This window comes from Nyctereutes procyonoides, unplaced genomic scaffold, assembly GCF_905146905.1.
Source record: "Nyctereutes procyonoides isolate TBG_1078 unplaced genomic scaffold, NYPRO_anot_genome, whole genome shotgun sequence".
NCBI classification, from domain to species: Eukaryota; Metazoa; Chordata; class Mammalia; order Carnivora; family Canidae; genus Nyctereutes; species Nyctereutes procyonoides.
Genome location: NW_026575155.1, coordinates 14,492,480 through 14,562,050, shown reverse-complemented (window position 1 = coordinate 14,562,050; position 69,571 = coordinate 14,492,480). Strand labels below are relative to the sequence as shown.

Genomic DNA, 69,571 nt, shown 5'->3' with positions numbered 1-69,571 from the left:
CCCAGGCCTCCCGAGTAAACTGTTTTATTTTAATTCATTGCTGAATGAGGTTCCTTAACTTGGAACTTCTGCAAAATAAAGGAATTTTAGGGGAAAAGATAATATTTTGGCTGAACTGAATATAGGATTACATAATAACAAAGGGTCCCATCTATGAGTAGTTCAGGTACTGACAGTACAGGCTGGTCTTGTGACATCATGGTTCCCTTTCCACTTACACCTGGGAAATGCTCCAGTTGAAGGAGGGACAGAGGGATCCCTGGGTGACTCAGTGGTTGACCATCTGCCTTCGGCTCAGGGTGTGACCCCAGAATCCTGGGATCGAGTCCTGCATCGGGCTCCCCGCATGGAGCCTGCTTCTCCCTCTACCTGTGTCTCTGCCTCTGAGTGTATCTGTGTCTCTCATGAATGAGTGAATGAAATCTTTAAAAAAAAAAAAAAAAAAAAGAGGAGGGACAGGGAAACCCTGGCACTTGGGGTCTTTCTCCTGGACACTGGGGTCTTCCTTTTCAATCCCTCCTCTTCCCCCCAGTGCTCAGCTGCTCATTTGTCATCCTGAAGGGCAAACGCTCATCTCCTGCTCCACCATTGCTACTGCTGTTCCCCATCTCCTGGCCTCAGACATCCATGGAGACGTCACCCTATGTTTGCATCGTTTTACCTTAAATTTTCATCCACTGATGTGGTGGACGACATAACCTCAGTGTTGTTTATGTTCAGCCAAACAAAGCCATAAGAACGTGCCGGATCCAAGGGGAGACCATGTGAACACCCACATGCACCATGGCCAGCCACTGACATCCACGGCCAGACCTTGGTCGCAGGAATCGGAGTCGGGCCATCTCTGTCTTTGCTCTACATGGCTGTATGCCCAGAGGAAGAAGAGAAGGGACAGGGCAGCCCGGGTGGCTCAGTGGTTTAGCGCCGCCTGCAGCCCCGGGCGTGATCCTGGAGACCCGGGATCGAGTCCCACGTCGGGCTCCCTGCGTGGAGCCTGCTTCTCCCTCTGCCTGTGTCTCTGCCTCTCTCTGTATGTCTCTCATGAATAAATAAATAAAATATTAAAAAAAAAAGAAGAGAAGGGACAGGGGAGGTGAGGGCTCTGTCTGGACAGAAGTGGGTCTCCATTCCCCGGGCGCTGGGGTGCCACTGTATGGCTCAGTGTGGCTGCCTGTAAATCGGGAAAATCAGACCCGGAGTCCAAGCTGAAAATCTGCAGTTAATAATCAACTTTGTCTTCTTGGAGGAGAACCTCAGTCTGTCCAGGAAGGTCAAGTTATTATTTTTATTTAACGAGACTTTTTTTTAATACTGGGAAGACTTAGAATTAAGTGTGGAACTGATGGGGTGAATCAACCACAAATACTAGTATTTCGGGATTAGGTTCACAACAAAAATACTGGGCATGTTTGGTATTTATTTTGGTATTTAAAGAGTTTGGAATATTAAGAGGATTTGGCACATTATAGTAACCATTGGATCAGCCCTGTGATTGGGCCTAGATTGTCATTAAGTAGTTGGTTTTAGGTGTGTGATTTCATCGGAAAAGCATAAGAGCATTTTGCTAAATCTATACCCGATATTGGGACAGTCAAGGATGGGTATTCACCTCGTTCAAACTGTTAGATTTAGTGGAGTGGCCTCTACTTGGGGGGCTTTAGTTTCTTCAAGCCATCAGAAGTAATGTAAAAAAAAAATGTTTACAATGCAAATTAAAATGCTTAAGGGAATTGGATTTATTAAGTTTGTAAATACAATTGATTACGTTAAGGAGTTTAGGAGTTCAAACCCAGTTGTTCAAATATTTGATCAGATTAAGCCCCCCTCCCCCGAGGGTGATATTAAAATCTGAATTTACAGTAAAATGATTGGATCTGTAGATTGAACTTCAAAACCTAAGGAAAACTGGATGTCAAAATGTGAAATAATATATTTGATATTAATCTAAAATTTAAATAAAAAACACACAAAAATGGTCTTTCTAGCCACAAAATCATCTCTCAAGGACCCCCAACGCCTCACTGATGGATGGTTTTTCTCTGCCTGTGGTTGTTAGACCTCAGCCCACAGGACCCATCATACCAGGGGGCACCCTGCTCGTGCCCTTCCCACCACCTCTCCACCATGTCACCTCTCACCCAAGGGAATTCCATGGGCATTGGATAGTTGCCCTGCAGTTTTGGGTGGGAAATATGGCTTTCTGGTCAGATTCCTTTAAGACTGTTCTATGAGAGGGCCCCTGGGTGGCTCAGTCAGTTGAGCATCTGGTTTTGGCTCCGATTGTGACCCCAGGGTCCTGGGACCGAGTCCCACATCGGGCTCCCTGCTCAGCGGGGAGCCTGCTTCTCCCTCTCCCTCTGCCTCTCCCCCTGCTCATGTTTGCTCTCTCTCTCTCTCTCTCTCTCTCTCTCTCTCTCTCAAATAAATAAATAAAATCTTAAAAAAAAAAAAAAAGACTGCTCTATGAGAAAATAGACATTTTCCTCTGAATCTGACCTGTTCCTGATGCATCCATCCGTACCTGAAAGTCTGGCCACCTGGAGAAGCATTAGTAACTCTGTCCTGCACACGAGCACAAGGAATGAGGTGTGGGAAAGTCCTCTCTAGGGGTAACGCTGACGAGGTTATTAAATAAAACTCAGGAAAGTTTGCCACTAAGTGACTCACTCGGGTGTTTTTTTTTTACTGAGCTATTTATTGCCCACTGCAGTCGAGTTTTAGAATGTGGGGACTGTCTTTATTCGTATTGAAGGAGAAGACAGCGGCAAACACGAGTTCAATGAACAAACACGTGTGCTGCCTTGCTTGTTGTGTGTGAGTGACGAACTCCGAGGGGGGCCAGACCCGAGAATACTGTGTTCCCGCTGATCCTATCCGAGCATCCCCATGGAGGACAGGAGGTCGACCAGTTCACCTTGGGTTTCTGGGAAGACCCATGTGTTCTCTACTCCTACAATGGAGCTGGGAGAAACCCCTGGAACTCTTGCCTTTTGCAATTTCCTCCTGCATCCCCCACCACCGATTCCCGAGGCAACGGCTTCTCTCCTTCAACATCTTCATTACCTCTGCTGAAAAGACAGATCCGGTGCAAGCCTGACTTGCTCTGTTGCCCCAAATATTAGCACCCACCGCCGTGAGGAGATTCCCCCAGAGAAGCATCCTTCCCAACCCCGAGCCTGGCCTTGCCCAGGGGGAAGGCCAAGATCTGGCTCTAGCGAGCCACTGGGCCATGCTAAGTGCTGGAACCTTCCATGCATAGTTGGTCTTGAACTGCTCTTTAGAAGTGATGAAATTTGTCCAAAGGAAAGTGGATAAAAATTACATTTTCGGGCAGGGTGTTTCAAGTGCTGCTCCCCACCCCCGCCAGCCCAGGCACTTCTTTGCCAGATCATTCCTTTGGGGGTTCACCTTTGCTTTCTCCTTGTGGGCATGTCCCAGGAGTGAGTGAGGCCAACAGGGAGCTGCTGAGTCTGGGTCTGGCTTGTCCTCTCTGGCCATGTGACCTCAGCTCGGCTTAGCTTACCCAGCCTAGATTTCTCTTCTGTAACCAGAGACAGTAACAGCCAACACCCAGGGACTGGTTCTCAGCCACATTGGCACACTGGGTCCCCGTCTCCCATCTCTGGCGGCGGAGCAGGGTCTCACAAGCCAGCCCGAGGACTACCCAGCGACATGCCGGCCGTCACAGGAACCCCAGGGGCATGGGTCCACTGTTTTGGTGATTTTTTATTGATCAGGGAGGGGTTCATGTTAATGGACAGCGAGCTGAATAATTCTGATGGCAACACAACTGGATTTTGTCCTGCAGAGATGCTAATCGCTTGTCCACCGATAGACCACGGCCCAACAGGGACAGTGTGACGCCGTGTAGGGCCCTAGACCATGTGGTCCGTCCTTCGCAGATTACAGTCCTGAGTCTCTTCTGTACTCTTGGAACCGGCGTCACCACCCCCCGGGCCTCCTCATGCTTGGGACCGATAAATCGTTGACAGGTGCCCACTCTCTCCAAGAGTCATGCTTTTGACTTCTCAACAATCCTCCTTCACTGAGGGCGAGGGCGTCATCCTCTGCTCGCACCCCTGCCCACTGGCCATGCCTCCTCCATCCGGGCTCGTACGCTCCTCACCACCCTGCCTCCTTCTCTCACCTGCCCTCATCCCCTCACCGATTCCCCCAGTCCCAGGCTTGATGTGTCTATTTGCAACCCAAGACTCACCTCTCCAGGGTCAACCTCTCTCCCCGAATTCCCATCCTGCACATCTGCCCCATGCCTCACGAGCATCCCGAGGGTAACGGGGCCAAACCAAAGCCCGGATTACCCAACAAACCCTGAACTTGTTTCTTCTCTACCTGAGCATGTGGCAACTCCATCCTCTGGTTGTTCAAGCCAAGAGGAAGCGGAGGGGAGCCCAACCCTGAAATGCCGCAGCCAAAAATGTTGCATTTGCTCGTTCACTCCATCTCACTGACTCCGGACTGCTCTCTGTTCTTGAACACCAGAAGCCGGACCACCTGCCTCAGGGTCCTCCATCTCGCTCACACCACACACTCAACTCAACTTTGCTGGGACCCCTGCTGGCTCCACCTTCAAGCCTCAGGACCTTTGCACTTGCTGGTCTCCAGCCAGAATTTTTCTTCCCCTACTAACTGCTTGGGGTCCTCCCTCACCACTTCAGGTCTCTGCTCAAATCTCACCCGAAAATCCGATTGAAAAGTGTGGTCCTCCCCATCAGCCCCTCTCGTCTCCAGTTTCCTCTTTTTCAAAGGACTTCCTCCGTCCAACATACTCCGATTCCCTGCTTGTCTGTGTCAGTCTCCCGCGTGAGAATGTGAGTTCCATGAGGTGCAGCCCTTCTCAGGGCACAGTAGGCACACAGCAAGGAAATATTTTGGGGAGAAAGGAAGGCAGAGTGAGCTCACAGGCTGTTATATGAAACAACTGGGCCAGTTGCCCTGGTTATGGTGGAAGCCCCGTAATTTAAAGTCCCTGATCCATAATTCCCTTGTCTACAAGCAAGGCAAACAGCAGAGGAGCTGACCGGGGAGGCAGATGAAAAGCAAGGAAGGACCAGAGGAGGGGCTAGAGCACTGAGGCCCTAACTAGGTGGCCAGGCCCCACACCCCGGCCCTCGTCCTGAATAATGGAAGAGGCCATCTCCCTGTCCTTTGCAAATCCAAGCCTTCTCCATCCCACTGGCTTGTGCACCCTTGATAGCTAGAAGAGGAAACCCACGGCCAGCAGGATCAAGGTCTTCCTCACAGCCCACAGATCTCTGCCATGCAGGCAAGGCCCGGCCCCAGGGGTTCAGGGGCTTCGGGACATCCCAGGAGAGCGTCAAGCACACACTTCTGGAGCTGCGGTTCTCAAACACCTGACACAAGGAGTCCCTGAGAATTTGTTCACACTGACGCCTGGGCTGTCTCAGGTCCTCATTCAGAAGGGCTGGGCCCAGGTGTGTGTGTACACTGCACAAGCTCCTGAGGGATTCTATTTTATTTTTTTAAGGATTTTATTTATTTATTCATGAAAGACACACTGAGAGAGAGACAGAGACATAGGGAGAAGCAGGTTCCCTGCACGGAGCCTGATGCAGGACCTAATCCCAGACCCCGGGATCACAATTCTGGCCGAAGGCAGATAGATGCTCAACCCCTGAGCCACCCAGACGTTCCAACTCCTGGGGGACTCTGAAGCTGGTGTTCCCTGGACCACCCTTTGAGCTCAGGGAGTCCTTCAGAACCCACAGCCTGCAGCGGGTGAGGAGCCAGCAGGACTTCCAGGTCCTCTGCTCACCCTCCACTGGCTTGATTTCCCTTTTTATGAAACTGATCCTAGCTTTGGATTCTTCCTCCAGGGCCCAGACATGACTGTCTGTACCACTCCCCCCAACAGAGATTGTCCAAAAACCAGAGGGGTGCAGAAAGCGGCCTTGGGGTCATCTCCTTGTTCCCCGACATCCTCACCCCTGTAGAGGAGCAAATGGAGTATAGATCAAAGCAATGAGAATGAAGAAAGTCCTCTTGGGGATGTGTAGGGCAGGACAGGGGGCTCCCTGTGAGAAGCCAGGGCACTGTCCCACATTTATTTTACCAGGAGAGTCCTGTGCTCTGCCTCTTGGCTGGGAACTGGAGGGTGGTCTGAGTTCATCCGGGTGACCCCAGGACTTAACACGGACCTTGAAAAGTCAGCACTGGGTGGGGATAGATGGATAGATGAGTGAATGGATGGGTGGGTGAGTGAATGGATGGATGAATGGATTGGTGGGTGAGTGGGTGAATAGATGGATGGGTGGGTGAATGGATGGATGGATGAATGGATTGGTGGGTGAGTGGGTGAATAGATGGATGGGTGGGTGAATGGATGGATGGATGGATGGATGGATTGGTGGGCGAGTGGGTGGATGGATGGATATGTGAATAGACTGATGAATGAGTGAACGGGTGGGTGGATGGATGGATGGATGGATGGATAAACAGCCTTTATTTCTCTGGCTTGAGCTTTGGATTCAATACTCCCCAGGGGCCTTGCCAGTCCTACTTGTCTGGTTTCCATCACTTCAGAGGCAGAACAGTCATCGCAGAGGCTCCTAAGCTAGAAAGGGAAGCGTGAGCGTAACTTGCCGGCGAGACAAGAATGAGAAAGGGGTTGTGGGGGTGAGAAAGGGGAGCAATAGCCAAGTGGAGAGAGTGAAGAGATTGGGAGGAGACAGAGAAACGAGGTGAAGTAAACTGAGTCTGGCAGCTTTGAAGATCTACCCAATTGCAGGCCCAATTACTTCTAATAACACCTTGTGGCTCCGCGGCGCCTTTCTCCTAGGATCTCAAAGACTTTTACTGACACTGTGAAGCTGCACACATGCCATCGAGGGAGATACTATTATTAGCTTCCTCACCGCCTCAGAGGCAGGAGGGCGAGACCCAGAGAAGGGGAGCCACTGGCCCCGGGTCACGGGCAGCTCCCGCGGGGCCAGGCCGGTGCACACAGGGCATCATTCCCTCCGTTGCAGCCGCCTCCTGGCGAGGCGTGTGGTGTGCCCTGCCTTGCCCAAGCTCTCAGAGAGTGTCCCAACTTGCCTCTGTAAGAAGTAGTAAGTCACCGGCTCTCACAACGCACCGGGAGGTCCCAGGGGCTGCCAGCCTCGTGTCCAGGCAGGGAGCCGTGCCTCCTGAGCCCCTCCGTGCGTCAGGCTGTACGGGGATGGGGACACTCTCAGGATTTGGAGAACATGCTTTATCCTTGGACAGAAGAAAACCAGGGGCAAAGCAGGGCCCCCGAAAATCTGCGGGCTCGCTGCCACCCCCTCCCTGCACTGCTCACTGCTGGGGCGTCAAGCCACCCCGCTCCCCCTCAGTGCCTCCCTCTGCCGCGGTGGGCTTCCCTCCCTGCAGCCTGCCTTCCCACGGTGCTCCCTGCCCCAGATGCTCAATCCAGCGCCTGTTGTCGCCCGGCAGGGCCCAGGGGTCTGCGGGTCAGGCGGTGGGCAGGGCGACATTCCTCAGGCTTGAGTCACTGCGGGGAAATTGTCAAATAAAGCGGCCCTCTCCCTCCAAAAAACACTCTCTAGCACAGCAGCCAAGAATGTACCCGAAAGGGCGTGATTTCTTGGCTTTCTCACTCCAGAAGTACCCTTTGTACCTTTATTGAAATGAGAAAAATGCAGAGCATTCTGGAGCTGCCGTGGCCTCGGGGGAAGTCCTGTGCAGACAGCAGGGGTGAGGCTGCTAATCACCGTTGCCTGGGGCAGGGAGTCCTCCCCCAGCAGGTTCCCAGGCTTTGGAGGAGGGAGGGGGCAGCCCTGGTGGAGGGGGCCGCCCTACTTTGAATGCAGAGCTACTGAGAAACACGACTAAGAGCCCAGGAATGAAGGTGGAGGTGGGGGGTGGGGGGACCAGGCCAGAGCTGCGCCCTGCTTTTGACACTGCCAGTCGCACACACTCCCTCTGCTTTCTTAGTACCGAGGGCCCCACGGCAGTAGGAGTCTGTTCTTGAGAGCTTTGTAACTCCCAGGGCGAGCACAGCTCCTGGCCCATTAGCAGGCGCTCAAGACTTTCCTAGGAGATGAATAGATGATTTATGGTGGATAAGGGATGGAAGGATGGACAGATGGATGAATGATGAAAAGTGGATGGATGATGAATGGATGATAGATAATGAGGGATGAATGATGAATGTTTAGTGGATGCATGGTTGGATGGGTGGATGGATAGATGGTTGGGTGGATGGATAGATGAGTGATAGTGGATGGGTGGGTGGGTGGGTGGGCGGATGGATGATGGATGGATGGGTGGACAGTTGGAGGATAGTGGATGGATGGATGGATGGATGGATGGATGGATGATAGTAGATGGTTGGGTGGATGGATAGATGAGTGATAGTGGATGGATGGATGGGTGGGTGGGTGGGTGGATGGATGATGAATGGATGGGTGGATAGTTGGGGGATAGTGGATGGATGGATCGATGGATGATAGTAGATGGCTGGGTGGGTGGGTGGGTGGATAGAAAAATGAACAGGATTCTGAGATATAAGGAACAGCTGTGGGATCCTGCCAAAGTCCCCATTGTCACGGGCTATTCAATAGTACGATAAAAGGGCCAAGTTTAAATGTGTGGTGTATAGGGAGGAGCCGCACTTGCTGCCCCACACAAGCAGTCCACCCAGGACTCTTGGGCCAACCTGTGCCTTTGGGAGTCATGGGGTGTGGACAGACAGGTGCAGGGCTGGGGAGAGGAAGAACCAAGAGAGAAAGGGGAAGCTCTGCTCCACCCTTCCCCCCAAATCAGGCCAGGTTTGCCGTCCTGGGGAGAGTCTATCCTGGGGCCTGGCTCTGCCCCTTTGATGGGGCTTCAGGTGGCCCCATTCCACCTGTCCTTATACTGGCATCTTTCCTCTGGCTAAATCATAACAGAGGGCTGTGATTATTACATTTCCATCTTAAGAAGGACGTAAAACCGAAGCATTGAGAGCATGCCTTTCAAGCTGCGGCACGACTTTACAAGCTGCCAGTGAAGCTCTCCGAGCTGGGGCGAAGGGGGTACTAATTGCAGGTTGGTGCTGGGGGGAGCCCCCTTTCTGGGGGTTGGTTCTCTGTGGGGTGCACAGGGAGCAGGAGGCTGAGAGGTGCAAGGGGAGCATGGCGACCACTGTCCAGCTAGGCCAGGCTCCCAGGACGGTGACCTCCAACGATAGGCGGTGCCAGGGTGCCGCTTCTTCCTTTCTGTTGAGGCTCTGATACTCACCCCACTCCCACCCCCTTTCCTGTCCGCCTGGCTGAGAAACATCATTTTGTAGGCTGAGGGGCTTTAGCTGGAATCGAATGAGCTTGGGCCCCCAGGGCTCCCATCTGCACAGCCCCTGGGAGGGTGCAGGGGTCCTGGGAGCCATAGGATGTTGTAGGCAGGGAGGGAAGTCCAGGGTGCGTTGTGAAGAGGCCGCTTTTAGACAACAGGCTTGCACAATGGAAACTTGATCAAGGCGAAAGGGCCCACGGCGACCACCTGGCTGAACACAGACAAGCCCATCCGGTGACCCACCTGGAAATATCCATAGGCCCTAAGTGACCAACAGGCTACTTACAACCGAAAATAGGAACGTTCCCTATGTTCCCAAACCTCCGCACCTTCTCTCTTCAAATACAGCCCCGACCCACAGCCTCGCGGGGGACAGTGTCTCCTCTGCTGTCCTGCCCCTGCCCCTTTGCGATGCATTCAATAAACTCTCTCCTTTATCCTGCGTTGGGTGAATCCTTTCCCTGCCCGCACCACCCGCTCGCTCCCACCCGATCATCGGCCCCCATTTGGGGGCCCTCTCCCCCCACTGCCATCTGATCAAAAGAGACACCACCGCGCATTCTAGGTAGGCACTTCTGCAAATCGCCTAAAGAGATTACAGAGGGAAGGCATCCGAATGCCCACAGCTCCAACAATTTCTTGCGATTTGTTGCTGTTCTAAACACGAACTCATATTTACGCCTCATTCGGATTTACTACTTTTGTACACTTTTCCTTAAAGGGCACCCCCAATCTGTGTAGACTTCAGCCCTACAAAGCCTGGAGGGTGGTTAGGGTGGGCCTAGGTCCCATGACCCGCGCCTGTGCGTGCAGGAACAGGGAAATGTGGGCGCAGACACACAGGGAGAAGCTGTGCGAGGGCAGAGGCGGGGACGGGGTGCCACAGGGACCAGCCAAGGAGCGCCCCGACTGCCGCGCACACCAGCAGCTGGGGGAGGCCTGGGATGGACTTGCCCTCAGAGCCGCCAGGAGGAAGCCACTCAGCAGACACCTGACTTCTGGCCCCCGGAGCTGAAGGAGCACCCCTCTCTGCTCCTTTGAGCCACCGGTTTGGGGCAGTTTTGCAGCAGCCCTAGGAATCAACCACCTTTTTAGGGGAGGGAATGAGGGATCTATAAAAATGAAATAAAATCCCAGTGTCCGGGGGGCAGGGGGATGATGTAGACTGTCAACAACGGACAGTGCGCTAGCAGCGGGGTGGATGACTCTGACCCTCACGCTGCGGTCGGACACGGTGGCCGGCACGATTTTTTGGCTCGTGATGACACAGCCCTTCCCATCCCTAGCAGGGAATGGCTGAGATCGCGCCAACACAGCCTCCAGCCCTTCGTGCTTTGGCTTCTCCGGCAGCCGTGGATGATGGAAAAGGTTTTGTTTTGTTTTGTTTTGTTTTTTTCTCTTTAATCATAGCGGCCCGGCTTGCTCATCATTTCTTAGATGGTCTGTGAAGGGAGCGAACACGTTGCCTCCCCACGTTCTCAGGAGTCCTGTAAAGAGCTTCATGAGTCACTGGAGGGTTTTTAAAGATGAATGGCTGGTGAGCCGGCTTCTCAGGAAGATTAGCTGTAAGTCACGGCTGTGCCTCTCAGGCCGGGCCGCTGCAGCCCTGATTCATGGTGGGGGTGCGGGGGGAGGCAGGGAGACAGCCTGGCACGGCCTAGAAGACCCCCAGTCCACTGTCTTCCGTGGGTGGGGGGCATTTCTCCATTTGGCCATTTCTTTTTGTTGTTGTATAAAGTGAAGCCCTATAGAAATAGGGAAGTTCTTTTTTATTTTTTTTAAGATTTTATTTATTTACTCAGGAGAGACACACAGAGAGAGGCAGAGACACAGGCAGAGGGAGAAGCAAGCTCCATGCAGGGAGCCTGAAGCGGGACTCGATTCCAGGACCCCAGAATCACGCCTGGGCCAAAGGCAGATGCTCACCCCCTGAGCCACCTGGGTGCCCCCAAATAGGGATATTCTATATGCACGTGTACATCAGTGTGTACCTCTGGCTCTCTCTACATCTCTCTCTCTCTCTCTCTCTCTCTCTCTATATATATATATATATATATATATATATACACACACAATAGGTGGGTGTTCCATTCATTGCCTATACGATAGACATAGTATAATGACTGGGAATAGCCCAGTGGTTTTCAGATTTTTAAACCTGGAGAAACTTCTTTATTGTGAAATATGACCTACATAGAAGAACATGCAAAAGAAAAAAAAAACCCAAAAAACAAAAAAGCTCAGCTCCCCGGAAGATCACAAAGTAGAGTGAAGCCTCTGTGACCCTCACACAGCGGCTCCTGTGGGAACCCACCACCCACAGTGCCCTGAGCAGGAAACACCTGCTATTTAGGGAGGTGTGCTTAGGTGGTAATTATGACCAGGAGGTTGTTACCGGGTGATAGACGGGTGGTAGAAAGGAGGAAAGGGTCCGGTGGCGGTGGGGAGCTCGGGGCGGGGGAAGGGCAGAGGCAGCCGGGACTGTGCCCCCGTGCCCCCGCGATCTGTCCGTGGTGTTGTGTGCAGCAGTGCTGCGTCCCTTTCCGTGGCCATACAGTATGTCTCCGCATGCATGGATCACACTGTGTCTGTTCTACTAACACACTTCTGGGCTATTTGACGTTTTGCACTATTACGAATAGATGGCTGTGAACAGTCTGTCCTCTTCTGTCCTTGTCATACCGGGGGCTACGTGAAGGCCAATGCATTCCTGCCTTTTCCCTTTCTTCTTTCCTTGACGTCTCCTCCACTTTTTTTCTCTCTCTCCAGCTTTTTCTCTCTCTTCCGCCCTCCTTCTACTCTGGGCACCCCGTACGACTATGACAAGGGCGAGGACCAGCCTGCTCGGTCTTGTGAATGCCCCTGGTGATGGTCCTTGCTCTGTGCCTTCTCTCCAACCTCCTGAGGGTATACTTTATACCAAATTTCCAGCCCTGGCTACTGGATCCCCACCCCCGGAAAGCATATGCTTTATGCAATTTGTAGGGTGCAGCCTATGATCTCAAGGTCCATAAAGGGCCCAGTCTTTGCTTGGCAGGTTCTTACCTGGAGATGACCAGCCTCCCTCCCCTTCTACTCCTCCAGACCCTGTGAATCCCACTTATACCCTCCCATAAACTTTTTCCTCCCAGAAGCCTTCCAGGGATGCCCTAAACCTCTGAATCCTCCCTCATGTGCACCCAGCACCCTGAGATTCATATCTCAGTCTCCCCTTTGTGTGTGCAAGAATGGCAGGTGACTGCCTCAAGCTTTCTGGATGGCATTTTGTTCTATTTCTCTCAAAAATAAACACGCTCATGCTCTCTGGCTGGAGAGTCTCGTTCCTGGAAACGATGCTACAGAAATGCTACCCAAAGTGCTTCAAGATAAATGGACGGGATATGCATCCCAGTGCTGATCGTGAGCACAGAGCATCGGAAATCATCTAAACGTCCATGAGCAAGAGAGCAATGGTACATACAGCCAATAGAATATCCAGCAGCCATTAAAAATCTGGGGACGATGTCCAGGGAACATAGTTCAGGGTGGGGGGTAAGCCACTTTCAAGGCATCATGTCTAGGACAACACTGTTTAGAAACCCCCAGACCAGCACATGTGCAACCCCAGGAGGCTGTGTTCACTTCCCCTGGGAAAGCAGGATGTCAACGGGGGACCTCCCACGGCTTCCTCCATATGGTCTGTATTGTTCCAACTTGGGGTGAAGCTGGCAATTGTTTTTGGCATTAAGAGAAATAACAATAATACACCTTCTTTGATTTTATTTTTTACACTTTTAAAATCTATATTCAATTTGCCAACATATAATAATACATTTTAAAGTGAAGCAATGAAACAAATGGTCACAACTCACAGAAGGTACAGTATCAAGAGTGAACCGTCTTTGAAGACCATCCCGCCTCCATCAAGGCTACTCAGATCTGCTAATATCATGCAAACGTGGCCACAGGCCCTCCGTGAGTGAGAGAGCAGGTGTGTTCCAGTAAAACTGCTTATAAAAGCGGGCGGTGGGGCCGGAGCTGCGTCTGCCAGCCCCCTGGTGCAGAAGCATGAGAAGGATCCTCAGGCCAGATTGAGGAGAAAGCTGAGAAGTTGCCCACTTGCCCGGGATGGGCCGGCCAAGCCCCAAAACAGGGTGGTTCTCTTCTTGCCCTTGCACGTGGCTTTTATCAGCATCAAAATGATTCTGGAGATTGATTTAATGTGGGTTCGGCTTCACACAGTCAGACCCCGAAGAGCAGAGGGTCACCCATAGCTGGAGACACGGCAGGAAGGGGGTGGACAAGGGGTGACCATTTAGCCAAAAGAGCTTCTCCAACCCCAACTGCCCCACCCTCTGCTTCCGAGGCCCCACACATCCCTGGCTCGGCGCCTGCTTTCTTTTTCTGAAGGAAATGGGGTCGTGAGCATCGGCTAAAATAGCCATGGCTCTCATTTCACAAGAATGATGAACAAGAGAAATTTCACAAAACACTCTTGGCAAAGGGTGAGGCCATGGGGGGGGGGGGCGGGCAGGGAGGAGGACGGTGGGTGGTCTAGCCCCGAGCTAGAGCTCTGCCCCAGAGCCTGACAGTGCAGGAACAGATCTGGCCATGCAGGGAATTTGTCCCCTCTGGTTGGATGGGTCTGGCCGTGAAGGCCCCACCCCTACACTGACCCTGTGCAGTCCCCTCAGTCACCCTCTGAATTAAGACGGCATTTCCATTTTGCAGAAGAGGGTCACGAGGCTCAGGGAGATCGAGTAACTTTTCAAGAAAAGATTGCTTCAAAACTGCTGCAGGCCGGAGCTGACCGGAGACGCAGCCTGTGCCCCTGGCCCCTGCTCAAGGTCAGCACCTTGAGCCCTAAGCCCGGCGAGAGCCTGTCTGCCCATCACATCACATCAGCCTCGGGAAGGTGTGTTTGTGGTTTTGTCAGGCTCAGGTCGAGTGGCGTTGGTCAATGTTTCCAGGCAATATTCTGGGGTGGGGGCCTCCGCAGGGGTGATGTGAATGTCTACCCATCTGTGTTTCCTTCCTCTTCCTCTCCTGGCGGCTGTGCCCATGTCCACGTGCGTGTTATGCCAGCTGTGACTTACCATGTATGTGTGCGTGTCACCACCCCATGGGCGGGCCTGACTCAGCTCCCACGCCTGCTGAGCTGCGAGGAAGACCAGAGGGACTTTCCCCGGGCCTGACTCAGACCCGACGTGCAGGGAAGGGCTGCTCGGAAGGGAGTGCTGGCGAGGGGCTGATGGTGGAAGGCTCATTGTCACCTGTGTCAGTTCAGCCCATGAGTGCCATCTCTCGCACGGCCACCCCCTGAGAGAGCCGGGCCCGTGGTGGCCATGCCCGTCCCAGGTAGGCGGAGTAGACGGCAGTCCCCGATGTGGAGCGCATCACTCCACAGGGTGCTCGGCACTTGTCTGCTGCACAGAAGAAATGTGTCTAGGACCCGTGTCACTTGTCTCTAGTCCACCACCTGGGCGCTGGAATGAGTAGCGTGCCCCAAGAACTCATGTCCACCCAGGAGCTCCAAATATGACCATAATGGGAAATGGTGTTTTTGCAGATGTAAGCAGTTAAATTAAAACGAGGTCATAGTGCATTTAACGTGACTAGTGTCCTTACACAATGTCATACACACACAGAGAGAGGGAAACCGCCCATGTGATGGCAGAAGGAGAAGTCAGACTCCCAGGGATGTGTTTCAAGTCAAAGTTCTCCACACATGGCTGGAGCCGCCAGGAGCTGGGCACAGTGGGAAGGGTCCTCCCCAGAGCCTTCAGAGGGAATGTGGCCCTGACCACACCTTGATCTCAGAATTCACGCCTCCAGACTGTGAGAGAGGAAATTTCTGTGATGTCAAGCCCCCTGGGGTGTGGTCATGTGCACAGCAGCCCCATGACACCAATGCAACATATATCACAGTCTCCCCTCAGAGCCCAGGTCACAGGTAGTGATGAATTAACCCTGCAGGTTCCGTTTTCCCTCCCTCTCACTTCATTACAACTGGCCAAGTGACTGTGAAAGAGAACAGGGACCTGATGATGGTGATAGTGGTGGTGATGATGGTGATGTTGGTGATGGTGATGATGGTGATGGTGGTGATGGTGATGATGATGGTGATGGTGGTGATGGTGATGATGGTAGTGATGATTATGGTGATCTTGGTGATGGTGATGGTGATGATGGTGATGATGATGATGGTGGTGATGGTGATGATGATGGTGATGATGGTGGTGATGGCAACGATGGTGATGGTAGTGATGGTGATGGTCATGATGGTGATGGTGATGGTGGTGATGGTGATGGTGATGGTGACGATGGTGGTGATGAATAATGGCCAATAGCCCTCCTGGCCCTGGGATAAATTGAAGTGACAGTCTTTGCTGCCATGTGGGAAAAGATCTGCTGTCACAGAAGTCCAGCCAATAATGTTCAGAAATTCCTCCTTCTGAATGTCCGCGTGTGCTTGTGAAAACAGCTTCAGCCCTTCAATGGGATGAGTCTGGGCTGTGGACTTCTACGAGTGTCTGAACAAGCCCCTGGGGGCAGCAGCTCTGGGAAAAGAGTCCAATGGGGAGGGACAGGATGGGGTTGTACACATGAATTGACCACCGGAGGAGACCTGGGCCCAATCCCACCACCCCCAGTTCATCGGCTCTCATGACCAAGGGACAAGGACAGCCACTTTCCCTAGGCTGTAAGTCTTCCAGGTACCCTAGAGATCATCCCTGAGTGAGAGACTATTTTCAGAAGATTTTTCAAGAAGCCCAGAGTCTGATTTGGGCAATAATTTTAAAATCTTCCTTTTCCTAATCTCATGGTGGATTTCTTAAAGGAGTTTGGAACCAAGGCTGCAGGACACAGATGAGAGCAGTGAGTCACGTTGCTCCTCGCTTGCTGAAATGGCCCTCAGGTTAACATTTCTTTGTTGATTCTGGATATCTGAGTAGACAGACCACTGATCTCAAGCTGCTTCTTCCACCACCCCATCTCCCCAAGTGGGCCCTGCAGACATCACAAACACTAAAAGGAGATAGAAAGGCCCCAGATATTGGCAAAGGGAGCCATCGGTAGCCTCAGTGCCCTGGAAACTGATGATCAAGGAACCTCAGAGATTTTCTCCAAGCCCCCCAGATCAGAAACAGCAGCCCTGGGGTGTGAATGCCCAACACAAGGCTCTTCCCATCATGTCACTTGCAATAATGTTTGTAGAAGCTCAGTGTCAAGGTCAGAATCAGTTCTCCACCCTTCCTCCCGGTTTTCCCCAGAGAAGGACAGAGAGGGTGGACTCTGCCCCCTGGCAGGACAGGAGGAAGGCAGAGGAGCATGTCTCCTTGTTCAGACACTCCTCTGCCTATCCTCTCCTGGGACGTGTGCTGTGGTCAGTGTCACCGGCAATGGGCAGCTGCGAGCTGTCTTAGAACTTCCACAGCTGGTGCATTTCCTAGGACGTCCCCCTGCTCCAAGCAAAACTCATGGGGCATTGCCCCATTGCCCCCTTCCCCTGGTTGGCCTTATGTTAGGGAGCTCTGGGGGGACCAACCAGATAGGTTGGAGAGAGGTGTTCCTCTGATTTGGAAACTACCATGGAAACTACCATGCTTGCAGCACCCCTCAATCAAGTTCCAGGAAGAGCACTGAACTTGGGTGTCACACATGTCCTGGGGACACAAGCCCCTCAAAGGCATGTGTGCACACCATTCTTGCCCTCTGTACAAGCAGTGAAGGCTCAGACAGGATGGGACAGCAGGCTGAGGACTCAAGGCACCAGACCCAGGACACCGGGTGGGGCAGGCAGGGTAGATACCAGGACCTTCGTGGATACATGGACACACATGGGGAGAGATGAGGCTGGATGCAGGATAACGTCATGGCAGCAACCACAGGGTAATTCGAGGGTGCACTTTCAGGAGTGGCCTCCAATCATTCATGTGTTGGTTCATTCATGCTTGCACTCATTCATTCATTCACTCATTCACTTTTCCCTCTGCCTGGAACTGTCCCCTCCTGGAAGGTCTCATTCTCTCACACTTTTTTGGATTTTTGCCCAGGTACTCCCCGACAGAGATGCCTTCGCCGTGGCCACCCCTCCTGCCTGTGGCCTGTGACCCGACTGGCAGCTAACATCCCAAAAGGGGTTGGGTGGATGGCCCAAGAGAAAGGACACCTGTTTCTCTGCTGGCTACAGGGCGTCTATACCTCCTGTCCCGCCTGCCGGAAGAGTCCTGCTTCTCTGTCCTTCTCTCGGGTGGGAAGGGTGGAGGAGGGCTGATGCTAATTCTGAAACCACTCACCCCATTTCACTAGCAACCCCAACCTTGCTCTTCAGCATGGGGGCCAACAGCTTTCCACCCCAGCTCATGTGGCACCCTGTGCCCCTCATCATCTGTGTATCCAGGAAAGTATCCACCTGTGGGGGTAGAGCCCATGTCACCAGCCCCTGGAATAATGCCTGGCACCCTGTGTGCACTATTAAAAAAAAATAAAATAAAAAATAAAAAAAATAAAAATTTAATAAAAAAAATAATTGTGCTTTCTCACCACCACAGAGTGGAAAGATCCGGCACATTTGTCCTATAAGTGTGTACAAATTAACCTCATTGTTTCAGGGGTTGTGTCCTTTTCCATTGTGTAGAGGTGCCATAATTTATGCAATTAAACCTTTGCTGATAAAAATGTAGGCCATTCTCAGATTTGACTCTTAACACACGTGTTGCAATAAATATCCAGCATGAGCATGCATACTTTTGTGGCCTTGGGTAAGCGACAGATACACTTCAGGAGCTGAGTCAACATGTATGAAAGGTTCACATTTTGTTAGACTTTGCCCAGTGGCCCTTCTGAAGGCTACGCCGGTTTACAATCCCTCCAAGTGTGTACGAGAGTGTGACTCCGCTCACATCTGCACCAGGAATGTTATCACCAGAGGTGCTTTCAAATCTTTATTTATGGGGCACCTGGGTGGCTCAGTGGTTGAGCATCTGCCTTTGGCTCAGGGTGTGACGCCAGGTCTTGGGATCGAGTCCCACATCGGGCTCCCTGCAGAGAGCCTGCTTCTCCTTCTGCCTGTGTCTCTGCCTCTCTCTCTGTGTCTCTTATGAATAAATAAATAAAATATTTTTTAAAAAAGACCCAAATCTTTATTTACAAGACCTTGAGCACACTGTCTCAGAGGCAGGTTGACCTCGTGGTGCCATCTTAATTGTGTGCTTTCATTCTGATGTTTACAAGCATGTGTGTGCAAACCCGTATGTGTGCGTGCTTGTGGCATGTGCACATGTTCTTGTATGTTTTCACGTGGCATGTTGCATACATGCTGGATTATCTGAATGACCACTAACTTGCCTGCCACCACATGACCCTGTCATCTAGTTACACGGGTTTTACAATGACAACCACATTGGCATCTGGTCCCAGTGTATGAACGGAGCCTTTCTAGCTTACCACATGGAGCAAGCCCAAGTCACCCTGACGCAGACCCAAGGAGGAATGCTCACTCCAAGAGCCTGCCCTGCATTCTAGCATCGAGGACTGTCCTCATGCTCGGGATGGGCAGACTGGCCGGTTCTCCCTTTACAGAAACTCCAGCAGTTCACTAGCACTAAGTATAGTAGAAAAAAACAAACAAAAACCACAGTGTAGACTTTCTCATTACAAGTTAATTTTTTGTTCTATTTTGGAGTAGACTCTTACGCGTTTAGGATCATCAAAATGTGGATTGGAGTTTAGACCAAGTTCTTTGTTTAAGAAAAAAAAAAGTAATAATTTTAACAAACAAAACTCGTAAGAGGGACAGGGAGACCAGGGACTCACTAGAGCCAGCCAGGGGACTGTGGGCTCCTGGAATGATCCTGCCTGACCACAGAAGGACTATAAAGAGAAAGTGAGGCAGGACCCCAGAACACATGGTTGGGGGGGTGGAAGGTGCTCTCAGAAAGAGGAGGGCAGTGACTCAGGGGCCATTCTAGCCCTCAGAGCTGATTGCTCTCTGCCTTGGACTGCAGGGCTCAGGCCTGGGTATGTTATAGGGGCCACAGCAGACTGTCCCTGGAGGCTGGGAGGTAGGACCACGTGGGACAGTCATTGGCCATGCTATCCTGGCTGGACATGTGGGTTGTTTCCACTCATCAAGACCTTGAATAACGTAGGAGCTCTTTTTTAAAAAAAATATTTTATTTATTTATTCATGAGAGACGCACAGAGAGAGGCAGAGACACAGGCAGAGGGAGAAGCAGGATCCCTGCAGGGAGCCTGATGCAGGACCCGATCCCAGATCCTGAGGTCACTCCCTGAGCTGAAGGCAGATGCTCAACTGCTGAACCACCCAGGCATCCCAATATATGAGCTCTTAGAATTCTCCAGGCCCAGAAAATTCTACTCACTGGGGAGCAGACCTGTGGGCTCCTAATGAAATGCCCATCCTATCACTCAGACAGATTCAAGTCTGTTGAGGGGATCTTTTGTTCTTTCCCACTGGCAAGCTGCCCGCTGCATGGGAGGGGTGGCCTGCGTGTGTGCAAGGCCTGCGCCGGCTCTTCTACGTCCGGTCTTCTTATGCAGTCATCTCATCTGTTAACTGGAACATTTGGTTTTCTCTTCAAAGAGCAACACAAAATATGGAATCGGCATCGTTGGGTTAGGCTGATTGACTTCTAGGTCCGACGTCGGTTGGATGGCCTACCATCCATGCTGAGTTTTCAAATTTCATACTGTTTCAAGTGAAGACTCTTCAGGAAAGCAGCAGACTCTTCTCGCTCTGCCCTCCCCCCAAAAGGAACACTTCACGGAGGAATAAGGTGAGGCTGGGCGCTTGGCATCGCTCCAGAGCCAGCGGAAGAGCATTTCCCCATCTCCTGCCAAACCAGAGGAGAAAGGGATGGTGTTGCATGTGAAGGTCCATGCGATGTGGCCTCCCTGGGCTGGCAGCAGTCCCAAGGCAGGATGCATGCACCCCGGGGACGTGCACCCCGGGGACGTGCACCCGGGGACGGCATGGGGTCGCTAGGGAGGGTTCGCAGTGCAAGGCAAGCCGGTCTTTCCATCAGAGCTACAAATGCATATGTATCTTTTGACCCAATAATCTGACTTCTGGAATCTATTGTACACCCCTACTTGTGTGCAAAGTGATATTATGTACCCGATTATTCATCACCATGTTTTTTAATAATGATGCAAGTTTGGAAAACAGCTATATATGCATTAGAACAGAAGAGTGAGGGGAGCCTGGGTGGCTCAGTGGTTGAGCAACTGCCTTCAGCTCAGGGCATGACCCCGGGGTCCTGGGATCGAGTTCTGCATCGGGCTCCCCACAGGGAGCCTTCTTCTCCCTCTGCCTGTGTCTCTGCCTCTTTCTGTGTGTCTCATGAATAAATAAATAAAATCTATTTAAAAAAACCAGAAGAGTGAGTACATATATTTACAGAATTTCTCTGCAATGGAAACCCTCTTATCTGTAAAAAGGAATAATGGGGTTCTCTGGGTACCATAGGCGGAATGATGGTCCCCTGAAATGTGCGTGTCCTGATCCCTGGATCCTGTGACTGTTTCACTTTGCACGGCAAGGGATTGTGCACATATGATCAGGTTGAGGACATGGAGATGAGATTATCCCGGCAGATCCAGGTGGGCTCAGTGGCATCACGAGGGTCCTTGATTGATGCCTGAGGCAGAGGGACCTGGAAGCAGGTCTGAATAAAGAAGAAAAGAAGGGAAAGAAGGAAAGAGGGAGGGAGAGAGCAGGAGGAGATAAAGCAGGTGCTTTGCTGGCAGTAGCAGGGAGCACTGAGGCTCAGATCATTTTCTGTGTACACGGTTGACTGGGCCCGGTAACCCAACCTCCCGGGGCCTGGGTTCTTCATCCGTAAAACGGAATCAATAATTTATTTGCTGCCCGATGTTGTCTTGAAGCCTAAATTACTTACACAGGAAAGCACATAGAGCCAGGCCTAGCACGTGAAGGCTGGCAGCCGGCACCACAACAGTGCGCTGTCGGCTGTGCAAAAAGCCCGGGAAATAAGAATGTCTGTTTTTTTTTTTTTTTTAAAGATTTTATTTATTTATTCATGAGAGACACACAGAGAGAGGCAGAGACACAGGCAGAGGGAGAAGCAGGATCCCTGTGGGGAGCCCAATGCAGGACTCGATCCCAGGACCCTGGGATCACGACCTGAGCTGACGGCAGATGCTCAGCGGCTGAGCCACCCAGGTGCCCCGGGTCCTCATATGTTTAAAGCTCCTTGTGATGTGGGGCCCACCTGGATCACCCAGGACGAGCTCTCTGTGTTAGGGTCAGTTAGTTGGTCAACAATCCAGTTCTGCCTGTGACCCAAACTCCCCCTCGCTGTGTGACATGGTGTTTTCACGTGTTACAGGGGTTTGGGCGTAGGCTCTCTGGGGGGTCATTCCTCTGGCTGCACACAGGGTCTCTGGGGACTGGAAGAAACCAGATTCTTCCCCCTTGGGGTCTCTGTTGTCCTCTGCCGGGACAGCGTCTCCATTCCGTGCATTGCTCCTTCTGCGATGCCAGGCCTGGGCTCCCTGGGGCGCCGTCCCCTGCCCAGCCCGAGGGGTGGGGGGTCCCCCCCCAGCTGCTTGTCCTTCAAGCCTCCTGCTGCAGCTCCTGGCGCTGTTACTTGTTCATCGTCTCGCTTGCTGGACCGTGTGCTTCAGAGGCAGGGACCATGCCCAGCACAGCCTCGGACGCATCCAGCCCTGAACAGGCCACCTGGTCAGACCTCACGTCCACACGGCGCATCCGAACTTAACCCAGTGTCACCTGCTACCTCATTTCCAGTCCATTAGGCCATCTTAGTATCCTCCGACCGTGGCGGCCGGGCAGCTTTTCATCCCGCCCTCTCCCACTCCTGCTGACCTGCCTCTGTCTCAACTTGGACTCCTTCTTCCCGGGACTTAACTAATCACATGCCTTTCCCTCCCTTATACTATTACTCATGAGATCAGAACTGAAAATGACAACATTGTAAACAAAATAATAAATTTTGTCTAAAACTCACTTTACCTTTATAAAAAACATTGTATTTTTATATAACATATTATAAAAGTATTATATTTTATTATAAAAGTAATTTAAATAAATAAAAATATATTCTTAAATAGTTTTGCTATAGAGCATACGACCTCTATGATTTCCTTGCTGTCTGAGGGTCTTATATATAATCTCACAATTACATCATTCCCTTAAAGACTTTTTTTCCATTGCCTTATACTTTCTCCCCTGTATTCTTACCATCCACCCCAAAATAAGTTTGTCCATCCCTCAGTAAGAAAAAGAAATTTACTAACAGCAGCAAAAAAGCCCACGAGAGTATCTGAGGTATGATGCCGGGCAGGAAGGGCTGAGCCCTCTGCTGAGGCGCACAGGACACCTTTGTCCCTTTACAGAAATGGCTTTAGATTTATAAGCTTTCTATCAATATTTACTTCTGTTTTCTAGTGCAGCACTATTCAGACCTGTAATACTGGTTTCAGAGAATTTTTCAGAACACTCAGGGGTAGTTCTTTCAAAGTGCATTGAAGAAAATATATCATGCAAAGTTCTATTTTGATCTTTTTTTTTGTTAAAGATTTTTTTTTAAATTTTTATTTATTTATGATAGTCACACAGAATGAGAGAGAGAGAGGCAGAGACACAGGCAGAGGGAGAAGCAGGCTCCATGCACCGGGAGCCCGACGTGGGATTCGATCCCAGGTCTCCAGGATCGCGCCCTGGGCCAAAGGCAGGCGCTAAACCGCTGCGCCACCCAGGGATCCCTTGTTAAAGATTTTATTTATTTATTCATGAGACACAAAGATAGAGGCAGAGACACAGGCAGAGGGAGAAGCAGGCTCCCTGCGGGGACCCCAAAGCGGGACTCGAACCTGGGACCCCGGGATCATGCCCTGGGCTGAAGGCAGACGCTCAACTTCTGAGCCACCCAGGCTCCCCGCACTCCTCTGTTCTAATGCATATATAGCTATTTTCCAAACTTGCATCATTATTAAAAACATGGTGATGAATAATCTGGTACATAATATCCCTTTGCACACAAGTAGGGATGTACAGTAGATTCCAGAAGTCAGATTATTGGGTGAAAATATACATATGGTGTTACCACCTGGGGGGCGCCCCCATTTTGATTTTTTTTTAAAATTTTTTTGAACTGTTTTTTGAAGTGATACACCTTTTTTTCTAAATTTTTAATTTCTGTACTTATAAAATATATTTTGTATAGATCAAGTAGTCTATTTATTTAACAGACGTGCATAAGTTACTTAAATAGAACCGAGAAAGAGAGTTGACATTCAACATATGCTGAAGGGATGACTTTTTTGATGCCTGTGGAGACCCTAGTCGTAGGCTAATCAAGTGTCCTTTTCCGGCCACGTCGTATGTTATCAGGGAAAAGCAAATTAAAACAATAATCCAGATGCCACTCTGCACCTACTAGCATAGCCCGAATCCAGAATTCAGACGGCGACACAGAGCGACGGGAGCGCTCATTCACTGCTGGCGGGGAAGCAGAATGGGACAGCCACCTTGGAAGACAGTTTGGTGGTTTCCTCCAAAATTAAACCCACTCTTACCATATGATCCAGCAATAATCATGCTTCTTGGTGTTCCCCCAAAGGCATTGAAGACTTATGTCCATATGAAAACCTGCACACAGACGTTTCTAGCAGGTTTATGCATAACTGCCAAGACTTGGAAGCAACCCAGCTGCCCTTCCAGTGGGTGAATGGATGACTAAATTGAGGTCCATCCAGTCAATGGGAGAGTGTGCAGCGCTAAAAGGGAATGAGCCATCACTCTGTGAGGAGGCCAGGGGGGATCTTAGGTGCCTATCACTAAGTGGAAGCAGCCAACCTGAAAAGGTGGCAGGCTGTAGGATTCCACCTTTTATGACGTTACGGGAAAGGCAAAACCACGGGGACGGTCAAAATCAGGGATTGAGGGTGAGGAAGAGACACAGGCGGAGCAGAGAGGCTATTTCGGGCAGTGGAAACCCCTATACGATGCTATCACAGTGGACGCATGTCACCATATCCTTGTACAAACCCACGGAACATAGAGCACCAAGAGGCAACCATGCAAACCATGGAGTCTGGGTGAGTATGATGCGTCAACATAGGGTCGTCCTTGGCGAAAAAGGCACCGTTGGGTGAGTGATGTTGGTAACAGGGAGTCTGTGCAAATGCGGCGGCGAGGGTCCGTGGAAAATTCTTCTGGCTTGCTCTCAATTTTATCATAACCCCAAAATGGCTCGAAAAATATATATAAAATATTAAATGAAAAAAAAAGGTCCATCCCCAGGGATGTTGCGTCACTCTGGTCTACCAACTGCCCAAAGTCTTCCCTCTGGGCCCCCGTTTGTCACACGTCTTCCGGGTGAGGCTCCGAGGACTCATCCAGGCAGAGGCCCGGATGGAAGGATGCATTTTCCATCCCAGCATGAAGCACGCTTCCCCGGGGGGTGGCGGGGAGGGGAGGATTCGGTGTGTTTGGTGGATGGGTGACTGCATGAGCGGCCAGCAGGCACGGGCTGATTGGCCACAGGGGACAGGGAGCCAGGAGCGTGCGTTCTGTGACCTCGTGGGAACGCACGGGCACTCTCAGAGCATCCAGGCCGGAAGCCAGGATGGGTTTGCACCTGGACGTCTGGAGCCCCCCCACCCCCAGTGAGATTGGGGTGCCTCTGGCTGTCCTCGCGGCGCCTGCTCCCAGCACCGCAGGGGAGGGCGAGGGCTGGGATGCCGGGGCTTGTTCCCAGCCCGAGCCGCAGAGCTTCCCACACTGCGCTCCGGGACCCAGATCAAAGCCCCGGCCAGGCCCTCCGGCTAGAGTTGCTGGAGGCGGGCGCACATTCCTGCGTCTTGGCAGGAGGTGTCCTGGCAGAGGGCAGGCAGGGATCCGGGAGCCTCTGCCTTTGTTTCGAGGATGCTTTCTGGCCCCAGACGCACAGATGCTCTCCTAAAGGCTGAGGCCTGGCCTGGTGGGATGGCCCAAGTGCAAGGCCGTGGGCCACATGGGGGAGCAAGGCCGTGGGCCACACTGCCACGGCGCCCCCACTGTGGTTCCACCTGATGTCTCCATCCTTCCCGCCTGTGCCCGCGTGTGGGGGCCCCCATCACTCAGACCCTCCGCTCCCCGGCACGCGACCCCTAGAGGACTCGGCTCGCTGTCTTTGGTTTGCCCACGCTCAGCGAAGTTTCAACAATGACGGGAAGCCTAGCACTCCAGCAACAGGATTCGGGGCATTTAGCAGGAACCGGTTTTGCTAAAAAAATAAGAGCCAAAGCCTCTTTCATCGTTGCGGTGCTCAAGACAAGGGCAGGGAACGTTCGTGTCGCCTTCTGGAATGCCCCAGAATCCAGAGCAGGTGTTTGCAAAGGGACAAGAGGGGGGCTTCAGGATTCCCACTGCCTCTCCACCCTGGGGACGGGTGCTTCTTTGCGCCCAGCACCCTGCGTTTCTGGGGCTGGGTAAGCCCAGGCATCTGGGAGAGTCAGGGCGAGGCTGGCTGAGTCAAGGCAAGGGCTAGAGCTCCCTCGTCTGGAAGCTGCAGCTTCCTGGACCCAGGTGTGTGCTCTGCTCAGGTTCAGCCAGGGTCCAGCAAACAGGAGTCCCAGACAGCCTTCGGCGCACAGGACCGGCTTGTCTGTGCACGACACGTGTGGGGTGGAGGCCCAGAAGCTGGGCTGTGTCCCTGGTCCTGAGAGGCTGATGCTGGTGCCACGCCGCCTTTCTGGCCCGGGGACCGCCTGGCCGCCCACCCTCCACTGAGCCCCTGTCGTGTGGGGTCCAGATGCGCCTCACTGGCCGGCGGCTTAGTGCAAGAGCTTGCCGTCTCTGTGCCACATGGGTGCTGTTCAGTGATGCTAGACTTTCAGTGCATTGCCCCTTCTCATAAAAATTAGAGGCAATTGAACAATCAAGGTGATATAAAACCCGGTGCAATAAACCACAATGTCTTCTAGATGTAACCCGCGTGCGGCAAGTGTGGAAGCCGCTAGGCAGGGGAAAGCGGATCCCGGGCCCTGGAGAGGGGGACCCCTGGGACCCCAGGAACCCCAGGAACCCTGGACCCCAGGATTGACGGACCTGGTGGGAAGGGAAGCCAGAATGGAAGAAGCGGCTCAGGATGAGAGAAATGTGTCTGAGATAATCATACCCAAAGGGGGGGCAGGTGTTTTATTATCTTTTAACTCGCGGGACCTGGGGTCCCACATTTGCACCTTCGCGCCCAGGGGATTCGTTGGTCACCAGGGTGGGAACGTTTCGACCAGGCGAGCCTCGGGGCGGCCCACGAACCCCGCAGGGAAATGCCAGGAGAGGAAGGCATCTTCCAAAGCCGACGTTTGCGACGCTGACTTGAGAAATTGAAAGCAGGCAAACAGGTGTAAATGAAAGTAAACAGACAAACCCCAGAGAAGGTTCTGGGATGTCCCGGTAGAGCAACAGGAGCAGTCCTGGGCCTTGACTTCCTTCCCCCGGACACCTTCTAGAGATGTGGAGTCACTCTTAGACCTTAGTCTTTGAAAAGACGCACAATATTTATCAATATCTAATTTATCGACATTTAATTCATCAAGACCTAATTTATCAATATCTAATTACACGATATTTATCAATGTCTAATTTACAATTTATCCCTCGTACCTTAATTCTCCCGAGCGCATGACCCGGGCTGGTGGTTTCCCGCTGCTCCTGGCTCACCTCTCCTCTCCAACATTGTGCTCCCGCTGCCACTGTCTGTCCATGACCATTCCTCAGCGCGTTCCTATCATTTGACCTGGGCTCCATTCATTTTGAAACAGGGAATCGAGGCTTTTTAGAAAATGAATTTAGGGCAGCCCGGGTGGCTCAGCGGTTTAGCGCCACCTTCGGCCCAAGGCGTGATCCTGGAGTCCCGGGATCGAGTCCCGCGTCGGGCTCCCTGCATGGAGCCTGCTTCTCCCTCTGCCTGTGTCTCTGCCTCTCTCTCTGTGTGTATCTCTAGTGAATAAATAAATAAAATCTTTATTTAAAAGAAAATGAATTTACATCATCTCAAGCCCCTGAGATCCCTCCAGACCATCCCATCTGTGGTGGCCTCCAAGAAAACAGCAGAAGCACAGCCCCAGGTACAACCTGACCCTTCTCAGAAAAGGGCCGATCGTTGGCACAGGTCAGGGTGCAGGTTGCTGGGGAGCCCAGGGGAGAAGGCGCGTTGCCACCTTGCCCCCTGCTGGCCAGAGAGCACCAAGCCCCCCCCCCTTGCTGTCTGCATCCTAACAGCTGGAGGGGGGGCATGAGTGGGTGGGAGGTAATCACAGACTGCCGGGACACATCCCCATCCCCAGGCCTCTGGGGAGCCAGTGAGCTTGCACAGGCTCAGCCCGGTGCTGGGCCACGTGGGCTCCTACCAAGCCTGGACTCAGCCCTCTCCTTCCAGAACTCATGGATGGCTCTGGGCCTTCCCCGCACCAAGCGCAGACAAAGACCTGTTTCTACCAATCCTGAGACTGGGGGATAATGAGCCAAACACACCATGTTCCCTCCAGATTCTCTACCAAAGACTGTGTGGACTCTTACCGCCACCCTCCATAAGGCAGAGAATGTGGAAAGAGGGGGGGGAAGTGGGCCTTTTGCTCCTTGGCAAGGTGGGGGGGGAAGGCTCCCCACTGTCCCCGTGGGCCATCACGACCTAAGGCGCTTTAATGAGCGACCCCTGCCCCCCGGCCCCAGTCTGGACAATGCACCCCACTGTGAGCACCGGGAAGCTTCTGGAACTTACGCTGCAAGTCTCAGGCCCCCAACAAGGTGACCTCTTGCCTTCATGGAAGCCGGGGAGCCAGGGGGGTGCATAGCGGCCAAGGTGAGGCCTCCCTTCCTACCTGGGTCAAGCGCATCAGGAAACTCCGTCTGGCGGAAATACAATGCTGGCCGCGATCGGGAGCCGCGGGTGTGGTGGCAGGCTTGCCGGGAGCCGCATTGGCAAAGGTTAAAAGAAACAGGTAAAATTAATTCCAATCGTACAATTTAACCCCACGTATCCAAAATACTATGGTTTCAACATGTAAGGATACAAACGTTAACAAGGACACATTTTACCTTGTCTGCGCTGTCTCCGAAGGCCAGTGAGCGCTTGGCCCCACGGCGCCTCCTCCGAGCAGCCGAGCAGCCGGCCGCTGGGTCCGAGGGGGCACAGAGCTCCAGACAGAAGGAGCCGCAGAGGCCACAGTCCCACCCCTCCCCGCCAAATAAACTTCATGCCACAGCATTCGACTCTGCTTCGAGCTGGAGACAAGGAGTGTGACTTTCCTTTGTCCGAGAATTTAACTCAGATCTGCCAAAAAGCCTGGGTACCATGGCACAGGTGAGGGATGCGGGGCGGCACCCGGGGAGCTGTAATCATGGGGCTTTCGGTTGGGGGGGGCTGATTTAGATTCAGCACCAAAGAGCAACACCGGGACATATCAGGTGCCCGGGACGGCGACACAAAGGGCCACAACATGCTGGAAGCAACAGAAATGTGTTCTCACCACTGTGGGGGCCAGAATTTGAACTCAGCATGTGGGCAGGGCTGGTCCCTTCTGGAGGCCCCGAGACAGAGTCTGCTCCACCTCTCCCCCTCCCCACCCCGGCCCGGGCTTCTGGGGCTGCCGCAACTCTGGGGTAGCTCCTGGGCTCGCACACCCAGCACTCGGCTCCCTGCCTCTGTTCTCACATGTCCGGTCTCTCCTCCCTCTTCTGTGGACACCCGGGATTCCTCGAGTCACGGATGTCCCCCCTCCAGCCTCCAGCCCTGCCTTCACACAGCTGTCCCTCTGTGACCTCTCCCCCTCCAATAAGGACACCGGTCACGGGGGGCAGGGCCCACCTGCTAATCCAGGAGGAGCTCATCCATGGGTTGCACACAGGCCGTGCCCAGAGCTCTTTCTTTCTTTTTTTTTTTTTAAGATTTTATTTATTTATTCACAGGAGACACACACACAGAGAGAGAGAGAGAGGCAGAGACACAGGCAGAGGGAGAAGCAGGCTCCATGCAGGGAGCCCGACGTGGGACTGGATCCCAGGACCCCAGGATCATACCCCGGGCTGAAGGCGGTGCTAACCACTGAGCAACCCGGGCTGCCTGAGCTTTTTCCTTTTACTAATATCACCTACTTGGATGGTGGAGACAAGCATTGACAGCACAGGTCGTGCAGTGAGACCGGAAAGGGCCGGCCTGCCTTTATTAGCTTTGCCCCTTGTGTGTGGCAGCTGGCAGAGGCTGCGTCTGCCGGGACTGTGTGATGCGAGCATCAACTCAACCTGGCTTTAATATGAGACTCCTCGGCTCTCACTCCCGGGAAGTCTGGGAATACCAGGTTGGTTTGATCCACACGCTCAACAGTGGCATTGAGAACTTGTGGACATAGTCTCTGCTCTGCCTCAAGGGGCCTCCCTCATGGTGGCAAAGAGGCTGCTGCAGTTCCAAGTATCCCACCTTCATACGGTACCACCCAGGAGAAAAGAACTCTTGCCTCCAGAATGTGTCTCAAAAAGCTTTTTGTTCTCTCAGGCCTCAATGGGGACAAATGTCACCCGTATCTTCTCAGCAGTAAGCCGCCTGCAGGCTCATTTCTGAAGCATCTGTCTGGTCATGGGAATTCTGTGTACTGATAACCTTAGGTCAGGGTCGCCAACTAATCCCTGGGCTCTCAGACAGACTCATCTGGCTGTGTTCGACCGACCGAGGCCTCCGTCCTCAAACCTGTGACCGTGACGTCACTTGAGGGAGCTCAGGAGGCTGCAAGTATCTCTCTGCAGGAACCCTGTGTGGCGGTGGCATCTGACCTGACTTTATTTCTAGAAATGATCCTAAGGAAACCCCCGGAACTATAGGATGTGTGATTTATGCATGAGGATGTTCATTTTGGATTACATTTATTTATTTATTTATTTATTTATTTATTTATTTATTTATTTATATTTTATTTATTTATTCATGAGAAACATACAGAGAGAGAGAGGCAGAGACACAGGCAGAGGGAGAAGCAGGCTCCATGCAGGGAGCCCGACATGGCACTCGATCCCGGGTCTCCAGGATCACGCCCTGGGCTGAAGACAGGCGCCAAACCGCCGAGCCACCCGGGCTGCCCCTTGGATTACTTTTAAATTGCAAACAGTTGGAAGCAATCTAAATAGAATCGGTTAGCTGTTTGATTGGATATTATAGACCCATTTCAAAGAATATTTAATTACACAGAAAAATGGTGATGATATTTCAAAGGAAAAGTGCACAGTCTAAACCCAGCTTGGTACTCATGGGAAAAAAAAAAAAAAGAGCATATACCAAAAAGTGGACCATCTCTGAGAGGTAGGGTCTTTCCCAATAAGGTCACATTCTGAGGTCCTAGAGGTTAGGACTGGAACATGTGACTCCTAAGGGGACACAGTTCAGCCCATAACTGTGCATATATATGTTTAGACACACACGTTTTTTAGAAAGATAATAATGAAATAGAAAAAAATGCCTTTTCTCGGCCAGTGTAGAAGGATGCCCGCTGGCCCCGCCAGTCTCTGTCCCACTCCTGGCCTCCCCTCTCCCTCCTTCCCCGCAGGCCTGGCCCCAGCTGGCGATGCCGGCCCCCACATCCCCCCTGCCCCTTGCCCTTCTGACTCCGTCTCTGGTGGCAGCCTGCTTTCCTCTGCCCTCCGTTTTAGGACCTGCAGACCAAAGTCACCATTATTCACTGACGCACAGCAACTCGAGGCCAAGAGAAGACCCCACCTTGGGAGGATGTGGACCGCAGAAGAGGACCCCCAGCCGGTTGCGGAGGCCGGTCTGCTCACCTCACTCCCACGGAGCCCCCTCCAGAACGAGCCCCGGGCCGAGCAGGGGTGCACGTGCAGAACCACAGTCCCCGCCTGCGGGGAGGTCCCTGTAGGCAGCACGGGACACAGGTGCACGGACACCAGGGTCAAGGCTCCTTCTGCAACGTGGGGGCTTCCCAGGAGGCTTCCTGGGGGAAGCAATATAATAATAGGATGTCCGGACCTTGAGAGCAGGCTAAAGGGAGTGGGAGGGCACAGATGGGCAGGAGGGCATCAGTCAGGCTGGGCACGGTGTCCCCTGGGAGCCTGGCGCAAGGCAGCACCGGGCGAGGGCTGGAGCAGGGCTTTACCCTGGATGCCACGGGCAGGGCTGTGTAGGGCTGAGGAGGGGCAGGGAATGAAGGCCCGGTGTGGCCAGGAGAGGCTATGGGAGTAAGGGGGCAGCTCTGGGGCCTCAGGGGAGAATCTCACCCCTCTGACCTTGGAGGTGGCCCAGGACAGAGAACAGAGCTGGGCCGGGTTTGAGCAGCAGAGGGGAGCTTGCTTCCAGGAGCCGTGGAGCTTGAGCAGACTCTGGGACAGTGTGCTGGAAATTTCCAGCAGGTGTGGGAAGAGGGTGCAGATTCTGGGCTGGGGGACAGACGCCCCCACGCCAGGGTGAGCCTGGAGAGCCCCAGCCCTGGGGGCACCTGGACTTAGGGACGCCCTGGCAGGACAGGGGCTGGTGGAAGGACGGCTTCCAGTCTAGGGCCTTCTGCGTGGACATGGTTGGCCGGCCCTATTGGCGGGGGATTGCGTAGCCTGCAGGGTCCAGGTAATCTGGGGTTGGCCCTTCCTGCCTCCCCCTGCACCCACGGCTCTTTCTGCAGGAGGCCCAGGCCCTGCCCCCCAGTGTGGCTCTCCCTTCTCTATTGCACTTTCCTTCTGAGCTGGCATATGGCCACCGTGGCCTGGGAGAGCTCCGGCCCTCCACGGGGTCGCAGCAATGCCACATGGGGGTGGGGGGGAAGCACCGCAGACGGCCGGAGGAGGTGGGGCCAGATCGGGGCATGTGTCCCCTGTGGAAGTCCGCACGCTGGGACTGGAGGCTGGAAGCCAGAGAGGGAGGCGCCTGCGGAGGGCCATGCTCTCTCCAGAGGCCCCAGGGCAGAGTGATTCCCGGTCACTGTCCCAGCTGCTGGGGTGGCTGGGGACCCTCGGCGTCCTTTGGCTTGTAGACGCGTCACCCCCGCCTCCGCTCATGTCCTGGTGCATCTCTCCGCCTGTGTCTCTTTAATCCAGGACACCATCGTTGGATTTGGGGCCCAGCCTTGTCCAGACCGGCCGCCTCATACCTTGGTTACGTCTCCCCGATTCCGAATGAGGGTGCATCCGCAGGCGCCCGGGGCTGGCACCTAGCCCCAGCTCTCTGCGGGACGCGGGGAAGCCCCCGCGACGGGAGAGAAGCCCACATGCCGCAAAGCTCCTGGGGAGCTAGCCGTCCAACGAGAAAGGCTCCCCAGGGACCGGGGCGTGGTGAGGGAGTAGCTGAGAAACCTCAAGAATGCAGAGCCCCAAACTTCCTTAACCTGAGACAGTGAGAGTCCCGGATCAAAGCATCCCCAGAACAATGCCCTGGGCCCGTGGTGTCTTCCCCCGGTGTCTCGTGTCAGGCTCCCACCCGCTTTTAACCCCAGCCAGCACCGCGTGCGCCCGGCCGTGCTCCCTGGGGCTCCCCACCGAAGTCACCAGGCAGGCAGGGGCTGGGGCTCCGGGGCTGCGAGCCACCTGCCCAGCTCCTCCCCGGCCGGGGGCACCTGTGCCCACTGGCAGCGGCTTTGACCTAGGTCCTTCTCAAGCCCTTGGGACCTGCTCCCTGAGCCTCTGCGCTCCTGCAGCCTGAGCCCTGGACGGGCTGAGCTGGGCGTCAGGAGCCTGCGGGTTGGGGTCCTGGCCCGCCTCTGCGCACTCGGGGCGGGGGGGGGGGGACTGGCATGTCCCCGCAGCTGGAAGTCATGCCCCAGGCTCGGGATCAGCCTGTCTCCCAGATTCAGGGACTTGGCAAAGGTGCTCAGCCCTGGGTGGCTCGCTCTCCTGTAAAGTGGGCCAGTGTGAGCACCGCCCCACGGCCGTGCGGGTTGGCGGGCACCGTGCCCTTCATGCTGCAGCGCGGGGCCTGGCGCTCGCTCGGAGGGTCCCCGCTCACCTGTCACTCTGGGCCTTCCTTTCCTCGCATAACGAGTGACATAACCCCCGGGGTCCCTTCCAGGGTGGGCTCCAGGCACACTCTAGCCCCTGCCTGAAAAGATAAATGGGGACATAGTAACAACTCCAAGAGCTTGCTTATTTGACTGGGGCAGTGCCAAGCAGGGGTGCTGGGGGCGCGCCCCCGACAGAGGCCAGGAGAAAGATTTATGCAAAGTGAGGAGACGAAAATGAAATGGTTTGCTTGCTGCAGCGTGAGCCTAGGTGGCTGCGGTGATTGGATGTCCTTAGAGCTTTGGCTTGGCGACCTTGAGGCATCTGCAGACTCAGTTTGCGTTCTGCTCAGGCAGGCCGCCCAGCACTGGAGTCACCTCAGTGTGACGGCCTCCTTGTTTACTTAATTCACACTCTTAATTCACAGTCCCCAAGGCAACCCTGCCCCCTTCTGCACGGTGAGGACCACGTGGGTTCCCTAGACCAAGCCCCTGGCCAGGCCGACCTCACAGGCTGTGACCTTGGCAGTCTCACAGGGTGGAACTCACTGGGCCCTGAGGTCAAAAGACCCGACGTCACAGGGTCTGCAGCTCACAGGACCCCAGTTCACAGGGTCCCAGGGTCACAGGGCCCCAGGGTCCCAGGGCCCCAGTATCCCCAGCTCATAGGTCCCCAGTCCACAGGTTTTCCAGCTCACAGGGTCCCGGCTCACAGGGTTCCAGGGTCCCAGGGTCCCAGCTCACAGGGTCTCTAGCTCACAGGGTCTCCAGCTCACAGGGTCCCAGATTACAGGGTCTCCTGCTCTCAGGGTCCCCAGATCACAGGGTCCCAGCTCACAGGATCCCAGCTCACAGGGTCCCCAGGACACAGGGTCTTCAGCTCACAGGGTCCCCAGCTCACAGGGTTCCAAGGTCCCAGGGTCCCAGCTCACAGGGTCTCCAGCTAACAGGGTCCCCAGCTCACAGGGTTCCAAGGTCCCAGGGTCCCAGCTCACAGGGTCTCCAGCTCACAGGGTCTCCAGCTCACAGGGTCCCAGTCACAGGGTTCCAAGGTCCCAGGGTCCCAGCTCACAGGGTCTCTAGCTCACAGGGTCTCCAGCTCACAGGGTCCCCAGCTTATAGGGTCCCAGCTCACAGGTCCCCAGCCCACAGGTTCTCCAGCTCACAGGGTCCCAGCTCACAGGGTCTCCAGCTCATAGGGTTCCAGGGTCCCAGGGTCCCAGCTCACAGGGTCCCCAGTTCACAGGGTCCACAGCTCACAGGGTCCCCAGCTCACAGGGTCTCCAGCTCATAGGGTCCCCAGTTCACAGGGTCCACAGCTCACAGGGTCCCAGGGCCCCAGGGACCCCAGCTCATGGGGCCCCAGCTCACAGGGTTCCCAGGGTCTCAGAGCCCTGGGCTCAGAAGGGTCTGTCCTCAGAGGGCCCCTTGCTGGGCTCAGTACTATGCCCCTGCCACTTAGAAGGTCTCATTACTACTTGAACAAAGGCCTTGCATGTCCATGTTGCCCCGGGTCCCTCCAAAGCATGTGGCCCTGCTGCCCCCTCTAAAGGGACCCTTGAGCTTCCCTCTCGCAGACTCAGGCTGCAGGTATGTGACCTCTGAACCTGCAGGAGAGGGGAGCCATGAGTACCTGGCTGTAAACCCCCACACTAGACGGACCCCAGAATCTGGGCTGCTGATCCGTGTTCACTGAGTGGGGGTGGGCACCAGAGAAGGGGCAGAAATCTCATCGGAGGAGCCTGGCTGGGGGCCGGGGGCTGGGCTGTGGGGGCTCCTGGGGACAGGGAGGAGGTTCCCCACTAAGGATGGGGAGGACTGAGCATGTGTAGGGCCAGAAGGACAGAGAGGGGAGGACAGAGGAGAGAGTCCCAAAGCGAGGCCGGGGAAGCACGGTGGGGGTGGGGGGCAACGGAGGAGCTCCCCATATCCCTGCTCCTCTCGGAGGCCGGGCCGAGCCTGGATGACGGAAAGCCCGGTGGCCCCACCGGCTGGGCCTCTCTGCACAGGGAGTGAGGGCTTCTCTTGCTGTGGGCCAGCACTGAGACGGCGGCGACCACCGTGGGGGACACGACACCTGCTGGCCCAGAGTAGAGGGTGGCAGGTGGTGGGGTCAGCATGTTGGCCCGTCGAGGCTGGTGGAGCCAGAAAGTGTGAAGGCTCAGTGCTTCCTGCCTGCGAGCCTGCAGGGTTTTACCAGGAGGGTGGGAAGGAGCGAGGGGCCGGGGCCAGGGGCTGGGGGTCTGCAGGTACAGGTGCTATCAGCCCCCGACAGGGGACGGGGCTGCTGGGCAGGGGCACCTGAGAGCCAGAAGGACGAGGGGTCACAGCGTGCAATGCTCAGCATGGCCTTGCCCGGACCGAGGCTTGGCCTCGGCCGGCAGCCGCTGAGGGGGTGTCCAGGTGCCCCGGAGTGCCGGGCGCCTTGTGTCTCTGTGGGCCTGGGGGCTTGGGGCCTCCCTGAATGGCCTGTGTGCCCCGGGAGGCCTCCAGCCCACCGTCATAGGAAATAGCCTGCGGAGGTGGAGACCGAGCGTCTCTTCCAGAAGCTCTCTGGTTGGCATCGGCTGGCAGGCCCGGCCTGGTTGGCTCATCCGGGAGCAAGAGTGTGGCCGGGAGAAGCCAGTGTCTCCTGACGCTGCCCCGGGAGACGGGACGGCGCGAGACTCGCGTGGGCACACCGGATAGTGAGCCCTCCCTGCTGGAGCACATGCATCTCGGCAGCCCAAAGAGGCAGGTGGGGGGCCCGGATGCTTGTGGGCCCCCCACCCCCGCGAGCACAGGCTGGGCGCTGCGGGCAGCTCTTCCCAAGGCCTCCTTCTCCCAACCTCACCCCACCTCCCCCACCTGGCCTTCAGGATCTTGCACCGTGGAGCGCAGGTCTCAGGGGAGGGGTGCAGGGGCTCTGCACCCTCATATGATGGGCAGGGACCCCAAGGACCAACATTCGTTTTCTGGGGTGACCGTAAGGAATGGCCACGAACCAGGAGCATAAATAGCCAAATCGTGTTCCCTCGCAGTCTGGAGGCCAGAGTCAGAAACCGGGGTGTCAGCGGGCCTGTGTTCTCTCTGAGGGCTGCGGGGGGGGGGGTCATTCCTCCCTGCTCTCCCTCCTCGCTCCAGCCTCAGTGGTCACGTGGCCTCCTCATGCATCTGTGTGTCTCTAGCTCCTTCTAAGGACTCCAGTCATTGACCCAGGGCCTCCCCCCGTTCCCCCACCAATCCTGGGGGACCTCATGGGAACTTGATCACACCTGCAAAAACCCTAATTCCAAATAAGGTCACTTGAGAGTGACCAGTGTGTGGTTTGGGAGGACGCGATGCACGGCACACCCGGGGCTCTGCTTCTCTTTCAAGACAGTGCGTGCTCCCATCTGTTTACCCCTCCCCTCTCCCCCCTGACCCTGCCACCTCCACCCCTCTCCACCCGCTGCCCCAGGACTTCCTCCAGGACTTGGCTTCCCGCCCTGAGCACGCCCCGGCCCCCACCAGGAGGTCACCTTCCCCAACTCCCACTACTCAGCGGGCTTCACCTCTGCAAGCCTGGCCTTGACCCCCTTTCCCAGGCCTGTCCCTTTCTGTCCTGCCCCCTCCCTGCCAGAGCCTAGAAGGAGCACAGGCTGCAGAGTCCGAATTCCATGGATGGTGCAACCGGGTGGTGCTGGAACCTGGGGCGGTCACCAGGCTCATTTTGGCGGCTCCTTAAAGGGAAATGCAGACCAGACAGTGCACGAAGACCATCGCTGCAGGGCGGGGTCAGGAAGGCCCCCACGGTGGAATGCACCCCGTGGCCCCACCACCATCCCGCCCATCCCTCCCAGCCATCCTGTTCTTCTGAGTGGCCTCCCACCCTGGCTCATAAGTAACCCCTATGTCCTCCACAGTAGGCTCAAGGGGTCTCATCCATCCCTCCCTGCCTGAGCACCCCACCCCCTGCCGGGGAGCCCAGAGTCCTCGCCCCTATGGGGCCCTGCAGCCTGGCCTGTGCTCTGCTCACCCCGCGCTCCCCTCAGCCACATCCGTCCACTTCAGCCACTATTATCGCCGCATGATCGGTGATATACTAACTTTTGTGGAGTATGTTCTCAATACAAAATTAATATAGTTTCATGCTAATTTTTCTTTTCTTTCTTTTTTTTTTTTTGCAAATTCTAGGGGAAAAACAAAAGCTTAAAACCACCTGTATTCTCACCATCCAGAAAAGAAAAAAAAAATCACTTGTAACCTGTTGGGGTCTTTCCAGCGCTCCCTACAGGTAAGTGCTAGGGCTGGAATGTTTGCGTGCCCCCAAAATTCAAATCTTGAAACCCTGATGTTTGGGGTGAGATTAGGGGGTGGGGCCCTCAGGAGGTGCTGGGGTGAGGAGAGTGGGGCTCGTGAAAGAGACCCCAGAGGGATCCCTGGGGCTACATTTGGCTCAGGGCGTGATCCCAGGGTCCCAGGATCAAGTCCTGCATCAGGCCCCCCACAGGGAGCCTGCTTCTTCCTCTGCCTGTGTCTCTGCCTCTCTCTCTGTCTCTCATGAATAAATAAATAAAATCTTCAAAAAAAATTTTTTTTAAATGAAAGAGACCCCAGAGAGCTCCCTGTTTCCTTCCCCTGTGCGGATGCAGTGGGAAGAGCACTCTCACCCCGCCATGCAGGCAACCTGCAGAAGTGTGGGAGGCGCATTCCTATTGTTCGTGAGCCCCCCAGAGCGTGGTATTGGGGTACAACAGCCCCAACGGGCTGAGCCAGTCAGTTCTTTTTTTTTTTTTTTTTTTTATTTATTTACGATAGTCATACAGAGAGAGAGAGAGAGAGGCAGAGACACAGGCAGAGGGAGAAGCAGGCTCCATGCACCGGGAGCCCGACGTGGGATTCGATCCCGGGTCTCCAGGATCGCGCCCTGGGCCAAAGGCAGGTGCCAAACCGCTGCGCCACCCAGGGATCCCAAGCCAGTCAGTTCTAAAGCAGAAGTTGAAAGGGTAAGGTTTTGGGTCCTGCTTCATTGCCTTGATAGCACAGCGCCCACAGCCCTGTGCCACCCCAGGGCTTCGGTGTTTGTGGGCTCAGCCCAGGGAGGCTGGGGAGCCAAACTGGGGGGCTGTTGGGCCCACGAGGGAGGGCGGGGGCGCTCCGGCTCCCCTGCCCCGCTGCTGGGGGGACAGCATCTTGTTTTCGGTGTGGGGGCCATTGTGCAATATGTTTAAATGTTCAAAGAAGCCTTTTTGTGCTAAACTCTGGGGGGACCGCTGTTTAGCGCCCCCTCCCGGCGTCCTACACGGCGAATACATCTGACGTTAGTTAGTGGCTCTCTATGGAGACACGTGTTGGGGACTTTGATCACTGTTCCAGCGCAGGGGACCTCGTGGCTTTGGAGGTAGCTCCTCGTGCCTCCCATGAGAAAGGCCGCTGGCAGGTGGAGGCCACCCCCGACCCCCCACGGACATGCCCCCTCACTGGACACCGGGTCCAAGTGCACTTGCAGCCACAGCGAGTGGACTGGAAACCCAACAGTCAGGGCCGTGTGACTCTGAGGATTTTGAGTCCAAGTGCCAACATCTGAAGTCACCTTTAGGGTATTAAATAGGACATAAAAAGAGGGAGAGAGGGAATCAGGGGGGAAGCGAGCTGGGCAAGCTAGGACAGGGTGGAAGAGAAATTTATCTGGGTTTGGAAGCAGAGGTGGAGGTGAGGAGGGGGAGAAAGGCAAAGTGGGGGCAGCCCGGGTGGCTCAGAGGTTTAGCATCACCTTCAACCCAAGGCCTGATCCTGGAGACCCGGGATCGAGTCCCTGCAGGGAGCCTGCTTCTCCCTCTGCCTGTGTGTCTCCCTCTCTCTCTGTGCCTCTCAAGAATCAATAAATAAAATCTTCTAAAAAATAAAATAAATAGAATAAAATAAAATAAAATAGGGGCCCAGCGGTCAGGAGCGGGACGCACGCTGGGAGCTGTCCTGGTTCGCTGCTGAGGGACACAGCCCTGCGGGTCCGCGCCTCTCCCGAGGCCCCCTCCTGGGGGGCGTGCGGCACAGCCGGCGTGGAAACCAGGGTTTTCTTGCTTCAAATATTCAGCTAGACCATGCAGGCTCCAGTAACGAGCCGCCAGGCCCGAGCCTGGGCCCTGCCCACTGTCACCCCCCCCACCCCCACCCCCACCCCCCGTCCGTCCCTGGCCAGTTGACCTTGTACCAGGCAGGGCCGTCTTCTCTTATTTGATAAAAGGGTTCTCAGGGCCGTGGGTGGGGTGAGGACAGGGTACTCCGGGCCTTTGCACACCGTGTATTCTCAAACTGGGTGCGACTAGCACAGGGGTGACCTCTGGGTGGCTGGACGGCCCACTGAGGCCAGATCACCCCCCCAATCCCCCACCGCTGCGATCGGTGGCAGGTACGCCTCCCCCAAGCTGCCGCTTTGGCATAAGGATTCTTTTGAGATTAGGGTGCTTGAAACCCAGCCTGTGAAGACAGGCTCTCTGGGTCCCCTTCCTTTCTAAGAGCAGGGGAGCAAAGTCCCACAGAAATGGTGCCCTCTCTGTCCCGGGAAGAAGGGCGCCTTCCCGTCACCAGAGGCAGGAAGTTCCACACAAACAGCCCTTGTTAAAATAACTCCGACCTCTGCCCTCCCAGCCCACCCGCCGTATATTATAGCGACGTTCGCATTCCCCTCTCGGCTCAACTTGCTGTAAATGCACTTAGGGGGTGCCCGTTCTTGGGGTCATTTCCTTATGAAGGCTCGCATGCCCCATGGAACCTGCAATAAATGAGTGTGTGCTTTGCTCCTGTCCTCTGCCTTACGTCCACTGAATTCTGGGGCCCAGCTGGAGAGCTTGAGGGGGAGAGAGAGCTCGGTCCCCCACTGCTGCATGGCACTAGGCACGGATCCATCAGATGGACTCTGGCCGTGGTGTAGAGCAGGGCCCTGGGGACCCCCTGAGCCAGGGCTTACCTCTTTAGAGAGGACTCCACTTGGAGGGTCTTGGGGAACCAGCTAGACTAGGACCGGACTTGCTTCAGGGACATGAGGCACAGCCCTGCAGGCGCATCCAGCTGAGCACTGTCTCCACCCTCAGCTCTGCACACACTGCCCCCCCAGCTCTCTGTGCTTCCCGTCACCCCTTCTGCAGACACTGTGGGGTCTTATCGTTTCCTAAGAGGAGGACTGGCTCTTGCTTTCACCTGTGATCCCCTACATGCACCTTGTATGTGGTCGGGGTTCATAAGCGTGGGGTGAGTTGAAGAAATGTGTTTGTTGACCGAATGAACAACTCTGCAGGCACGAAGAGGGCATGACCGTATATGGTTGCGTTAGCTATTGCTGCGTAACAAATTGACCCAGGGTGCTTGGATCACTTATCACCTCACAGCTTTCATGAGTCAGGAATCCAGGAACGGCTTGGCCCAGTGTCCCTTCTCCAGAGCCCCTCCTAAGGTTGTGCAGCAAGGTCGCCTGGGGCCTCGATCATCCCAAGGCTCAGCCGGGCGCACTCACTCAGCAGACATCAGCGGGATTCGGCTCCTTGAAGCTGGGCTGTTGGTCAGAGGCTCCCCTCAGATCCTGGCATGGGGGCTCGGGCCTCTGGGACAGGGCTGCTTGCCTCCCTAGAGCGTGAAGGCAGGGCAGGCCATCGAGAGAGGGCCCCACAGGGTGCAAGTCGGTGCTGAAAGTAATCATGGACGTGACGCTCCATCACTCTTGTTTTCCGTCCATGAGAAGCAAGTCAGTAGGACCAGCCCCGGCTCCAGGGGAAGGGACGGTGCAGGAGGTGAGCACCCCAAGGTGGCATCACCGAGGGCTGACCTGCCCGGAGCCTGCCGGCCGCCCAGCACTGAGCACTGGGGTGGAGCCGACTGGAAGCAGCAGCAGCAACAGCAGGGACAAGTGACATTCGCCTCGTGCTAATTATGTGCCCGCCCCCGGCCCAGGGCTTTATGTGAAACACCTGCAACTTTCCAGCCCCAACGTGTTGGTATCCTCAACTATCATCTGATAACACAGGGACTCAGGTGGTGAGTGGCTTTCCCTCGGTGATCCATGAGGGACAGAGCCGGCCACCATCCTGGATCGCCTTGGCTACAAGGGTTCAATCCCACTGAGTCTCCATCTCAGCCTTTCTCGTCCGTGAATGATCTCCTCTAAGCAGGCTTCCCGGAGGAGGTGGCACCGGGTTCAATTGTGAAGGAGGCAAAAGCCTGTAGCTGGATGACTCAGTTGGAGGAAATGCCAAAGTGCGGAGGCTAGGTCCCCCCGACCTCCGCGGCCGGAGTCTGCTGCTGGGGACGAGGAAGCAAAAAAGCATGTCCTCGGGCTACTAATTTCACTGCATGTTCTGGAAGCTGCTACCATATGAAGTGCGCTTCTGCCCTGACATTCCTGACAACACCCTGTTGCCACCAGCCAAGGTTTACTCTTGGCAAAAGGACACGCGTGGCCTGGGTTTACAGGTGACCGAGCACCAAACAATGACCAAGCTGCTGTGCCAACGCTCCAGTGATCCTCTCGTCGTGGGGCCTCACAGAGGCATCGGCGCGAGGCCCGCTGCTTGCCGGGCTGCTCTGCACACGGGCGTGATGAGCCACAAAGGCAAGACAAATAATTGCACAAGGACGGGGAGGCAAGAGGCTAACAGCAGCCCAGGCCCGCCCCGGAGGAGGTCCGGCCCTCGCCTCGGCCGGAGCGGCCCCGCTGAAGTGATGGCCTGTCACTTCCAGGAACGGACACAGAGCGGGAGCGCCACCGGTCCACGGGGCCCCAAATCCATGAGACCTTTTCTGGATTGCAGGCCCGTCTGTCCAGTGTTACAGGTTGAAGGGGCTGCGCACTGCAGGTGAATGAAGGTGCCCTTACAGGTCGGGTGGCCCCGGATCAACACGCAGGAAAAAAAAAGGAGACGGTGTTTGGGGTCAGTAGCGCTGTGGGGTGGCCTCGGCCGTGGTCACATCCGCAGCACTTATCTTGCGGGCTGTGTGTTCTGTGGGGCTCTGTGTGTGGCGCCCGAGTGTCCTGGTGCGGAACCCGCAGGGTACGGGACGGAGGGGAGCTCCCCCGGGGGCAGCTGGAGGAAAGCACGACAGGCAGGTGGCTCGGAAGTACAGGAGTCGACTCTCTCACGGTTCTGGGGACTGGAAGGCAGAGACCTGTGTCACCGGACAGTCAACAGACTGTCGCTCTGTTCCTTGCCTCTTGCAGCTTCTGGTGGCAGCCAGAAATCCCTGGCTGGTGGCTGCTTCGCTGTGTTCACGTGGCCTCCTCCTGTCCGGTGTGTGAAACCTCTGCCTTTCTTTCACAAGGACATGCAATGACATTTAGGGCCTGTCTGGATGACCCAGGACAATCTCCCCATCTCAACGTCTTTAATTTAATCACACCTGCAAAGCCATTATTATTATTATTAATTATTATTATTTGCCTTTTCAGGCCACATTCATAGGTTCCAGGAATAGGGCTGGGTTCCTTGGGGAAGCACCGCCTTCCACAGACGGTGACCGCAGGGTGGAGGGGCTGTCCCACGAGGCTCGGGGCACCTCTGACCGCTGCCTCTCCACTCCATGTGGGCCCCTAGGGCCAGTCAACTCCCACGGGGCAGCAGGTCTGTATCGCAAACAAGGCTTTTTTTGGGGGGGGGCAATAAAACAAAACCAAAACCAGGAAACCAATTTAGAGCAACGGCACGATCAGAACTTTGTCAGAAGCACAAACTGCCTCCCACCGCACACAGTGCAGAGAAAGGTGTTTGCTTTTCTTTTTTAAGTGTACCGAAGTCTGAACAGTGGTTCTCTAGGGAGTGGGAATGTGGGATGGCTTCTCTTTTCTCTTTCCTTTTTTATGGGGGTTTTTGACCTGCAGGATGGAAGGAAACCCGGCGGCTTGTCCTGTGGCACTGAGCAAAGACAATGCTGGCCCTCTCTCGAGTCTGGGACCTTGAGCTTTGTGAAAGCACCCTGTCTCCTTTGTGTGGACAAGTGGGGGGGGGCGTATTCTTTGTATTTGTTTTTTTGGGGGGGGTTGTTTGTTTTTTTTTTTTTTTTTTTTTTTTTTTTGGTGCCAGTTTACTGTGGGAGGAGAGCCGCAGCCAGACTACCTTTCCCAAGGGCATACCTTAAAGTTTCCGAGATACTTGAGTCTCAGGATAAGCAAACGCTTATCTAGGATTATTTGCCTGGTGATCGAAGTGACTCCTCGAAAAGCCTTTCTCCGCGCTGTGTCAACAGTAACCCTGAGTTAGATGTAAATGATTAACACGTTCTTATGGAGAAAAAGATGCAGAATGCCCATTAGTGGTGTGTCAGGGTTGCCTACACCATCTTATTTAGTAGGTGCTCAATATATTTACAAAGCCTAAAGACTATATAAACGTCCGGGGAGGCAGGCCAGGAAATCGCTCTCGTTTGCATGGCAGCTTTACAGATTAGAAAGCAAATGGAATGGATCATATTTCAAAGAGTTTTCTTAACACCTATTGTCCGCTGGCCCAAGGAATCTCGCCTGGTTTGGGAAGAGAAGTTCTTTTGGAGATTAAAAAAATAAAAATAAAAATCTGGCACCTGTCAGACCCCTTCCCAGAGGGGGGCCCCCTTTCTGCCCACCTCCACCCACCCACCCCCCGCCCCCGGGAGGCTTTAGAGAACTCATTTTTCTTTAAGGAGGACTGTCGCCTCCACAGTCTGTGTGCTAATAATCCACCAGGGTTAAGTGTCACAGGAGTGGGACCCAATAGTGTCCAAGGACGTCATCGCCTTTCTCCGGTTGCTAGGCAACACCTCCTTCACCAGAGGTGGACAAAACAGGTTGGAGGAGATACCAGAAAAGCAGCCTTCTCCCAGGTCACGGCTCCACTGCCCGCTGGAAAGGGACAAGACAGAGGAGCCTCTCCCGAGGCCACCTACTCAGTTCTCTTCTCCTCCAGAGCCCTGCAGTCAATGGAATGATCTCGAAGCCCCTGGGTGCGGTCGGTGTGTGTTACCAAGTGGGCTCCCTGGGGGCACTGGGCCTGCCCGCTGTCTCATCGGCTGCCTGGCCAGGACTGCGCCAGCACCGAGTGCGGGGGGCTCACGAGCTCCATCTGTTCCCTGGATGCCAGCGTGAGAAGCGTTGCACAGCCATGGGAAGGCTCACGAACCCCAGGTTCAGCGAGGGCAGGCTTCAAACGGTCACTTGTTTGCAGTGGCTGTCAGCAGGGTGGGACACGACCACAGTCCCCTCTCCATTTCCCATCTCCGAGCGGGAGGCGATGTGGGAGGTCCCAGTGGGGACCAGCTTTTGGGATCGCACCTCTGGTTGTGGACACCTGCTCAGCTAGGAACTGACTGCCGCCTTGGGCAACGAGTCTTTAAGAGCCTGCTGATGCTTTTTTTAAAAAAGTGGATATTTCGGGACACCTGGGTGGCTCAGTGGTTGAGCATCTGCCTTTGGCTCAGCTCGTGATAGCCGGGTCTGGGGATCGAGTCTCGAGTCCCTGTGGGGAGCCTCCCTCTCCCTCTGCCTGTGTCTCTCATGAATAAATAAAATCTTTTTAAAAAAGTGGATATTTCTCCCAGGAATCAGCCCAGCAGGAGTGCTTGCACAAAGATATGCGTGCTTAGGATCACAGTGTTTGCGGTGGCAACAGTAACAGCCAAACAGACAAGAGGAAGACCATTAATGGCGGCAAAATGTTATTTTAGCATCTCTGAATAAGGAGACGCTACACAGTCACTAAAAAGAGCAGGGTAGATCTAGGTGTGTGGGTGTGGAAGAGGTCCTTGATGTTTTACCCAGAGGAGCAAATTGATAGATAAGCACCGTATAAAACTCTGTGTGTGGATAGACGCGTATCTAGTCTATTTATGTAACATATATCCTGGGAGCATGTAGACGCATTGAAACACTAGCCTATAAACAGTGGAAAACTAATACCTAGTTCAGTGGGATTCCTGTGGTGTCCCCTGGTGGAAGCAGTCCCTGTTCAGGAACCGGGACCTCTAAATCCGTAGAGCTCACAGTGGTTGGGGGTTGGCGCACACAAATTCCCCAAGCAGGTCACTGGGTGAAATGGTAAGTAGGGACCATCCTACTGCCTCTCCTCATGAGATGTCACCTCCAAAATGGTCTTCAACAAGTCATATCCAGTGGTATTGGGCGGACAGCCTTGGGATGATGTGGTATGTGATGTGGCCAATGGGTCCCACGGCCACGTACCCATTCATCCATCCCGTTTGCTGAATGCTGAGTCCCCTGGTCCAAATGCAATGCAGGTAATGCCGGTGGATCAAGTGCTCTATGAACTCAGATATGGTGGTTCTGGCTGAGGTTCTGCAGGCAGGAATTCCCAACCCAGGCCCAGAATATGTGCCTATTTTTGTTAAATGTATTATTACCTCTCCCAGTGTCTACTGCAGTCAACTTAGCCTCTGTGGCTGACTGGTCTCCTTGAGGAGTTGTGCCCGAGCAAGGATCACTCATGGTTGCTATTGCTGGAAGGCTGGGCACTCAGCAGCAGTAGACAGCTAGGTCAGTCTCAGGAAAGAGGAAGTACCTGCAGTTGCATAGCCTCCTGCACTCACGCATCCTTAGAGACTGGCTAGCCACTGCTGGCCCTGTAGTTTTGTCTACCTGACTGTGTAGCGCCTCTTCATGGGAGCTGTTCTTTGAGTCCTGGTAGTCTGGTCCAGCATGGAAGAAGCTTGGAAGTCACCATTCTGTCCCAACAACAAGTAAATAGCAGAATTGAAAAGTCAGTCATTCTTCTTAGATCTGTAAGAGAAGTGAGGTCACAGGGCAAACCACTGCCCTTCAAAGTGGAGGCACCCACAGATGAATACGGAGAATTACAGTTTGCTGGGGCTGTGGCCAGGGCTAGGAGACCCCGACTGTAATTCCCAAACTGCTGGAGGCTCAGTGTAGACAAGCCTGAAAGATCGAGAACTTCAGGGGACCCAGTCATGAGGGATGATCTCTGCACTTTTGTGAGTTTTACCTCCTAGAACTCTTGGTGGCAGAGGAAGATCCCCTCATGCTTCTGGCAGGGTGAAGGGATAAAAGAAACACGTTGAAATACAGTAGAGCATTCTTAATGAGGCTTCCTCACAAAAAACTATTCACCAGGGCTTAACCACATAGGTTTTTATCAGCCTCACTGACCCATGGAAAGGAAAATACACAACTCAGCCCCTCTAGTCAACCTGTCTCATGTAAGGGGGGAGTCCTGAGAAACTCTTGAGAAGAGGCATTGGCTCACTGGAAGCCTGAGCCCTGATCAGAGGACTACAGAACATGTCCCTCCCCACCAACACCTCACCACCACGGTACTAAAGGTCATTTACAGCAGTTCCTTCAACTCAGGTCATTGTGTCTGGCTATCGAGAAAAAAAAATCACAAGGCAAAAAGCAACAAAACAAACAAACACATTTTTTGCAGCCAGAGCAAGCGACAGAAGCAGACATGGCCGACATGTTGGAATGATCAGACCAGGAATTCAGAACCACTCTGATGCATGTGCAAGGGCTCTGATGGATAAAGCAGACAGCAGGCAAGAACAGACAGGAAAATGTAAACAGTGAGATGGAAAGAACCAGAAAGAGACAATAATGAAGAATGCCTTTGATGGGCTTCCTAGTAGACTGGACACAGGTGAGAAAGTATCTCTGATGCTCTCTGATTTATTGGCAGAAACCCACAAAACTGAAATGCAAAGGGAACAAAGACAAAACACCAGAACAGGACACCTGAGGACTGTGGGATGACACGGGGGACATACCCTCTGTGAGGTGGGAACGGCAGAGAAGAAGAGCAAGAGGAGCAGAAATAATGACCGAGGCTCCCCTAAACTACTGTCAGACACCAAACCACAGACCAGGAGGCTCAGAGAGCACCACCCAGGTCAGTGCAAAAATCAGCTACCTCCAGGCACATCATTTCCAAACTGCAGAAAATAAGAGATGAAGAAAAAATCCTGAATGAGGCCAAAGAAAAGAAACACCTTACCTACACAGGGCCACAGGCAAGGATTACACTGGCTTTTCCTCAGAAGCCACGTAAGCAAGAAGAGAAGAGAGAGAGAGAGATTTAAAGTGTGTTGAGAGGGGAAAAAAAACCCATCACCTGAGAATCCTATACCCTGCAAAATTCTCCCTCAAAAGTGAAGGGAAAAATAAAGACTTTCTGAGACAAATCATATTAAAGGATTTTCTTTCTTTCTTTTTTCTTTTCTTTTCTTTTCTTTTCTTTTCTTTTCTTTTCTTTTCTTTTCTTTTTCTTTTTCTTTTTCTTTTTTGCCAGTAAACCTGCTTTGCAAGAAGATCTTTAGAGCAAAGGAAAGTGATATAGGTCAGAAACTTGGGTCTATATAGAGTAAGGAAGCATAATGAAGGAATAAGTGGAGATAAAAAGAACAATTTTTATTTTCCCTATTTTTAATTGATTTGGCATAAGGGTTTGTTCACAAGGATAATACCAACATATCGTTGATTATGTATACTTATGCATATATTATATATGTACACATAAGCATACACATCGTGCTTATTTACATATGTAATACATAAGCATATATAGAAACATATATATAGGAAATAATTAACTACAGTTTTATATTTAAAGAGGGATTTCTGATAGATAGCAGATAGTTGGGTCATGCTTTCTTATCCAATTTAAAAATCTCTGCCTTTTGATTCTGATATTTAGGCCTTTCGCATTTAGTGGAAGTTGTTGATATATTTAAAGGTAAAATGCCATCTCGCTGGTCGTGTTCTATTTGTGCCATCCGCTCTTTTTTCTCTTTTTTAATTATCCCATTTAATCTCTATTCTTGGTCTCATTAGTCACACATCTTTTTAAAGTGGATTGGTCCACTTTGGAGAGTTCATAATTTATACCTTTAATAGAACACAATCTACCCCCAGATGCTATTTTGCTGTTCACCTGTAGAGCCGGGACTCTACAGCGGTGTCCTTTCACATCACATCATCTGAGTGAGTCTTGTCTTGCTTATGTCTACACATGTGAAGAACCCCCATTACAGTGTTTGCTCCAGACAGTCAATTATCTTATAAAGCTTTTTGGGTTGAATTTCTCTCTAGAATCATTTCTAGAGCTGTTTTTTTCTCTTGTGTACATCCCAGGTTCTCTCTGCTCTCAGAATCACTAGCTTGAAGAAATTTTCTGAATATTTCTGGCAGTGTGTGTCTTTGGCTAAGCTTTGTTTATCTGAGCAAGTGTTTGTTTCATTTTAATTTTTAAAGATGTTATCTTAAAAGTTTCATAGGGTTGACGGATTTTTCTTTTAGTATTCTATTTTTTAAAAAAGATTTTATTTTATTTATTTATTCATGAGAGACACACAGAGAGAGGCAGAGACACAGGCAGAGGGGGAAACAGGCTCCCTGTGGGGAGCCTGAAGGGGGACTTGATCCCGGGACCCTGGGACCATGTGCTGAGCCAAAGGCAGATGCTCAACTGCTGAGCCACCCAGGCGTCCATCTTTTAGTATTTTAAAGATGTCTTTCCAGTGTCTTTTGAACTGTATCATTTCTAGTTAGACTCTGAAGAAATTCTTATGTTTGTTCTGTATGGAGCATGTCTTTTTCATGAGGATGCCTTCAAGATTTCCTCTTTTCTTTTGGTTTTATAGTCAGACTTTTAATGATGGGTTCAGGTCATTGTTTTTTGTAGGAGTGGAGGGCTGATATATTTATCCTACTTGGGGTGCTCTGAGCTTCTGGGATCTATAATTTTATGACTTTCGTTATTTTTAGAAAGCTAATGATAATTTTGAAGAAATTAAATATTTCTTCTGCCTTATTGTCTCTCCCCTAATTTTTTAGGGCTTTAATTACAGACATTAGTGATGACTTAACATTGTCCTAGAGCTCTTTGAGGTTTTATTCTTATTTTTTCCCCTACTGTTTTTCTCCTGTGTTTTAGTACTGGCAATATCTATTAACTTATCTTTAAATTTTATTTTATTTTATTTTTTAAAAAAGATTTTATTTATTTATTCATAAGAGACACAGAGAGAGGCAGAGACACAGGCAGAGGGAGAAGCAGGCTCTATGCAGGGAGCCTGATGTGGGACTCAATCCCGGGACCCCAGGATCACACCCTGGGCCCAAGGCAGGTTCTAAGCTGCTGAGGATCCCTTATCTTTAAATTTTAATGATTCCACACTTGGCTGTGTCAAGTCTACTGATGAGCCCACTGAAGGAATTTATTTTTGATATTGTATTTTGATTTTTACATAATCTTTTTGACTCTTTCGTATAGTGCGCAACTCTCTGCCAAAATTCTCCATCAGTTCATATATGGAGTCCATGTTTTACTCTTGATTATTTAACATATTAATCTTAGTTATTTTACTTATTTATTTGAAGCTTTACATCTCCCACACGATTCAATGCTTCAGTTCATCCTGAATATAACTGTTATTCTCAATTTAACATTTATCATTCCCATGCTTTTATTTATGAATTTACCACACATATCTCCCCTAATCATTTAGCCCATCTCTTAACCTCTCTTACATATTTGCTACTTTTTAAACTCTTTTTGCTGCATTTGGAATATTTTCTTTGGATCTGCCTTCTGATTTCTCTAATTCTCTCTTCAGCTGAGTCTAATATTCTGTTTAGGTTGTTCACTAAATTTTTAATTTTCATTACTTGATTTTTTTTATTTCTAGAAGTTGTCTTTGTTTCCCTCACATCTGTTTGTTTCTTCTTCTTTAATAGGTTCTCACTCTGTTTTCATATTTATAGTTCTGTCTTTTATTTCTTTAAACATATTAACTTGGTGTTTTCCTTTTATAGAGATGCTGTACATTACATTCCCTAATTCATTTGTCTTATAATTGGAAGTTTGTAACCTTTGGCCGCCTTCACCCATTTTACTCACCCCTTGCCCCCACCTCTGAAATTCTCTCTCTCTCTCTTTTTTTTTTTTTTTTGATTCCACATATAAGTGAGATACTACAGCACTGTTGACTCTTTTATTTATTTATTTATTTATTTATTTATTTATTTATTTATTTATTTATTTATTTATTTATGATAGTCACAGAGAGAGAGAGAGTGAGAGAGAAAGAGAGGCAGAGACACAGGCAGAGGGAGAAGCAGGCTCCATGCACCGGGAGCCCGACGTGGGATTCGATCCCGGGTCTCCAGGATCGCGCCCTGGGCCAAAGGCAGGCGCTAAACCGCTGCGCCACCCAGGGATCCCCCTGCACTGTTGACTCTTGAACAACATGAGTTTGAATGGCCTGGATTTAAAAAATATATATATATATATATATAGCATAGTACTGTAAAAGTATTTTCTCTTCCTTATGGATTTTAAAGATTAAAAAATTTTTTTTTTATTCAGAGAGACGAGAGAGAGAGAGGCAGAGACGCAGGCAGAGGGAGAAGCAGGATCCACACAGGGAGCCCAATGCGGGACTCAATCCCGGGACTCCAGGATCACATCCTGGACTGAAGATGGTGCTAAACCGCTGAGCCACCCAGGCTGCCCTGTCTTCTCATTTTTGATTGAATATCAGATATCATGTGCTAATTGAAATGGACATAAACAGTGTTTCCTCCTGGAAATGGGTGGGTCTCTCCAGTCAGGTTATGTGTGTGATGGGGGGGAAGTTTGGATCAACCTGCTCAGTTGTTGACCTTGGTTTGGGTTTTATTGTTATTGTGATGACCTTCAAGGTACCTAAGAGTTTGGATTCCTTTATGGTGGGTTCCCAGGGCCGTATGCTTAGGGCAAGGGCTGGAGGCACAGTGTTCTTGCTCTGCCCTAAGTTTTCTCTTGCCCTCGTGTGTCTGGCACATGGAGGGGACCTCTACACATGCCTGCCTCCCCCTCCAATGACTGCTCCTCCTCCTGCAGCTCTACCAGCCAGGCTGAGTTGGGACCAGGAGGGCTCTGTTGTCCTGGCCCAGGGTCAGTCTTGAGCAGGCCTATGTGCCTGGGTCGTGGAGGGTGAGGCTTTCTCACTTCCTACTGCTTCTCCCTGCAAAACGGTCCAGACTCCACTTTGTAGTTGGGGAGGGTTTGTGTGAGCTTCCCCTGCCCCCTGCCTTTTGCAGCACTCTGATTCCCAGCCCCTGTTCAGTGGGGGTAGCTCTTCCTCTGCCCTTCCCCATCTATAAAGTGAGTCTCGGGTGCTGGGTGTGCACCTTCCCCCTGCACCCTCCAAGCCCCCCTCCCCACCCTCAGCTGAGCTGTTGGAGAAAGGGCTCTTTGAGGAGGGGCTGTTGTACTTACACTTATATATGTCTTTGAGATAAGAACTTCAAAATATGTGAAAATAAACTAGAGGAACAAGCTGCATCAGGAAGGCACAATTTATTTGGCTCACACAGGGTTGGTTCCCTGCTGGAGACAGAAGCCCCTGGAAAACCAGGGCTTCCCAGGGGTGGGGGGCACACTTCCCAGGGTCAAAGAAGGATCCAGATCATCCTGCTCCATCCTTGCCACTGGCTTCAGAGAGTCTGCTGGGCATGTTCTTCATCTGCCCCGTGCAGAACCTGGAGACCCACTGAAGGCTCGTTCCAGGAAGGGTACAGGTGTGGCCCCCGTGCCCTGGGAGTGGCTGGGCAGGAGGCTCATGGTCAGAAGCAGGTCGGAGTGCTACAGGACACAGGCCTGCAGACCAGGGTGGGGCGGGAGGGCTGGCAGGACCCAGAGGACTGGCAGGAGGAGGCCACAAACACCAAAGGCTTGCAGCTCACGGGCAGGCACACGGAGGACTGGGAGGAGGGGACGACATACACGGAGGGCCGGCAGCTCACGGGCACGGACACGGCAGGCTGGCAGCTCACGGGCACGGACACGGAGGGCCGGCAGCTCACGGGCACGTAGCAGGACGCCTGGCAGGGGCTGGAGGTGAAGCAGGAAGCCTGGCAGCCTGGGGAGCAGCTGGTGTGGCACATGTTGGCGTGGAGCTGGGCTGGTGTTGGGGAGGAGGGTGGAAGTGTCTGGAGGGTGCTCCCGGGGCGGCCTTTATACCCCGGCTGGAGCGTCCTGGGGCATGACTGCCTGTTGACTTCCTCAGTTGTTTCCAGCACGCTTCCCCCCGCCTCCTGTCGCAGGTGTGCTCTCCTGTGTCAGGCTCCACCATAAATATGTTTGACGTAGAGGCCAATTTCTTCTTCTGTAAACAGGTTGTTCTGGTTTGACTTTGTGTGGGGTTGGGGTGATCTCTCCAGGCCAACACTGTGCACACAGCACCACTGGCTCCACTCCGGACTGCATCCTTCATCCCTTCTTGCCTCATGCCGTCTGGGGGTACTTTGCAGTGATGCATTCTGAGCTTTTGTTCTGCACAGAAAACATTAAAGTGGGGATCCCTATGCTGGGAAGCAGGGAAGTCTGTGGGACAAATCGGGCCTCCACTTGTTTTGTAAATAAAGTTTTATTGGAAACAGTCATGCTCGTTTGCTTCCGTGTTGTCTGGGGCTTGCTCTGTAATGCAGGGTGCTTATAGAGAGCACGCCACTGCCAGCCTGAAATAGTTACTCTCCTCCCTTTATGGAGAGGTGACCCTTTCTGCCTCCTAGTAATCTATGCAGCAGCTGGTTTGTTCGTGCGACACATATGTATTGTGTGCCGGCCACAGAGACGTCCTGGCCCTGTGAGCCTTGCGGGGCAAGGAATGAACGAGTGCGTGAAAGTTAATGCGTGAAATGATTCCAGAGCAGGCCAAGTCCCAGAAAGAAAAACAGGTTCAGCAGGTAGAGAGGAGTGAAGGCCCTGGTGGGTGGTTTGGGGCCCCCCTGGTTGGAGGCGATGCCAAGCTGGCATGCAGGTGACGTGGTGGGGGCGGGGTTCCAAGCAGAGGCAGTTGTGGGGGTGTGAGGACACTGCCGCAGAAAGGGGCACGTTCCCGGAACAGCGGGCGATCCTGTAGAGGGGGTGCTGGGCTGCAGGGGGCCGGGCTCAGCCCACACGCTTGAGGTCCAGGCTTTGCACACCCGGGTCCATGGGATGGGAAAGACTGTCCACGGGAAGACACGTGAGTGGGAAAGACCCAATGTGAAGAAGAGAGAACAGAATTAAGACACACGAAGAGTGACTAGGGGACCGTATCAGGAAGTCTAACAATGAGCGATCCCAACCCAAGGAGGAGCAGAGAATGATATTGTGACGTAAATAGTAGATAAAAGTCCCTGATGGTTTTTCAAGTAGGCTCCATGCCCAGCGTGGATCCCAACGTGGAGCTTGAGCTCACAACCCTGAGGTCAAGACCTGAGCTGAGATCAAGAGTCGATCTTTAACCAATGAGTCACCCAGGACTCCCACCACAAATTTGTTTTTATTTAAATTCTAATTTACAGATCCAAGAGTCTCAGAAAACCCCTAAAGTCCCACATAATCTGGCACTGAGGTCGAGGCCACGGACTCCAGGGTGCAACCGAGCAGCTTCAGATTCCTGCTGCTTCCCCTGGTGGTGAGGAGGCCCACACGTCAGGGACTCTGACTGCACCTCCGTGTAAGTGGGGTCCCCCCCACCCCTTGGATGGTGACAGGGATTGGTGACTAATCAGGGATGAGCGGATCCATGTGCAAGGCTCCGCACAGCGCCTGGCGCAGGGCTGGGACAGTGTGACATGTGTGACGTGGCCATGGCCGCTGGCCACGAGGAGCCCTGCTGCTTGGCTCTGGTCCGTCGGGAAGATTCTGGATCACAGAGTTTCCGAATTGATCCCGGTCTGGCAAGCGGGAAGGTGCTTGTGTGGACGGAGGATGGTGTATCAGCTTGGGGAGGCCCCCCAACATCCCGACTTGGGGGTCCCCTGTCCCCAGCTGATAGCCCCTAGCCATCCTACCGGGCTCTGAATCCAGAACTCCCGGGGCTGCTGGGTCACGGCGAGCCTGCAGCTGACACAGGGTTTCCTGAACCGAGTCACTTGCACCAGGAACTCCAGGGAGAGACGCGGAGGAGGAGGAAGAAAATCATCAGGCAACTGCAGGAAGGGACGCCACAGCTGGGTATAAAGGCCACCGGGGAGGAGCCTCCAGACCAGCCTGTCCTCGTCCCCGACTCCACTCCAGCCCCACTCCACCATGTGCCACACCAGCTGTTCTGAGGGCTGCCAGCCGGCTTGCTGTGTGCCCAGCTCCTGCCAGGTGTCCAGCTGCGTGCCCAGCTCTTGCCAGGTGTCCAGCTGTGTGCCCAGCTCCTGCCAGGTGTCCAGCTGTGTGCCCAGCTCATGCCAGGTGTCCAGCTGTGTGCTCAACCCCTGCCAGGCAACCTTTTGTGTGCCCAGCTCCTGCCAGGTTTCCAGCTGTGTGCCCACCTCCTGCCAGGTGTCCAGCTGTGTGCTCAGCCCCTGCCAGGCAACCTTTTGTGTGCCCAGCTCCTGCCAGGTTTCCAGCTGTGTGCCCAGCTCCTGCCAGGTGTCCAGCTGTGTGCCCAGCCCCTGCCAGGTGTCCAGCTGTGTGCCCAGCCCCTGTCAGGTGTCCAGCTGCTTGCTCAGACCTTGCCAGGTGTCCATCTGCGTGCCAAGCTCCTGCCAGGTGTCCAGCTGTATGCCCAACTCCTGCCAGGTGTCCAGCTGCGTGCCCAGCTCCTGCCAGGTGTCCAGCTGTGTGCCTGTGAGCTGCAGGCCCGTTGTGTGCTTTCCAGTGAGCTGCAAGCCCGCCGTGTGCCTGCCTGTGAGCTGCAAGCCCATCGTGTATGTGGCCTCCTGCCAGTCCTCTGGCTGCTGCCAGCCCTCCCGCCCCACCCTGGTCTGCACCCCTGGCCCCTGTGGCACCCCTAACTGCTGTTGAGCTGTGGCCTCCTAGGACCCCCTCCTCCCTGCAATCAGAAGTAGCTGCTCTGAGCTCCTACCAGGCAGCCCAGGCATCATCCACCTCAGACATTCTGGACCCAACTGGATCATCTTCCAGCAAAGCCACTTGATCCCCATTAACCAGGCGGAGCGGGTTGCCCACTGGGTCCCCTGGCCCCGGCCTGGGTCACCCACACAGCACCCAGCTGGCTGGTGCAAGTGCCCAGGCTCTGCAGCCGCCCCCACGAGTCTAATAAATCCCGGAGCGTGTGCGAATCCCCCGAGTGTGTGCGGCGTGTCTCCTTTAGCGCCTTTCTCGAAACTGCTTTCTCCGGGTGGCTCCCCAGGATCCAGGAGCGCTCCCTCTGCCGAGGAGCCCCGGTTACCAGGTGGCCGTGCCCAGGTGGCAAGGGGGCGAGTGGGCCTCCTGCTCAGCCTGAGGCGCCCCCAGGGCTTCCTTTGGTCCCACTTTGTCCCTCGAACCACCGAGGTTCGTTCTTGCTCTGCTGGGAGGGACTGAGGGCGCGTCTCCAACCTTCCCACCTGCCTTTTAGGTACACTCAGTCACTAACATATGGAGCCAACCTGGTCGAAAACCGGGACGTGTATGCTCTGGGGAAGAACACAGCTCCTCCTTCGCCCATGGGGACAGGGCTCTGGGGGTAACTCCCCCCCCCCCCCCGCCCGGAGTCGCCCGCGTCCCCCTCCCCAGGACCGGTCAATACAGCCCTGCAGGCGAGGCGGCTCCGCAGACGGGCGACCTGAGGCTCGTGCACTGGGAGGTGGGCCGGGTGGGCCCGCGTCATCCACGGACTCGCGAGAAGGGAGATGGGGAGGGGGGGCGTGGAAGAGGAAGCCGTGGGAAACGGGATGCCGCTGGGGCTTGGAGCACAGAGTGGGGAGCATGGAGTGGGGAGCATGGAGCGGGTGGTGGAGCACAGAACACCGAGCAGGGAACACCCAGCAGGGTGCAGGGAGCACTGAGCAGTGAGCACCACACAGAGAGATGGAGCAGGGAGCACCGAGCAAGGAGCATGAAACAGGGAGCATCGTGCAGGGCACATGGAGCAGGGATCCTGGAGCACTGAGCACGGTGCAGGGAGCCCTGTGCAGGGAGCAGGGAGCACTGAGCAAGGCGCAGGGAGCACCAAGCAGGGAGCACCAAGCAGGGAGCACCACACAAGGAGCATGAAGCAGGGAGCCCCGCTCACAGAGCAGGGAGGACAGAGCAGGGAGCATCGTGCACAGAGCACGGAGCAGGGACCCCGCCCCCCCCTCCCCCCGAGCAGGGAGGACAGAGCAGGGTTCAGGGAGCCCCGCGCAGGGACGACCGAGCAGGGTGCAGGGAGCACGCATCAGGGAGCCCCGCGCGGGGGCGGCGCTGCGCCCGGGGGGACAGGGGACAGGTGTGCGGGCGCTCGGCAAGGACCTGGCCCCCCAGAGCGCGGCCGCCGGGACCTGAGTGTCCGCCGGGGCCGGGGCTCCCGCAGCGCCGGTGCGTGCGTCCCTGTGGCCCCTCGACGCCCGCCCTCCGCGCTCCCGCCTGGGGCCCGCGCGGCTCGGGGTGGGGACCCCCGGTCCGCCAACCGGCCCTGCCCCGACGCGCCTGCGCCCCCTGCGGGGGACCGCGGACACCCCCGGGCTGACTCCCCGGGTGGGGGCGCGGGGCCCCCGGGGACACACGAGGGCAGGGCAGCGCCAGGGGAGCGGGGACAGCGGGCGGGGGGGGGCAGGGGCGGGGGGCGCCTGAACCAGGACGTGGTCCCCGGGGAGCGCCCGCGGGGTCCTGACCGCGCCGGGACCGCGCACCCACGGTTCTGGGATCGCCCGGCACCCCCAGGCCTCGGGTCGCGAGCATGTGACGGTCGGGTCGGGGCGCCTGCCGGGGCTCCCTCCTCCCGGTCCCGTGAACCCCACCGCGTGCCCAGCCGGGGTCCCTCCCCCTGGGCACCCCCGGGCCCGCCACAGGCAGCGCGCAGGCCCCGCCCCGGGGATGCCCTTGATGGGGGAGGGGGACCGCGCTGCTCCCGGGGCACCGGGCCGCCGCCCGCAGAGGGGCTCCCCGGGGTCGGGGTGGGGGCTGGGGGGCTCGGAGGGTGGGGGGCTCGGAGGGTGGGGGGATGGGGGCTCGGAGGGTGGGGGTGGGGGCTCGGAGGGTGGGGGCGGTGGGGGCCCGGAGCGCTGAGCCACGTCGCTGCTGCGGAACAGGCCGTCTCGGGCACTGACACCTCCGATGCATTCTCTCCTTGGGCAACCGGGGCTGGCTGGCCGTGTAGTCGCCCCCTCTGGGAGCAGCCAGGCTGGCCGTGTAGACGCCTTGTCTGGGAGCAGTCTGGCTGACTGTGTAGAGGCCCCATCTGGGAGCAGTCTGGCTGTATAGACGCCTCAACTATGAGAAGCGTGGCTGGCCGTGTAGACACCCCATCTGTGAGCAGCCAGGCTGACTGTGTAGATGCTCAGTCTATGAGCAGTCTGGCTGGCTGTGTAGATGCCCTGTCTGGGAATAGCCAGCTGACTGTGTAGACATCCTATCTGAGAGCAGTCTGGTTGGCTGTGTAGATGCCCTAACTGTGAGCAGTCCGGCTGACCTTGTAGATGCCCCATCTGGGAGCAACCAGGCTGACTGTGTAGACGCCCTGTCTAGGAGCAGCTGGGCTGACGGTGTACACGTCCCATCTGTAAGCAGTCTGGCTGGCTGTGTAGACGCCCCATCTGTGAGCAGTCTAGCTGACCGTGTAGACACCGTCTATAAGCGGCGGGGTTGGCCGTGTAGACGCCCCATCTGGAAGCAGTCCGGCTGACTGTGTAGACGCCCCGGCCAGGAGCCGTTGGCCGCCGGCAGGCTGGCCAGGCCTTTGCAGGGTACCTGAGCCTCCTGCAGAACCGTCAGGTGGTCTGGGCGACCAGCCGCCAGCCCAGGGCAGGGGTGCCTCCCGCAGGGCCCCACCAGACTCTCCCACGCACTATTTTGGCGCCGTTGTGGGCCGCTGGTTTCCTCAGGAGTCAACATCTGTGCCCTTCGCGGCTCTGGGGTCCGGGGTGTAGAGCCTCCCTCGCCTCGGGGTGCGGAATCCACCCAGGTCTTGGTCTTTATCTGTGCAGATAGTCTGGTTTTCTTAAAATTTAAATGAACAACTAACAGGCATAGGTTTTGAATAAATTCAGGCAAACTGAGGGGTTTAAGAGCCCAGCCCCTTTCCCTTTCGAGGCCCCTTGGCTCTGGGTCCTCCCCCGGGGTAGAGCCCGCCTGGGGCCAGGGGAGCCAGCCTCTGAGGGGGCGCCTGTTGTCCTCCTCCCGCCTGCCGCACCTCTGCTCTTCTGCCCTGGGGCCTCTTCCTCCTGTTCCTGGTACAAGACATAAGGGGGGCCTGATGCCGGCCTGGTTGGTCTGCCTGGTGCCCACCTGGCCCCCCAGCGCTGTGGTCCCCTGAGACTGCAGGCTCGTCCTCCCCCGCTGTCCCGAGGGTTTGTCCGCAAGGCACCTTTTTGCCCCCATCTCCTTAATCAGGCCTCGAAGCCTTGAGTAGAGTGGATGATGCCTGACCCACCCTGTACCCCTCTCGGGGCCGACGGGGATTTGCGGGGCTCAGAGCGCCAGCCCTTGTGCCCACCCAGCAAGCGGCCGCTCCTCTGTGTGGGCACCCCTCCCCAGCGGAGTCAGCACGGTGCTGGGTACTGAGCCTCGGAGTCCCGTCAGTTAGGGTCCTGCAGCTCCCCCTTCACCTGCACGGGCAGGGGGCCGGGTGGGCCAGAGCCTGAAGGCCACTCAGGGTGCGGGCCTTCTGCGGCCCTGCTCACCTCCCGGGCCCAGGCTGGGAGGGCTCTGCACCGTGGGTGGGTGGGTGTGGGTGGGTGTGGGTGTGGGTGTGGGTGGGGGGGGGTCCTGGGAGGGGAAGGGCCAGGTGCGTGCAGGCAACATCTGCATTCAGACCTCGTCTCTCAGGGGCTTTGAGCTTGGACATGAGACTGGGTCGTCACTGTTTGCGACCCCCGCACAGCAGCCACGGCTCCAATCCGGGGCTCTCCGGGCTCGGAGGAGGAGGAGGGACAGACACACGCCCGTCTCTACTTCATGACACAAACGCTTTATTGATTACGGTGATTGGCCTTCGTCACGCAGATTACAAGCCACGGCTCATGCAGACGAGGGCCCTGGGGCCGCAGGTTGCCCCTGCTGAGGGCTGCGGGCCGTCTCCCCAGAGAGGGGCGGGCGGCCTGTTCAGGTTCCAGTTGGCAGCAGCCACATGTCCACCGAGGGCAGGGGCCCCGGGGGAGGACGGGGGGCTCAGCAGCTGAGATGGCAGCTCCCGGGGTAGTTCAGGCGGCTCAGCAGCAGGCGGGGCGGCAGCAGGCCTGGCGGGAGCACCCGGGGCGGCACAGCAGGGACACGCTGGAGCCCTGGCGGCAGCAGCTGGGCTGGCAAGGGGAGGGGGCGCAGCAGGCGGGCCTGCACACGGGGCGGCAGAGGAGGGACACGCAGGAGGAGGGCCTGCAGGGGCTTGGCTGGCAGCAGGGGGAGGCCTGGCAGCACACGGGCTTGCAGCAGACAGACACACAGCTGTCTTCCTGGCAGGGGGAGGAGCTGCAGCAGGAGGGCTGGCAGCTAGACTGCTGGCAGCAGGGGGAGGCTGAGCAAGGGGATGCCTCACAGCACACGGGCTTGCAGCAGACAGGCTTGCAGCAGATGGGGGTGCAGCAGACAGGGGTGCAGCAGACAGGCTTGCAGCAGACAGACACACAGCTGTCTTCCTGGCAGGGGGAGGAGCTGCAGCAGGAGGGCTGGCAGCTAGACTGCTGGCAGCAGGGGGAGGCCTCACAGCAGACAGGCTTGCAGCAGACAGGGGTGCAGCAGACAGGGGTGCAGCACACGGGGTTGCAGCAGACAGGGGTGCAGCACACAGGCTTGCAGCAGACAGACACACAGCTGTCTTCCTGACAGGGGGTGGAGCTGCAGCAGGAGGGCTGGCAGCTAGACTGCTGGCAGCAGGGGGAGGCTGAGCAAGGGGATGCCTCACAGCAGACGGGCTTGCAGCAGACAGGGGTGCAGCACACGGGCTTGCAGCAGATGGGGGTGCAGCAGACAGGGGTGCAGCACACGGGCTTGCAGCAGACAGACACACAGCAGCCCTCCTGGCAGGGGGAGCAGCTGCCACAGGAGGGCTGGCAGGAGCCGGGGCAGGCTGGTGGGCAGGGGCTGGACCCGCAGCTCGCAGGGGTGCAGAGGAGGGTCAGGCAGGAGGCCGGGGCGCAGCAGGGGGGCTCGCAGTAGCTCTCGGGACAGTCATCCACCTGCCAGGAGGGGTCGGGGCAGGAGTCGCCAGAGCCGGGCAGGCAGACGCGGCCGCCGTAGCTCAGGTCGCTGGAGCAGACGGACAGGGTGGAGGCGGCCATGGTGTGGACGTGGGGCTGGGGGTGTGGGTGTGTGTGGGTGCGGGTGTGAGTGTGTGAGTGTGAGGAGCTTGAGCCATCTGTCAGCTTTTATACCCTCCAGGCGTGTGTGTTGGCCCGGGCTCCCCACGCCTCCCTTCCGTGTTGGCCCAGCGCTGGTCGCAGGGGACCCCTCATTAGCGCCGCTTTATTTTCTACAATTAGTTTTTACTCATTAAACCAGCGAGTGGGTTGCAGGAGGCTGTTTTCCCGTCTGCGCTTTGTTTGGCTCCATGCACCTTGTGGAAACTACTGGAGGCGGGGTTGGCGGAGTGGTCTCTAAGGTCACCCTCACGCGGGGGCTCGCTGCACATTCGGGACCCGCGCACGGGCCGCGCCAGCGTGTGAACACTGGGGAGAGACTCCCAGCACCGCTGCAGGCCCAACTGTGAAGCGCCGCCAAGCAATGTAAAGAGGGTGAGACACGCACAGAACAGGACGACTTGACCAAAGACCCCAGGCAGTGCGTGCCCACCGGGTCAGAAACACGGGGCGGCGGCGTCTTCTACTTGCCACCCCCCACCCATCTGTCTTCACTGGTGTCATTTCAATCAAAGCCCAAAGGGAATCTCTTTGGCCCATAAATTGAAGATACTGAACGGCCGGAAAATATTGGTAGGATGCGCGGTGGGCGAAAGGTTAGTATGATTTTAAAAGTCCTCACAACCGGGGCAGGAGAGGGTACGAAAGAATCAAATACAAGATTCGAATCCTTCAGATTCCCAATTAGCGGTGGAATTGCTGGGTCCCGTGGTAACTCGGTGTGAACGTTCGAGGAACTTCCAGAAGACTGCTGTCCTCAGCCCTTGTGCCTTTTTACTTTCCACCGGCAAGGTTTCTCCACATGCTCCCCGATGCTGCTTCTGTTCTGTTCTTTTTATTTCTAATTTTTTAAAAGGGTTTTATTTATTTATTCATGAGAGAGGGGCAGGGATACAGGCAGAGGAAGAAGCAGGCTCCCGGTGGGGCCCCCAATGTGGGACTCGATCCCAGGACCCTGGGGTCATGACCTGAGCTGAAGGCAGACGCTCAACCACTGGGCCACCCAGATGCCCTCATTCTGTTCTATTTTCTTTCTTCTTTTTTCTTTTTTAAATTGCAGTCACCCTAGTGGGGCTGATGTGGCATTTTATCATGGTTTCGATTTTCCCAGTGGATATTGGGCTTCCTCTCAAGTGCTTGTTGGACGTCGGCGTATCTTCTTTGGAGAAATGTCCTTCAAAGTGTTTAGCCCATTTTTAATTGGGTTGTTTGTCTCTTGGCTGTGGACACTAGACCCTTATCAGAGTGACGATTTGCAAGTATCTCCCCCGTTCTCTGGGCTGGCTGTTCACTCTCTGGAGAGCATGCTTGGTTCGATACATAAACCTTCTAGATTTTGGTGAAATCCAATTGATGTACTTTTGTTGTTGTTGTTGCCTGTGCTTTTGGTGTCACATCTAAGAAACCGTTGCCAACTCTAAGGTCATGTAGGTTCACCCCTACGGTTTCTTTCTAGTGAGTGATAGCATTAGCTCTTATATTTAGGTCTTTGATCCACTTTGAGATGATTTTTTTGATATGGTATGAGAAAGGGCTCAACCACTGGTCTTTCTGTTCTCTGACTTTTGGCAGCTCTTAAATATTAGGGATATGGCACATTTTCTATGGTACTGGCCCTGAATATTATTTCCTATCTTGTTTTTTTGTCTTACACTTTCCTTATGGCATTTTCATTCCCTATCTATCTATCGTCTATACATCTTAATATAGAACAAAGGCAACATAGGGACACCTGGGAGGCTCAGCGGTTGAGCGTCTGCCTTCGGCTCAAGTCATGATCCTGGGGTCCTGGGATCGAGTCCCGCATCGGGCTCCCTACAGGGACCCTGCTTCTCCCTCTGCCTGTGTCTCTGCCTCTCTCTGTGTATCTCTCAAGAATAAATAAATAAAATCTAAAAAAAACAACAGCAACAAAGGGAGCATCAGATAATCGAAAAATTCTACAGTTCTCTGGTGGTTCAGTCTTTCCCATCTTAATTCCAATTTCTTCGTCATACGACCAAACCCTTTACCCAGTAGTTGGGTGTAGTGAAAAGAGTGTGTGAATATTAGTGAAGAGAAACCTCGCTAAAATGGAGTTGAGGGGCATGCAGCGGGGAGCTGAGGGCCCTACAGCTCCTCTTCAATCCCAAAGCCAGCGGGAAGAGAGGCGCCCTGCTCTTGCTCTTGCAGCTTTACTCCCCCAGGAGGAGGACATTTTTTTCCGCTCATGGCAACAGCCCCACCAATGAGAAAAGCCTGGACGCTTCCAGCTCCCAGTTTACGCCGCCAAAGGGCTTTCAGTTGACAACAGTCCCCCCAAACCACCGCCTGCCCCCACTCCTCTATCAAAGAGCCTCCTCTCTTCTATTCTCACTTGTCCCGGATTGCAATTCTCCATCATCCCAAATGCACCCATCTTTCGCTGGTAAAACAACTAACAGTTTTATTTTTAAGGTTAGCAAGTGAAAAATATAAGTAATCGATCACAGAATGGATAAATGCAACAAGTGCTTTATTTTTTAAAAAATCTTATTTATTCATGAGAGACAGAGAGAGGCAGAGACAGAGGCAGAGGGAGAAGCAGGCTCCCTGCGGGGACCCCAATGCGGGACTCGATCTCAGGACCCCTGGGTCAGGCCCTGAGCTGAAGGCAGATGCTCAACCGCTGAGCCACCCAGGTGCCCTGGAAGTGCTTTCTTTAGAGTCAGAGAGCCCGTTTCTGGGTCCTCCCAGTGTCGCCCCCGGGGACCGTAATCGCTCTCCGCGTGTTTCCGGTAGTCCATCGGTGCAGGAGAGTAATAAGGTCCATTGCGGCCAATCCCACTGGTGCTGCCCCCAGATGCTCTCTGGCCTGTCACTCACCACACCTGCCCCCGCGAGGGTCTGCTACTGACAGCACCCCCCCACCCAGGGCTCCGTCGGGGCACTGCTGTCACCACCCAGCTGGGGATTTACGGTCACCCACGCACCCCCACCCCAGCTTCCTTACGCTGAGATCCTCCCCCTGGGATCAGGCTGGAACGAACTTGACCTGAAGCCACACATCTTGTCTACCTTCTTCTTCCAGTTCCCTGGGCTGCCTGCCCCGCTCCTGGGCTCGTGCACGTGTCCTCGTCACGGGCTCGGCTCCCGGGAGACCTGCGTCACTCCCAGGGCCACAATGGGGAGGAGAGGTGACAGCATGCGGAGCGCTCCGTGCCTGCGGGGTGTCATGTACAGGTGAGCACCCCTCCCACAGTGGCTGCTGCTGCGGTCGTCTGGCCGGCAGTGTCCCCGCCACCCTGGGCCCCCTCTCCATGCCACAGCAGGGTGCTTCCCACGACTCCACTACCCGGCCTCCCCTTTCACCCCTGAGCTTCCCCTTTCAGGGTTCAGTAGCTTCATGTTCTTTTCAAACCTTCCCCCGTCTCCCTTAGCACCGGCTGGCACTTCTTTCTGAATCCCAATGCCATCTGCCCCCTGGGCCAAACCATGGAGTTCATAATGGTGAAGTGTCTTGGTTTTTATTTTTATCTATTTTTAAATTTTTTTAATGTCCAATAATTTTATATTATGCATATATATCCTACATTTATTACAACATCCAATAAATTTATTATTATTTCACTTAGGGATTTTTCTTTTTAAGAAAGTCTAATAATTTTGCTAGGATATGTCTTGGAGTTGATTGTTGAAGCTCAATTTTCCCAAGTACTTGATGGACTTATAAAATATGAAGAATCAGATCCTCTTTTATTTCTGGAAACTTTTCTTTTCTTGTGTGTGGTTTATTCTTTTTTTATTTTTTTAAAAGATTTTATTTATTTATTCATGACAGAGAGAGAGAGAGAGAGAGAGAGGCAGAGACACAGGCAGAGGGAGAAGCAGGCTCCATGCAGGGAGCCCGATGTGGGACTCGATCCTGGGACTCCAGGATCACACCCTGGGCCAAAGGCAGGTGCTTAACTGCTGAGCCACCTGGGCTGCCCCTGTGTATGTTTTAAAATCAAGATTTTGAAGTACCATATACATTTAAATACAGGTTGTGTTTCTTTCTCTTTTTTTTATATTTTTTTATTGGAGTTCAATTTGCCAACATATAGCATATCACCCAGTGCTTATCCCATCAAGCGCCCCCCTCAGTGCCCATCACCCAGTCCCTCCCACCCCCCGCCCACCTCCCCTTCCACCACCCCTAGTTCGTTTCCCAGAGTCAGGAGTCTCTCATGTTCTGTCTCGCTCTCTGATATTTCCCACTCATTTTCTCTCCTTTCCCCTATGGTCCCTTTCACTATTTTTATATTCCCCGAATGAATGAGACCATATAATATTTATCCTTCTCCAATTGACTTACTTCACTCAGCATAATACCCTCCAGGTCCATCCTCATTGAAGCAAATGGTGGGTCTTCGTCGTTTCTGATGGCTGAGGAATATTCCACCGTATACAGAGACCACAGCTTCTCTATCCATTCATCTGTCGATGGACACCGAGGCTCCTTCCACAGTTTGGCTACTGTGCTGCTATAAACATCAGGGTGCAGGTGTCTTGGTTTTTAAATTTATTTCATGCATATAAATCTGGTCTCTCCAAACGGCAGCACACGCCAAGTCAAGATAAATAACTATTTTTTTAAAGATTTTATTTATTTATTTATTCATGAGAGACAGAGAGAGAGGCAGAACCACAGGCAGAGGGAGAAGCAGGCTCTATGCAGGGAGCCCGACGTGGGGCTCGATCCCGAGTCTCCAGGATCACACCCTGGGCTGAAGGCGGCGCTAAACCGCTGAGCCACCCAGGCTGCCCAAGATAAATAACTATTTCATGGACTCCAGGCCACGTTCATTGACTCCAGGCCTCCGAACAGGGAGATGTCTCTCAGGTGATGACATAGCACAGTTTGTCTAGCTGGAAGCTGTTATGTTTTGCTGAGAGGTACGTAAAATCATGAGGCATCTTTACGATTGGATGAGATCTGAGTCTTTTTTTTTTTAAAGATTTTATTTATTTATTCCTGAGAGATGCGGAGAGAGAGAGAGAGGCAGAGACACAGACAGAGGAGAAGCAGGCTCCCTGCGGGGAGCCCGACGTGGGACTCGATCCTGGGACCCCGGGGTCACACCTTGAGCTGAAGTCAGACGCTCAACTGCTGAGCCACCCGGGCGCCCCGAGATCTGAGTCTCGATAAAATGTGGCCTGTGTAGGATGTGTGTATCCTCGGTGCTCTGCGGCAGCGTCTCCTCCATGTCCCCCCCCCCCGGCAAGACTGTGCCAGCAACAGTCGAGGCACAGGAGTAATAGAAGTAACAAGCACTGATGCTAAGTAGGAGGGGCAGGTGAGAGGGCCTCCCAGAGCGGGCAGCCAGCACACGTGTCTTACAGCAGTGACCGGGCTTGGTGTCCCTGGGCGGCCCTCTGGGGAGCCCAGAGCAGCTCTTCCTGCGGGAGGCAGAGGGACACCTCACCCTGTGACCTGTGTCCTGTGTCCTTTGTCCTGCTGCTCCGTCAGTTCACGGAATGCAGCCGGATGGGTCTGGCCTGAGATGGAGTGTTTGCAGAGCGAGGGCCGTGGGGACAGAAACACTCTGTGGTTTCTCAGCAGGCTCACCCAGCAAGTGGGGGTCAAGGGCCTTGTGTGGCTGCCTTCGGGAGCCCCCAGCCACCCCCATCTCGGGCGGGGCATTCTTTCCCGTACACATGCCGGCACCTGCACTGATCCAGCAGACGTGAGAGCAACACTAAGTCACCTGGAATGTAAATATTTGGGTGTGGGGGTGACCGAGTTCATACCAACCCCATTATATACTTTGTGTACATTCTTGTAAAACAGGAAGGAAAACAAAACACTTCTCTGATAAAAATAGTTCTGTTTTATGTGGAAACACTTTCCCGCTGACACCCCAACAGTACATGGTCGTTTATCAGAATCAGGAAAGGTCTTCCAGTGAAATCTCTCTCTGTCCCTCCCCACCCCCACCTACTGGCCACCTTGCCCCCGAGGCCAGGTGAAGGGAAGGCCACCTGCAGAAGAAGCTCTAACCTATAGGAAGAACGAATAGAGCCAATCCAGCAAACAGAAGCTGAGGTCCAGGGAAGCGGAGATTTTGCCTTTGTGCCGTACACCTTATTGGTGGACCCCGTAGAACTCGCGGCCCAGACACGCATCCAGCTACGTGTGCGGGGCTCTGGGGGCAGGCGGGGCCCCGCAACACTTCAGCAGTCATCGCTCATCCCGGGGGTCCCCTTCGGTGTCCCTGCCATGTGCCTCCTGTGTTCTTGTGAGCAACAATACAGGGAGGGCCAACACGTCCTCCTGACTCCAGCCCCCGTCTATCCCGATCCTATTATAAACCTCATAGGAGCTCTGGGTCACCTGCCAATAACATGCGCCCTGATTAACCCAGGTCCCGCTCTGGGGCAGTGGCCCCACGGTGCCATCAGGGACCCGCACCCCTTCCAGCGCCCTCCCCTACCATCCCCGATGATGATGGTCCTTCCCCAGGCCATTGCTCTGTGATCACAGATGGTGCCCGCTGCTCCAGGTGCTCCTGCCGTGGTCCAAGGAGGAAGGAGGAAGGGGAGAAGGAGGTGCCTGTTTCAGGGAAGGACGTGTTCCCCGAAGCCCTAGGAGGTCCCTGCTGACGTCTTGTTTGCCAGAAGTGTCCTGCGGCCACCCCGAGCTTCGAGAGAGTCTGAATTGCCAATCCTTTTCCCCGGGCGCCTTATCTGGCCTGTTCGTTGGGACGTGGCGGGGGGATGGATGTTGGGCTGGCTGCCACCTGTGTCTGCCCCGGGGTGGGGGGCAGGGGTGAGTGAGGAAACCAGAATCCTGCCCCACGAGGTGGGGGGTAAGTGTGGGGAGGGGCGGGCACATGCCAGCAGGCCACGTTCCCTTGAGAAAATCACAGGGTCCTATTGCCCATTTCTCCCTACTTTTTGGGGCATGTTAATAGAATTCTCACCTTAAAGGACTAAGATGGATGTTGGCGCATTTCAGCCAAACCAACTTCCCTTCCGACGGCGCAGAGAATCCCACGCGCCGGGACGAGCTTGAGGGAAAGGAAGGGGCCGGCTCTGGACGGTGCGGGAGGCCCCTGGACAGGGCAGAGGGGCTGGGCACCCGTGGCCCCGCTGTGCCAGCCCCAGCCTGCTTTGTGGGATTTTCACCTCGGACCCTCGGCGCCCCGGCCACGGTCAGTGGGGAAACCTGAATGCCCTTCAGAGCAACATTATTCGGGATCCAACTTCCCTGACCCACTTTTTCACCCTGAAGAGTAAACCTGAGTCCAGGGGTGTTAACTGTTTTTGAAAAAAATAATGCAAGAAAAAATGGCAAATATTGACACAGGCCTGGTAATGCACCAGCCACCGCCCAGGGGGCCGCACCTGCCCCACGTGCACCATCCCCACGCCCCTGAGGAAAGCAAGGTTGTCCCCGATCTCCAGCGGATGGTCGAGTGGGCTGCCCCGAGTCCCAGTTCACACCCGCGCATGTTCCCCAGAGAGGATGTGCGAGTGGCCAGAGTCCCACCAGGACCGGTGTCACCTGCATCCCCCCCATGGGCATCTCTGGGTCTGAGGTCCCTGCCCCCATCCATCTCCGTGCGCCTCAGCCCCCGGGGCACTGCATCCCCGCAGGGGACCCCACAGTCTGGCCGCCCACTCCCGGCTTCCCCTGGAGTCCTGCCTGCCCCTGGGGAGACGGATGCTCCCCTGCTCACACGCCGGGAACGGCATCCCCACTCAGAGAAACCAGGGATGATGGGCCTTTTGTCTCACTGTCCTGGATGGGAAGAGGGGAGGCCCCAGATCCGGGGACCCCTCCACCCAGCAAGCCTGCTGGCTGATGCGGCCCAGGTACAGCCTGGCACCCACACAGACAGCGAGCAGCCCCTGGGCCCTGGTGCCGATCCCCTCCCACCCTGGCACCTCCACGGTCCCACCTGTCCCGTGCCCACCCTCGGGGTCGCCACCGCCAGCCCTGGCCCCCCTCCTCCATCATCCTGGGCTCTGGCTCCTGCCCCCCCCCCATTCTCTGTGAGGGCCTGGGTTCAAAACCAAGACACAGCTTGCTGTTCCCAGGAAGTCAGGCAGGATTCAAGACCCTGAGGAGGCCAGGAAACAGCCCTGATCGTTGGGCCGTGCAGGCCCCGCGGGTGGAACTGGCCTCGAAGGAGTAGAGGCTGGGTGGGGCCCAGCCTCCTCTCAGGCCCACAGGCGGCCCCTCCGGGGGTGTGGGCCCCTGGGCCCCACCGCAGCCCCGTCACCCCTCTCCTGCTATCTCTGCCCCTTTCCCTGGCTCCACCTTTATCTCTGTGCACTGTGGATGCCGGCAAGCCTGTGAGCCCTCGGAGCAAGGTAGGCAGGTAAACAGAGCTCCGCGGCCTGCCCGGGGGAGCCTGGCACTTCCCCACGGTGCCAGGCAGCGCGGGTCACGGGCGGGCACCACGCAGCCCAGAAAGTACACACCGGCCACTCACTGGCCCTTGGGCAGCCCGCCCAGCGCTGCTCTTTGTCGGGTGGCTTGGCCCCTCATGCCGGTTCTCTGACGGAGCCTCATCCCTGCAGAGAGACGGGGACAGTTACCCCTGCCCGTCGGCCTGTCACTCCTCGGCCTCTTCTGTGGCTGCCTCTCCCTCCTCCTGCCCAGGGCCCCAGCACCCGGCACAGACTCCGAGACAGGGTTCCTCAGTGATGGCAAACATCTCCCGGTGGGGTTCGGCCCGAGGCCACGGACGGTACAGAGTCTGTCCCTTGTCACTCTGGTTTGGGGACCTGCATATAGATGCTCCCTGGGATTCATTATGGGGGGCTGTGTCCCGGCCACTATCCTGAGTGGGAGCAGGACCCTGTCGGGTGTGGGGAGGCTCCCTCGGTTCCAGATCAGAAGGCCCGGATGGCCTCTCCCAGAGCGCGACGTGATGGTTGGCTTCCATCCGAAATCAACGTGAAGAATAACGCAGGTGACTTTCCAGGAGGCCCCGGGCGCGGCACCTGCGGACGGGGTGTGGAGGGAGCGGTGCGGAGCCCCCGGCCCAGGCCAGCCCCGACTCCTGCGGGAGGCAGAGCACATTTGCAGCCCGGCCCGTCGCTCTGTCCTTCCCCGGGGCGACCTGTGTGCTCTGTTTGGTCTGCACCTGGTGAGTCACCGGCCGAGGACTCGGGAAG

General features: G+C 54.7%; 4 protein-coding genes across 4 annotated transcripts; 2 read left to right on the top strand and 2 right to left on the bottom strand.

The window, feature by feature from the left end:
* Positions 1 to 51,527: 51,527 nt before the first annotated feature.
* Positions 51,528 to 52,215, bottom strand: LOC129502246 (keratin-associated protein 12-1-like). The gene has a single exon (XM_055313791.1). It carries the CDS (start codon positions 52,127 to 52,129, stop codon positions 51,809 to 51,811), a length of 321 nt encoding a protein of 106 aa, XP_055169766.1. The 5' UTR covers positions 52,130 to 52,215; the 3' UTR covers positions 51,528 to 51,808.
* Positions 52,216 to 53,517: 1,302 nt separating this feature from the next.
* On the top strand, positions 53,518 to 55,254 carry LOC129502245 (keratin-associated protein 12-1-like). The gene has a single exon (XM_055313790.1). It carries the CDS (start codon positions 54,264 to 54,266, stop codon positions 54,969 to 54,971), a length of 708 nt encoding a protein of 235 aa, XP_055169765.1. The 5' UTR covers positions 53,518 to 54,263; the 3' UTR covers positions 54,972 to 55,254.
* A 3,783-nt stretch (positions 55,255 to 59,037) lies between these two features.
* Positions 59,038 to 60,439, bottom strand: LOC129502074 (keratin-associated protein 10-8-like). The gene has a single exon (XM_055313486.1). It carries the CDS (start codon positions 60,362 to 60,364, stop codon positions 59,300 to 59,302), a length of 1,065 nt encoding a protein of 354 aa, XP_055169461.1. The 5' UTR covers positions 60,365 to 60,439; the 3' UTR covers positions 59,038 to 59,299.
* Positions 60,440 to 60,663: 224 nt separating this feature from the next.
* Positions 60,664 to 67,614, top strand: LOC129502021 (uncharacterized). The gene is made up of 4 exons (XM_055313371.1): positions 60,664 to 61,038; positions 63,492 to 63,643; positions 66,906 to 67,148; positions 67,401 to 67,614. Exons 1-4 carry the CDS (start codon positions 61,021 to 61,023, stop codon positions 67,612 to 67,614), a joined length of 627 nt encoding a protein of 208 aa, XP_055169346.1. The 5' UTR covers positions 60,664 to 61,020.
* Positions 67,615 to 69,571: the final 1,957 nt, after the last annotated feature.

Bases quoted from the DNA above. Each gene is read 5' to 3' on its own strand.
- LOC129502021 (XM_055313371.1), top strand. The intron at 63,644-66,905 runs GTGAGCACCCCT...GTCCTTCCCCAG, and splicing joins CTGCGGGGTGTCATGTACAG to GCCATTGCTCTGTGATCACA. The intron at 67,149-67,400 runs GTGGCGGGGGGA...GGCGCATTTCAG, and splicing joins TCTGGCCTGTTCGTTGGGAC to CCAAACCAACTTCCCTTCCG.
- LOC129502245 (XM_055313790.1), top strand. From the start codon at position 54,264: ATGTGCCACACCAGCTGTTCTGAGGGCTGCCAGCCGGCTTGCTGTGTG.
- LOC129502246 (XM_055313791.1), bottom strand. From the start codon at position 52,129: ATGTGCCACACCAGCTGCTCCCCAGGCTGCCAGGCTTCCTGCTTCACC.
- LOC129502074 (XM_055313486.1), bottom strand. From the start codon at position 60,364: ATGGCCGCCTCCACCCTGTCCGTCTGCTCCAGCGACCTGAGCTACGGC.